Source organism: Triticum urartu, chromosome 6A (genome assembly GCF_056163025.1).
Source record: "Triticum urartu cultivar PI428250 chromosome 6A, HENAU_Tu73, whole genome shotgun sequence".
NCBI lineage: Eukaryota > Viridiplantae > Streptophyta > Magnoliopsida > Poales > Poaceae > Triticum > Triticum urartu.
In genome coordinates, this window is record NC_141878.1 from 39087352 (window position 1) to 39153400 (window position 66049).

At 44.0% G+C, this 66049-nt stretch overlaps 2 protein-coding genes and 3 pseudogenes across 2 annotated transcripts in view; 1 reads left to right on the forward strand and 4 right to left on the reverse strand.

Moving 5' to 3' along the window:
• The window catches only part of LOC125516162 (putative disease resistance protein RGA4), a 5799-nt gene extending 5549 nt beyond the window's left edge, over positions 1-250 (reverse strand). The window contains exon 1 of the mRNA XM_048681645.2: positions 1-250. This exon is cut by the window's left edge and continues 1288 nt beyond it. The gene's annotated coding sequence lies outside the window, so the exon portion shown is untranslated.
• Positions 251-2211: 1961 nt separating this feature from the next.
• LOC147963631 (putative pentatricopeptide repeat-containing protein At3g25970 pseudogene) lies at positions 2212-3056 on the reverse strand (annotated as a pseudogene).
• A 7382-nt stretch (positions 3057-10438) lies between these two features.
• LOC125531618 (small nucleolar RNA Z247) lies at positions 10439-10577 on the forward strand (annotated as a pseudogene).
• Positions 10578-17299: 6722 nt separating this feature from the next.
• On the reverse strand, positions 17300-23533 carry LOC125515203 (putative disease resistance protein RGA3). Its single transcript, XM_087529646.1, has 6 exons — positions 23334-23533; positions 23103-23259; positions 22896-23013; positions 21676-22731; positions 17354-19487; positions 17300-17307 (listed from the first exon to the last, which is right to left on the reverse strand). The coding sequence occupies exons 4-6, from the start codon at positions 22714-22716 to the stop codon at positions 17300-17302; spliced, it is 3183 nt and encodes a 1060-aa protein (XP_087385772.1). The 5' UTR covers positions 22717-22731; positions 22896-23013; positions 23103-23259; positions 23334-23533.
• A 12812-nt stretch (positions 23534-36345) lies between these two features.
• Positions 36346-57730, reverse strand: LOC125516009 (lecithin-cholesterol acyltransferase-like 1; annotated as a pseudogene).
• Positions 57731-66049: the final 8319 nt, after the last annotated feature.

Below are 66049 nucleotides of genomic sequence, written 5' to 3' on the forward strand. Positions count from 1 at the left end.
ATAATGCAAGCCTGATGTTGAGACCAAATATTTTAACACCCAAGACTATTTCACTTCAAACAATATAATATCGCAATGGAGGCAACACCTAATGCATGACCAAGTATTGGACGGACGTATAGGTTGGAACGAAGACAAATCACAGACAGTATGACAATGTATATATATTTGGATCTCATTGCAGCCAATTTGCCTAGTAAAATTACAACCAAAAGTTTAAACCTGGATACCAAGCACCTAATAGAGATGCTAAAACAGTAAGTCTGAAAGAAAGGATACTGAGAGTACCACAAGATATGCGGAAGGAACTAAGTGGCAAGCCTTTCATAAATTTAGCAATTGAAATAGCAGTATTGTAGTAAAATAGCATAGTTCACCATGCACCTTCAGAAGCAGTTTAGTTTGTCTGTGAATGACTGTATCACACAAAAAGATCCATGAACAAAACAATGATAATGTAATGAGAAACAAAGTCTACACAGAGAAAAACATGTATTATGCGGCTCCACGCCCAAAGCAATAAAAAGGAAACTAGGACCAAAGTCAGCTGTACGATTGCAGTAAAAACTAACCCGTGAAGAGTTAGAAATGTTATATAGGATTTCGCGATGCATAAAAAATAACCCGTGAAGAATCAGAACTGTTATACAGAACAAGAACTAGGGCCAAAATGTGTCATCAACAACTTTGTGAGATTTACATATTTATTCTCAAATGGCTGTAAATATGCTATTCTACTCACACGTGTTGTAAGCAACAGAAACCAACCTGCTAAGTGTGTACCGAGATATAAGATCTGTGTATAAGCTGCACTTCCTCGTCACTGCAGAACCCTATTATGGCTGGTTGTCCATATCCTCGCGATTCCATCAGAACATGCACTTATAACATGTTCATTTTCCAAGAATTTAGCATCACATACTTCGAACACAGATCCCATCTGCATTATATAACCAAGTACATAAAGCACTTAATCTGCATTCTGCTACATAAAGAAATGAGATCACTATTCATAACTGCCAGTATAAGTTCCTTTTTTACAGTAGCACATGACATGAATCCAAGCAACTACTACCGTCAAAAACATGACAAAGGAATGGTGATCTAACTGCACCCTTGATACTCACAACTCAAATCACCATCCCTGGAACAAGACATATTTCCATCATAAATACAGGTGTGTTTTATTGATGCGGCTTGGAAAGAAGACGGCAGTGTGGGTTTGCGAATTCCCGTGTTCAATCAAGATGGCTATCAGTGCCGTGTCTGTGAAAGTGGCATCCTCACTCCAAGCCGAGGCATTGGCTTGTATGTTGGCAAGTTTTGTTTTTGCAGGAAAGCATCGATTGCATCCTATTTATTTTGTAACAGATTGTCAGATATCAGTGCAAGAGGAAGACATGGAATATCTTCTCTCCAAGCAGTTGCAATGAAGCATTAAGCCAATTGTAGCTCAAACTTTGACATAACTAATAAAATGGAACATCGACTGATTAACATCCTAATTCCCAAGAAAAGCCAATGAAGATGCTCATGGTCATGGACTAGTCAAAGGAAGAAGCAAGAATCCAAATGCTGAAAAACAACTAGCAGGTAACTCTTACTTCTTATCATGGTTTGTATCATAGTGACTTTTCAGTTTGCAACTACTCATATGTTTAAGATCAAAGATCTGTAGGATCATCTGCTTATGTTGGAAGTCCCTGCTTAAGGGGAAGTGCAATCACAGACTAGAACTATCTTTTTGTTTGTTTGTAATAGACTGGAGCATAGACAAGGAAACATTGACTTTACTACAATTTGACATTTATTTAAACAAATCCATTTGTAGAATGGATAGTGCCCACAGTGGAAAGGTCAGGGTTTCAAGAGTTGTTCAATAGAAAAGATATAAGTATAAACAAATCCTATCCGATAAAAAGTATAACTGCATTTTGACATGAATTTTCCAAAGCATACAAAAGAGATCACCTTTCCATATATTGACAGAGCGGTCTTCACTGCCACTAGCAATCAGGCCAGATGAATGTGCATCGACATAATATAGAAGAGAAGTGTGCCCAATCATCTCCAACAGGGGCTAGCTGGTTAATGCCCATAATCTGATAGTTCTGCGGCCAATCAAAAATATCATGTATGAATAAACAGACAGTGGTTCTAAACTCGAAGAGTAGAATTGATGCACACAAATGTAAAAGGATAATAAAAATATTAAGAGGCGAGTTGCTCACAGCGGTCGATGGCTCCAGTTGCTTCTTGACGCACCAGGTGCATGGGAAAATTGTGAAGTAACAAACTCAACATCTCATATATTTCATCCATCATTGGGTGCAACCCATCCTCTGCATTGAAAGAGTGCACCTCATTCTTCACCTCGATCCAGCTCCGACCAGGGACTTTGCTTAATCCTTTATTCTTCATTTCCCTCTGTACCATTGCTCTATCACTCCACATCCCAAGACCAGAATACATGCTGGAGAGGAGAACATATGTGGAGTGCTGTCTAGGCTCTGCCTCCAATAGATAACCACTTGCTAGTTCCATATTCCCATGGATTCTGCAAGCACCTAAAAGAGTCATCCACACCATGGCATCTGGTTCAAATGGCATAAGGTCAATAAGCTCTTTTACTTTGTCAAGCTGCCCAGCCCTCCCATACAGATCAATGACACATGCATAATGCTCAATCCGAAGAGGAATTCCATACCTAATTTCCATCGTATTGAGGATTTCTGAACCTTCGTCTAAAAGACCAGCATGGCTGTAGCCAGTAATCAGGCCAACAAATGTAATATGATCCAAAGGAACCTTGAGCTCCAGTAATCAAGCCCAATGCTGGTCCATATTTGGCAATCTTCCCGTGCAGCTGGTGCATCAAGAAAGAAGAAACAACTGGAGTCATCGACCACTGTGAGCAACGCGGCGAATGTTGCCTCGTCTTGACGTAACCCCTCCCTCTCCATCTCAACAAACAGCTGAACTTTTGGAGCAACCTTCCCAGACTCCACATAGCCGGCAACCAGTGCGTTCCAAGAAACAGTGTTCCGCTCCGGCATTCCATCAAACACCCGACGAGCATCCCTCGTGCGGCCACATTTCGTGTATCATGTGAAGCAATGCGGTCGCAGCAAAGACATTACCAGCGATTTGCGGCGCTCACCTCGGCACCTCCGTGGACACCGCCGCCCAGGTCACCGTCGTGTGCAGTTCGCAGGACCCGGGTCGCCGCCTCCGTGGACTGGACACCCCACCACACGCAGCTTGTCGCCTCCGTGGACGCCTCATCGCACCAGCACGCCGCACCACCGCACCCATCTAGCAGCCTCCGGGCGGAGGAGGATGGGAGCGGGCGGAGGAGCTGGGGAGAGGTTACTTTATGCGGCCGGTGGCGACGCCCGAAACGGCTGGGTGCACAACAGTGCAGCGACAGCCGGCTCCTTTGTGCTTTGTTTCTCTGGTGGTAGTTGCACACAAGGTGTATGATAAAATGCTAGAAAGAGGGTAAGAAGGAGGAAGAAGAGGAGGAAGAAGAGATGAAGCCGCATATGACGAACCGTGGGCTCCAAGGCAATGCCTTCAGAAAGGAGACGACACCGAAGCGCCGCCACCACCCGATCCGAGGATCTGATTTTCCCATGGAGCAACCCCAACCAAAAACACGAGCGGAAAGGACCCGCCTTTTCGCACCCTTAGGTTGCCCCAGTGCCGAGACCCAATAGGCCGACCAAACTGGCCTCCATTGCCCCGTCCTGCGGCACCGCATGCAGGACGAGCATGGTCCTGCTGCCGGGCGAGAGACGAGCTCGGTCATGCTGCCGGGCGCGAGACGAGCTTGATCCTGCTGCCAAGCGCGAGACGAGCTCGGTCCTGCTGCACCGAGCGTGAGACGGGCAATGGACCGCAGCTGGGAGAGGGCCAACTCTTTGACGAAAGTAGCGTCCAGACGATAAGGAGAGGAATCGAAGGCCGACACGAGCCGCCTACGCGCCAGCCGACGCCGGAACATGCCAGCCGCTGCCGCAACCGACTTGCCAAGCACACCATCGTGAGCCGCCACCATGCCGTCGCAGCTCACCCCATGCAGCCACCACCACCACCAACACGACGACGATGTCGCAGCCATCATTCCGAGCCGCCCGCCAGCGGCCAGGGCCAAATCCGGGCGGATCTGACCGGTCTCACCGGGCACCCACCGCTGCGCCCCCTTGCCCCGCTCAGCAGCCATTGAGAGGAGGAAGAGGGAGCCCACCAGTTGTCACGCCGCCACCCCCGCCGGCAGAAGGCCACGGCAGGGGCAGCCGCCCGCGACCCGCGCCGCCCCTGGCCCGCAGAGCCCCTAAGTTATGCCTGCCGGCATACTTTGCAGGAGAAAAAGATTAGTTTAGATATTTAACTGAATTATCACTGCCAGCATACTTCATTTCAGAAAGTATATGGGTGGAAGATCTGGCTGTGTATCTTATCTTTAACTGAATTTAGATGTTTGTATTCATCCGAATTTAGGTGATGTTTTACCCACCCTGTGTTTGCTTCTGATATCTTGTGTTGTAAGCTATAATCATCTTTAGCTTTAGAAAACTATGAAATATAGTACCACAGATTAAAACTATCCTTGCTCGCCCCTTCAGTACATACACCTGACTGACTCTTCAGATTGTCATTCAATTTTCGTAATTAATAATCACCGTAGTGAGCAGGCAATTCAGCATCACTTGGGTTCCATAAGCTAGTGGGGATATATGTTGTCACTCAGAAAAATCCCAAATTTGTGGAGCTTGACCATCCTATGTGGAAAACTGCTTGACCAGCTACATGCCTTGTGCCGGTGTCCATCTGTATCTATCTCTTGCCAAAACTCTAGAGCTCCTCTTGATTTCCTCCTACATTTTGATTTCTGAATTCAAACTAAAGCAACAAGCCTCCATGCTCCTCCTTTCTCAAACCAACCAACAAGCCAAAAAAAAGAAGATGACTCTGTTTTAGCACTACGGAAGTTTGAAGGCTGATCCTAGAAGTATTATCTTAAAGATATCAATCTTAGATCCTTTACCTTTTCTCATACCAGCTAATTTGGTAGTGGTAAGTTACTGTCAAATGAGCCTCGTTGCGTCTGAACTAGTTGATTACTTCTACATGAGAATTGACATCACATTTCGAACCAACAAGGCAGCTAAGAAAGATGACTCTGTTTTGCTGGAGTTGCTAAGATGAAGGTACTTTGTTTTTTTACTTTTCTCGTATCAATTAATTTGCAGTAGTAAATACTATCGAAAGCTGCTACTACCTGCTGGGACCATGTGTTGCCAAAGCTGAAGATGCGCAAGATACAAGGCTATCCTAGGTGATTATTCTGTCGACCGGAGCTCTGAGTTGATGCTGATTTAGTCCTTTTACATGATTTGATTGACAGAAAGTTTCTTCTGCTTGAGCTGTATGACTGACGGAAAGTTGTGGCTGATGTTGCTTTAGCAGACATACTTGATTACTGCTGTTCTCCATGGGGAACTCTGTGTAGGCACTTAGAAATGTTAATTAGGATCTTAGTTGGGAAGACCTGCTCTAGCATTGGGCAGAAGTATATTACCAGTACTACTAATCTTGTCTACTACTCCCTCTGTTCCATAATATAAGACATTTTTGGAAGCTAAAATAGCTTGCAAAAGTGTCTTACATTGTGGGACCGAGGGGGTATATGATATGGCTTTTGACAATCCGGAAAACAGGCCACTTCCTTGGCAGGAGAAAAATATTATAATGGGTCAAAGATCGGGCTGTGTATCTTATCTTTAACTGAATTTAGATGTTTATAATCATCTGAATTTCGGTGATGTTTTACCCACCCTGTGCTTGCTTGTGATATCTTGTGCTGTAAACTATAATCATCTTTAGCTTTAGAGAACAATGAAAGTTAGTACTAGAGTTTAAAACTGTCCTAGCTCACTCCCTCAGTACATACACCTGACTGACTATTCAGATTGTGATTCATTTTTCGTAATTGATGATCACCGTAGTCAGGAAGCAACTCAGCATCATTTGGGTTCCATCGGCAAGTGGGGATATATGTTGTTACTCAGAAAATCAAAAAATTGTGGAGCTTGACCATCCTATATGGAAAACAGCTTGACTAGTTACATTACATGCCTGGTGCAGGTGTGTCCATCTGCTGCCAAAAGTCTCCAGCTCATCTTGATTTCCTCCTAGATTTTGATTTCTGGAGTCATATTAAAGCAACAAGCCTACATCCTCGTCCTGTCTCAAACCAACCAACAAGCCAAAAAGAGTAAAGAAAAAAGATGACTCTGTTTTAGCACTACTGAAGTTTGAAGGCTGATCTTAGGAAGAATTGTCTTAGGATACCAATCTTATATCCTTTACTTTTCCTCATACCAGTTAATTGGTAGTGGTAAGTTACTGTCAAATGGGACTCGTTACGTCTGAACAAGTTGATTACTAGTACATGAGAATTGACATCACACTTTGAACCAACAAGCCAGCAAAAAAAAAAAGATGACTCTGTTGTGCTGGAGTTGCTAAGATGAATGTACTTTTCTTCACTTTTCTCGTATCAATTAATTTGCAGTAGTAAATAGTGTCGAATGATCCTCCATTGTCAGGTTGATCACGCTATGGCTGAGCAATGTCTTTCGAATTTACAGGTGTTAGCATGCTGTGCGCTGCCATGCTCCGGTCTTTATTTATGGAAACATCCCAATGACATCTACATTTCGGCAAAGAGTCCCGCTTCGGTACAACCCCCCTTGCAATATGTATAAAGGGTAGTATGGACTTTTCACAATTTATATCTACTTTTGTAAAAACGTATACGCAGGGCAGCTTACTTGGGCCGGCCCATCTGGGATGGCGTGCGATTAAAAATAGCGAACAAGGATGGCACGAGCAGGGAATCGAACCCACGATCACTTAAAACAATACGTGCGTCCAGAACCACTCCGACAGGATAACTTTGATGACCAATATAAAGCTAGACACATTAAGTAATGGATGGGCTGGGAATTTCAAAAAGATTTTAGAAACACTTTGTGAATTGGTCTTTTTTTCCGTAATTTATTTTTATTTATTTATGTATTTTCCTTTTCCTGTTATGATTCTTATTTATTTTTCAAAAAATGCTCACGCTTTCAAAATGTTATTCAAACTTTGAAAAGGTTTGTTATTTCCAAATTTTGTTCATAAATTAATAAATATTTGAATTTTCGAAAATTGTAAGGTAATTTCAAAAATGTTTGTATCTTTAAAAGATCGTTCAGAATGTCAAAATGCGAATAATTTTTTTGAAAAGCATGAACAAATTGTGAAAACAAAAATTTTCTGAGAGCACGGACAAAATATTAAATTCCAAAACATTTTTCAGAAATGAGACTAAATAAATGATATAAAAAAAGTGTTCTAAATTTTCCCAAACATTTTCCCAATTTGTGATTTTTTTAAATGAGAACATTTTTTAAATTCCGAACAAATTCCAATAGTCGCCCAACAGGACCAATGTCGTCGCTTAGTTGGGAAAGGCCTAAGATTTTATTTTTACTTTTCTATTTTTTTCGTTTTTCTATCTTTTTTTAAAATTTTCATTTCTCCTTTTTAAACATTAATATTTTTTGAAATCTATTCAAAATATTGAAATACCAAAATAACAGTTTTAAGTAACTATTTTAAATTATGATTTTAATAATTTTTATTTAATTATTTATTAAATGCTCTAAAAAAGTATTTGTTAGTTCTGTTAGAAACTTAAAATGACAGTTTTAAGTATCTACATAAATTATGATTTAAATACATTTTTCCTTCAAACCTGGCCTGGATGACTACTCGGACACGCTACGTTGAATATGGTGTTTTCTAGACATTCTTGAAATGATCCCAACATTTGCCAGCAGGTGGCATGCCCATAGTAGGCATCCATGCCCCTAATATTATTTTTTCAATGGGCTTGTATGACCAATTCTAGACACCAATAGAAGTTGCTTGGGTTTTCGGCAAGATTTGCATTTCTAAAGTTTTCTCTGTCAAAAAGGTCGATAAATGGCTAGATGAGTCGCAACTTGCATATGGTGTCGGAAGTAGTTCAAACCCGCCATGGATGCCTACCATGGGCATCTCCACCTAGTGGCAAAAGTTGTGGTAATTTCAAGGATGTCCATGAAAACACCATGTTCAACGGAAGGTGTTTAGGTTGGCTAGAAGGGTATGTCAGAGAGCACGTTGTTTTTCAGCATCCTTGAAATGGACATAATTTTTTTCATTGCCTCGTATGACAAATTCAAGACACCATGACAAGTTGTTTTGGTTTCCGACAAGTTTTGTATTTTTTTCTAGAGTTTTCTCGGTAAGAAAATGCAGAAAAAAGGCTCGATGTGTCGCAACTTGCATACGGTGTCGAAAATTGTTCAAACCTGGCATGGATGCCTATGAGGGCATGCCCACCTAGTGGAAAAAGTTGGGATCATTTCAAGTCATTCAGACCAAGCATGGATGCCTAACATGGGCATGCCCACTTGCTTCCAAAATTTGGGGGCAGGTTAGAAATTTTCAAAGAATACCATGTTCAATGAAGAGTGTTCGAATAAAGTTTAAAATTAGCAAAATGGATTAACAAAAAGAGAATAAAAACGAAAATAATTGCAACAAAAAATGTTTAGGCCCTAGAAAATAAGAAATGTTTTCTGAAAATGTTAGTATATTTGAAAAATATTTGTAAATTTTAAAAAATGTTTGTGTTTTAGAATAATGCTCGTCAAGTTTTAAAACTGTTTGCATTCTTTTATTGTTCAGAAATTTAAAAATTGCTCATGTTTTCAACAAAATGTACACAAATTTTATAAATTATTCGTCTTTTCGAAAAAAAATTGCAATTTCAAAAAATGTTGACAATTCTGAAAAAATGTTCAGAAAATTTGAAAAATATTCACAAAATCAAAGTATTTTTCATAAAAGAGGATCGGAAATTTGAAGAAAATATGAGTTTCCAAAAGAAGTTCAATATTTGAATTTTTTTGTATCTTTAAAAATATTCATGTTTTCATAAAATATTCCAAAAGATGAAAAATACATTAGTTTTTTTAGCTATAAAATACACTTTAGATAGAATGTCCGGCCCAGTTGTACAATACCAATTTTGATCTGCTACTGTATTTCTAATTAAAAAAACACCTACAGTACGTCCGTTCTAGGTGATAAATATCTGCGCTCCTTAAATATCACGTAATTATGATGATTGAGTTGGCTATCAGCTGTTCTACAACCGCCGGAGATCCTGTGTTCGATGCCTAGCAGGGTCACTATTTTTTTGGATTTTCGATCAGTGCTACCGTACATACTCACTAATGGGCTGGCCGAAGATAGACTTAAAACGTGACAGATCTCCGCGTCGTATTTTCTAGAAAGACCATCCTACCCTTTATTATGAAGGGGTATGAACAGATCTTGTCCGTTGATGTGTTCAAGGGATTGTGCCGAAGAAGAAGTGTTCTGCAAAACCATTTGATTGGGGATGCAGGTTATACGACAACAGTTGTTGTACCACATGTAATAAGATGGAGGCGGCTGTGCCCCAAACAAGAGAAAGCTGTTGCTGGGACAATGTGTTGCCGAAGCTGGAGTCGAAGGCGGTGGGGCAGGTGCGACTGAGATGGCGCTGAAGATGCACAAGATGTTAAACACGCATTGTAGAGATAGATATAGGGATAGATGTTTAAGTAGTTTCGGTTGACATATCCTCACATATCCTCTGTAACCGAACTCTCCTTCCTTTATCCCTTCTTCTCCAAGTTTGTAACCCCAACAACTTCATGTATGCGCTGTTATTCAGGGAGGTGCGCCCCTGCCATATAAACACGCAACGCGTCTCTCTAACGAGGCAAGACGCTTCCCGCATATCGCACATGGTAATCAGAGCCCTTCCTCTCTCCATCTAGCTATCCCGATTCCATCTAGTGCCATAGCCATGTCTTCATCAAGCGCCTCCCAACCTAGCCTCAACGGCCAGGTCACCGAAAAGCTCAACCTCACGAATTACGTGCTCTGGCGCACGCAGGTCACACCCCACCTGCGGGGCGCCGGTGTCTTCGGCTACGTCGACGGCACCTCGCCGGAACCGGCCAGACTCCACGTCACCAAGGACAAAGACGGCAAGGAGACTTCTGAGCCCAACCCTCTCCACCCAATTTGGGTCAGGGAGGACCAACAGGTGCTCGGCTATTTGCTGAGTACGCTGTCGAGGGAGGTCCTGGTCGCGGTCACCGCGATCACCACGGCGCGTGAACTTTGGTTGGCTCTGGCGGGCATGTTCTCGTCCCAATCCCTCAGCCGCATCAACAACATCCGAACTGCGCTCATCAACGCGCAGAAGGACAACCAGTCCGTTGCCTCCTACTTCGCCTCCCTCCGCGGCCTCGCTGATGAGCTCGCCGCCGCCGGAAAACCCATCCAGGATGACGAGTTGATCTTGTACATCCTCCATGGGCTGGACGCCGACTACCAGCCGCTCGTCTCCGCCCTCGATGCCCGCGTCACGCCTGTCGCCCTCAATGAGCTCTATGCCATGCTGAGCAACTTCGATCAGCGCATGGCCCAATTTCATGGCTCCTCCGGCGGCTTCAAGTCCTCGGCCAACGCCGCATCTCGCGGTCGTGGTCGCGGTCGTGGCTCTCCCCGCACCAAAGGGCGGCCTGGAGGCAACATCAACGGTGGTGGCTCCTCCAACTCCCGCGGCGGCCGCTCCCCCAACTCCAAACCTCGTCATGGCGGCAGCTCCACCAAGTCTCGTCTGGATGCCCCTCGCTGTCAGATCTGTGGCAAGCTTGGGCACACGGCCAAACACTGCTGGTACCGCTACGATGAAGATGACTACGACTCCCAAGACGAGGACAAAGTTGCTGCAGCTGCGGACGGCTCCTACGGCGTCGACACCAATTGGTACGTCGACAGTGGGGCCGCTGGACACATCACCAGCGATCTTGAGAAGGTGACCACACGGGAGAAATACCGCGGCAAGGACCAGATCCACACTGCCAATGGTACAGGTATGAGGATTCGTCACGTTGGTCATACAGTTATTAAAACTCCCCATCGCAACCTTCATCTCAAAAAAATTGCATGTCCCTAGTGCTAGTATGAATCTTCTCTCCGTTCATAGAATTGCCATTGATAATTATGTCTTTCTCGAGTTTCATCCTTTTTTCTTTTTGATCAAGGATCAAGCAACGAAGAAAGTGCTTTATAGAGGTAGATGCGTTCGAGGGCTCTACCCATTGCTTCCGGAGTGTCGAAGATTCAATAAACGAGCCTACGGTGTTGCCAAGCTTTCGTCAACCCGATGGCACGATCGATTAGGCCATGCCTCTTTTTCTTTAGTTGAAAGATTTCTTAGGAAAAATAAGCTCTCGTTTGTTGGTGAGCGCAATATTGAAACAGTTTGTGATTCATGTCAAGGTGCTAAGAGTCATCAGTTACCCTATCCTCTATCAACTAGTGTGTCTGCAAAACCATTGCAATTAATTTTTTCTGATGTTTGGGGTCCTGCCCCTAGCTCTGTTGGTCGACACACTTACTATGTGAGCTTTATAGATGACTACAGCAGATATTCCTGGATCTATCTTCTTAAGAAACGATCCGACGTCTTTCAGGTCTTTCAAAACTTTCAAGCTCTCGTTGAGCGCAAGTTTGACAGCAAGATTATTGCTGTTCAATCAGACTGGGGGGGGGGGAGAGTACGAAAAGTTGAACTCTTTCTTCCAAAATCTTGGTACTTCTCACCATGTATCATGCCCTCACGCTCACCAATAAAACGGCTCTGCAGAACGTAAACACCGACACATTGTTGAGGTAGGACTAGCCCTCTTAGCCGGCGCCTCCATGCCCCTCAAGTTTTGGGATGAGGCTTTCCTCACGGCTGTCCACATCATCAACATGCTTCCTAGTCGTGTTATCAATAATGAGACTCCAGTAGAGAGGCTTCTTCATGTCAAACCTGACTACAAGTCACTTCGTGTGTTTGGCTGTGCGTGTTGGCCCAATCTTTGTCCCTACAATAATCGTAAACTCATGTTCCGCTCAAAGCAATGTGCTTTTCTTGGCTATAGTCCACTTCATAAAGGTGTCAAGTGCCTTGACATCTCCATCGGCCATGTCTATATCTCTAGAGATGTGGTCTTTGATGAAACCAAATTTCCTTTTGCTGATCTTCATCCTAATGCCGGTGCTAGACTCCGTCAAGAAATACTTCTTTTGCCACCTCATCTATCCGGCCTTGATCACGGGGGAGAAAATAAATGTGATGATCCAATGATGACTAACCCTCCTAACCATGCTCATGAGCTTTGTGATGATGCAGGAGAAAACGGAAGTGAAAACATAGAAGAAAATGATGCACAAATCAATCCCCAAGTGCCATATTTCATGTGTCACGAGGAGGGGAGCAAATCTGCCTCGGAGTGTGCTGGATCCGCCTCGGGATCGCTGTAGGAGCAGCAGCGCAGGCAATCTGCACCGGGATCCGCGCGGGCTGACGCGTCAGAACCGACAGCGGGTCCGCCCGCTCGTGCGACCGGCAGCGACTCCGCGCGTGCCACGTGCCCGTCCGCAGCTGGAGGCGACCCCGCGCCCGCTCCTCTCCACTCAGCGCTCGACACCTGGCAGCGCCCGGGTGGTCGAAGCGGCAGGCGTTTTCCGGACGAATTGTGCTGCTACAAGCAGCGCGTCGAGACGCGGCTGACGGGCGCTGAATCCGGTGCTGATTCGCGCGGGCCCGCGCAATCAAGTGCTCCTGACGAGCCGGTCGGGAGGCCGAGATCTTCTGCAGCGCCTACAGCATTTGGGTCACGGGGCGAAGCCACAGAGGATCCGGGGCAAGCACGAGGCGAATCTGCCTCGGAACTTGCAGCGCCCAGAACTCCTGTTCCTGACTCAGGATCTTCTGTGGCCACAGATCTGGCTGCACCATCACAACGACAAACTCGGCTGCAACAAGGTGTGATCAAGCCTGTTGATTATAAACATATAACAAAATATGGCCTAGTTTGTTTCACAGGTGAACCGGGTGAGCCAAGTACGCTTGAGGAAGCACTCGGTGATGAAAAATGGAAAAAGGCAATGAAGGAAGAATATTTGGCACTTGAGAAAAATAACACATGGCATCTAGTCCCTCCACAACAAGGTAAGAATCTTATTGATTGCAAATGGGTCTTCAGAATAAAAAGGAAATCTGATGGAACCATTGATCGATACAAGGCAAGACTTGTTGCCAAGGGTTTTAAGCAACGGTATGGAATAGATTATGAGGACACCTTTAGTCCTGTTGTTAAAGCTGCAACCATACGTCTTGTTTTGTCCATTGTTGTGTCTAGGGGTTGGAGTCTTAGGCAGCTAGACGTACAGAACGCGTTTTTGCATGGTGTTCTGGAAGAGGAAGTATACATGAAACAACCTCCTGGGTTTGAAAATGAACAAGCACCCTCATTTGTATGCAAACTTGACAAAGCACTGTATGGGTTAAAGCAAGCACCAAGGGCATGGTATTCACGCCTTTGTCATAAAATGCAGACACTCGGTTTTGTTCCTTCCAAGTCTGATACTTCACTGTTCATTTACAATAAATTGAACACATCCATATTTGTTCTCATTTATGTTGATGACATTATTGTTACAAGTTCATCTGATGAAGCAATAACTGCATTATTGAAGGACTTGAGCACAGATTTTGCTCTTAAGGATCTTGGAAATCTTCATTATTTCCTAGGGATTGAAGTGAAGAAACATGATGATGGACTTCATCTCTCCCAGGAAAAATATGCCACTGATTTGGTAAAAAGGCTGGCTTGCAAGGTTGTAAACCCTCACCCACTCCTTTGTCAAGTTCTGAAAAATTGTCTCTTACAGAAGGTACACCTCTAAGCAAAGAGGACAGCACTAAATACAGGAGCCTAGTCGGTGCATTGCAGTACTTAACTTTGACAAGGCCTGATATTTCTTTTGCTGTCAACAAAGTATGTCAGTTTCTTCATGCACCCACCACTGTTCATTGGACTGCTGCTAAACGTATAGTTCGATATGTCAAAAATACTTTGAGCATTGGTCTTAATTTCAGCAAGTCACCATCTACCTTGGTTAGTGCCTTCTCTGATTCTGATTGGGCAGACAGTCTGGATGATAGACGCTCCACTGGTGGCTTTGCAGTCTTTTTTGGTCTTACCTAATATCATGGAGTGTAAGGAAATAGGCAACTGTGTCTAGATCAAGTACAGAGGCAGAATACAAAGCATTGGCAAATGCAACAGCAGAAATTATATGGATTCAATCTATTCTTAAAGAACTTGGTGTGAAAAACACCAAGGCCCCATGTTTGTGGTGTGATAATCTTGGTGCTACCTATCTATCTGCTAATCATGTGTTTCATGCAAGGACAAAACACATAGAGATAGATTTCCACTTTGTCAGAGAAAGGGTTGCTAACAAGCAACTTGACATTCGGTTTGTGCACTCTAGAGATCAAGTTGCTGACGGGTTTACCAAGGCTTTGCCCACACGGAGTTTTGAAGACTTCAAGCATAATCTCAACTTGATGAAGTTGTGATTAAGGGAGCGTGTTAAACACGCATTGTAGAGATATATATAGGGATAGATGTTTAAGTAGTTTCGGTTGACATATCCTCACATATCCTCTGTAACGGAACTCTCCTTCCTTTATCCCTTCTTCTCCAAGTTTGTAACCTCAACAACTTCATGTATGCGCTGTTATTCAGGGAGGTGCGCCCCTGCCATATAAACACGCAACGCGTCCCTCTAACGAGGCAAGACGCTTCCCGCATATCGCACACAAGATACGAGGCTATCCTAGATGATTATTATTCCGTGAACCGGAGCTCTGAGTTGATGCTGATTTAGTCCTTTTACATGATTTGATTGACAGAAAGTTTCTTCTGCTTCAGCTTTATGACTGACAGAAAGTTGTTGATTACTGGGTTGTGTGTGGCAATTCAGAGAAACGGTGTTATAACAATGATGGAAACTGGGGCTGCGGCCCTCTTTCTCTGAAATTCTAGCTAATTTTGGCATTACGGAATTCAACACATGGCCTTGCATTGGATAAAACTACTGGCCCAAACACACACATTGTCAGTTTGCATCAACTGATGGATGAAAACTACAGATAGTGTCCAAGCAGCTAGCCACATTCTCAGTTAAAGCTTACTGCACACACATAAAGTACAGACTACATAATAGTACTTGTCTTTGCCTAATAGATAGATGACCAAACTTAAGAAAACATTCCTGCTGCAGCATCAAGTTTGTCTCTGGTTCCATTGCTAGGTACTTGTCTTCAATTCCTGCTGCAGCATCAAGTTAGTCTCTGGCTCCATTGCTAGGGCTTCTCTGGATTCATGCATCCTAAAGCTCCAACCAGCAGGATCAATGCCGGCTTCCCTTTCACCTGATCAAACCAAGGTTTTAATTTATATCAGATATGTGGCCAAGCACCAGGGTTTACTATATCACGGACTTTATTTCCGCGCATAGTATAGCAGCTAAGTTTATTTTTGTCTGAATCATAATGCTATTAAACAAACTACACAAGAGTTTCAGTTAGTAGATACTACTGTTCTGCTTAACACGCTGCTAGTTTGATATTGCTGGAATTGAGGGAATACCAAGACATTAAGCACAGCATGTACCTAACAGAATGAAGCGGGAAAATGTACCTAACATTGTCTCTCTTCCTCTGCTGTTGTTGTCTCTGCTTCTTGTTCCCTGCTTTCATCCCCTGAGCCTGTTGCAGATACTTCATCGTTCTCCTCTACATCCACCGGGCCGACTAAACATATAAAGGATGGAAACAGCAGGAGGAAATGATTATGACAACTTAGTGGACATAGCAACCAAATGAACAAATTAAGATGTAGGAGAAGTTGTGTTGGTTCACCTCCTGATTTGGATGACATGGTGGTCAAGAAGTATTGCGACAGCATATCCCTTGCCCAGACAGCGTCCTCATTTTCTAACTGGCGCACTTCCTCACAGTAGTCCCAATCCTCAGATGTAGACCTCGGCATGGCTGCATCATCCTCCATATCTATGACTATGTTGTGCAGCATGCAGCAGGCACGGATTATCTTAACTACACTGTCGGGATTGACCGGCCACCACGTCTCTTCTTGCAGGTACTTCCATGTGCCTTTGAACCTAGCCATCGCCTTCAACGCACAGGTTGTCGTTGCAGAGTGTCTCCGATTGAACTCCACCTTGGAATCCGAGAGGTCTTCTTCCTGGTAAGGTGTGAGTAGCCATGGGAGAAGAGGGTATCCTTCATCGCCAATTATGTATTTCCCAATTTCTGATCCATCTACTGATACCTTCAGCTTGTTGCCATTCAGCCAAATGCCCATCTTAGCCCACTCGAAGATTTCAGAATCCTGCAAAAGGGTCGACTGGTTCATGCTATCTACCTTGTAGTTCATGAACCTCATTCCTGGATCAACCACGACTTGCATCTGAGTGCTCTGTTTCTTCTCATGGTCGCACTTTGCTACAAATGGGACATGAGTTGTGCATATAACACCACAACAGTTATGCATATTGTAGATCTTGCCAAACATGGATTTGATCTTATCCGTTGCTCTGGACCCTAGCCAGCGCAAGAAATTTTCTCGCTTGAGCAAGTTAGCAACAAACCTCTCAGTTACCAACAAGATGGTTGACTCGTTAACACCAGAAGAGGATCCTATGATCTCTGTTGGCTCACTAGATTGCAACCTTTTCAGAGCAACGGCTACCCAATCTTCTAAAGACAGTACCCTCCCGTCAACAAAGGTGTACCTGTTCATATCTTTCATTGATGGCCCTATCACCAAACTGCAGATGTAGCTAAAGGTTTTTCTTGTCATTTTGAAGACAGACTCAAATCTCTGTGTGTCCTCAAAAGAAGTTAAGGTTCCTGCATTAGAAGAAAACGTAAAAGTGGTTATGGGATCCATGACTTGCAAGGCCAGAGCTCAACTAACAGAGCTAAAATAGTGAGATCCAGAATTCACAGAAACAAGTACGAACAACATAAACTTAGCAAATGATGGACTCTGGAAAAATCAGAAAGTAGCATTGGCCAACAGTTTATCCCTTACAAAATGATAAAAGCCGATCAATCTATTACTCCGGTAAAATAATACATCTATGTTGACATTACTAACATATTATTTTTGTCCTACTTTAGAAGGGTGTATTCAAAAGGAATAGTTGGGAATATATTCAAACTCCAACATACTGATCGAAGGTAGAAAACGAAGGGAATAGTTCAAATAACTAGAATAGATAGACAAATTAAGATGAACCACGAATGCTAATTTACCTCTGGACACGAATGAGACGCTGACATTTGTCTCCAAGCTGTAGGGTTTAGCTGTGTAGAAGACATACCATTTCCTTGAATTATCTCCTTGACTTGCATACGTCTTGACATGTTCAACATGGCTGAACTTGTCCCACTCAGGGCCAGATTTTCCCACAGCTATGGAAGCTAGCAGCGCTGGGCTGCAGTATAGCTCCAACTGCCTTGGGTTTATACCTCCCATGTATTCTGGGATTGTTTCCATGTTGTTATCCGAGAGAAAGAGCCTCTGGAGCAGAGGAACACCTTCCACCGCCTTCATCTTTTGGCAGTATTTGATGGTAAGCTTCTGCAGTCTTGGAAGATTAGTGATCATCTCCAGGTCAAGGACTTGATTCAGATCCAGCTCAACCAGAGAGGGAAAGTTCTCTAGAGAGATGAGACCCTGGACATGGTATATGGACAATTTATTCAAAGCCCTTGCCTGGGAGGCAAGTCCAGGAGGAAGACACTTCAATTTGCAGCGGCTTAGCATAAGACGCTGCAAGACAGGAAAGGCTCGCACTTGCTCCTCCCACTCCCACTCCTCCCATTCCACCATCCCTATTAAATAGAACTCATGCAATCTCGGAAATGCTGCCACCATCTGGGAAGGACGAGGACTGTGCTGATGGTAGGGCTGCATGAATTCTGGTCCAACACGCTTGATGGCTGGAGCACGGAAGATCTTAATGAACTCCAAATAGGGGAGCTGACACATGCCATCAGGAAGCTGTGTGCAGCAAGCCAGGTCTTGAATGAACAGAATCCTCAAGTTCTTGAGGGGCATAACTGATGAAGACATCATCCACCTTGGGAGCCATCGGCCAAAGTATCCACCGACCTCAAGATATTCTAACCTGGGCGGAGGGCAGAGCTCATCAAACACCTGCTCGATTCGTTGTTGCTCTTCTTCAAATTTAATCAGCCCATCGTCTCCCAGTCTACTACCACAAGTTAAGGCTAGCCTGGTAAGATGCACCTTCTCGCCAAGCTTTGCCTTTGCTGCGGATAAGGAAGCAGTTACCTTCTCCAATCTATTTATTCCAAGGCCTTTGAGCCGAGAAAGAGGACCCAATTCTTCCAAACTGCAGCAATCACCATCCTCACAAGCTGGAAAACCATGTATTGTCCTCAAGTTTGTTAAAACACTGAACCCCCTAGGTATGTCACTTATATTTGTGCTCCTGATGTCGAGATACCTTAGCTGCTCTAACATTACAATGCTATGTGGAACTTGCACAATTCTGTGGCATCCTTTTAGGCTAATGTACTGCAAGAATTTCATCTTTCCAATGCAATCAGGTAGACTGGAAATATCCGTTTCTTCCAAGGACAAATACCTCAGGTGCTTGAGTTTATGCAAAGATTCAAGCAATGCTACAACATGTGCAGATTTTATATCTAAAGTACGTAGGCATGGAAAATTAACCAAAGAATCACCAGGCTTCATATTTATGTGGCCAACTGATATTAGTGTTCTCAATGTCTGCTGTGCTTGTAAGGAACTCCAGTCTAACGCATCTGATTCCAATGCTTGGCTTTCTAGAGATAATCGAAGAAACTTTTGTGCTTTAAGCTTGCTAACAAAACTAGTTTCTCCACTGTGGGCTGCTAGTGCTTCATCTCTAGCCACAAATTGACCAAACGAGCGAACAACATCATGTATGTTGCACAGATCTTGATCCGTGTACTGTGTGCTTGGCTCTATCAGGTTCCTCAATATCAACTCCTTATAATACTCCCTTCCTAATTCTTCCAAGTCTTCTGAGCTGTGAAGAAATCCTTCACTGATCCACATGCCAATGATGTTATGCCGAAAGAACAATGCAGTTTTAGGGAGAAGGCAGTAGTACAAAAAGCATTGTTTGATACAAGGCGGCAAATCTTCATAGCTTAAATGTACTGCATGGTTTAACTCTTCAGGCATTTCAGATACCGACCATATGGAGTCATGCAGAACCATCTCCCACGCATGATATTTTTTGTCTTTCTGACACAAGAGTCCTCCCATTACTTTCACAGCAAGAGGCAAACCATCACATTTTGCTATAATTTGCAACCCAGTGTCCTTGAGAATATCAATTTCACGCGCATCTGCCTCACTTGAGACTACCTGTAAATAAGATTAAGCCAATGAAGTCCATAAGAAGCAGTTTGCCCTACAAGAATAATAGTCAACAATGAGCTCGTGAAAGAAAAGGACCAGTTAGTGTACTACCTAAACTGAATTGTCAAGTGAAGGAACTGATAAGTGAGACGTTGATGTGAGTCGAAATACCATAACATCAAACATCAAACATGCACCATAACATGATGATGAGTTTTTACTTTCTTTTTAACCGGAATTCTTTATATGTTTATCATCTATAGCACTAACTAAATTATAGCCTTAATTGTGTGGAGAAATATTGCATGGCACTGAAGGGTTTCATCTATTTTTGAATTTAATTTTATGTATGTCTTTTACAATCTACATTTCCAAATAAGCATGATTTTTCTAAGGAACCCCATAATGTAATTTACAATATTATTAATTCAATACGAATCAAAATTTTGTATCCATGAAGGCACCTCGGTGTTGGATTGTACACACATTCGCCCAACAAATTGTTGTTCATATTGATTTTTGTTCAGCTCATTAACTTTTTTCTAACTAAAAGCGTATCATGTTATGTTCTGAGCAATATATTATTTGAACATTTTTTTTCAAGATTAGCGGATCTTCTGTTCTAGCTGATTAACGATTTTCAGTAAATTTGTTTACAATAGATTAGCGGGTCTTTTGTTGGGATACCGTTGTTGAGAGGGGATTTAGACGGATGGTTTGGTGCAGTGGTAGAGGTGTTAGAGTTAGGGCGGGGCAATATCGTCGCCGACCATGGGTGGGGGTAAGACAACTAGTGGGCTGGTACTGGACGGCGGGAGCGAGTAGCCCCTATGGTTAGGATCTGCGGAGGACGAGATAGGGGAGGGTGAGACCACCATGATTTGACGGCACGACAACGCCGCTAGTACATTTGCGGTGGATGAGAAGGTGGGGATGGTGAAAGATGGGAATAGTACCGAGGCAGGAGATGGCTTGGTGGGTGACCTCCTTCCTCCGTGTACGATTTGGATGTCGAGATCACGGAAGCGACCAGCAATAGGGTTGGGCTCCAGTATTACTAACATATCAATTATTGTTTGTTTATTGACTCCTCCAGCTGAACACAACTGAATCTTGGCCAAAGGCCGAGAATGGAAACAATACCACCTTGCTAGTTTCTTGCATTTCTACTTTACATCGTAATTAACAATTTTGCTTGGAATTGCATTTCAGGTGGCGACTATATAAATTTCAAAATTAACATTCCAAAAATTAAAATAATCTCTTAAAGAGAGATGGTAGCCCAGATTTTGGAAGGAAACAAGGTAACTTAATGCTCTTGTTAGAGCTTGTGTGGATCAGAGGATGAGAGAGTTTAGGGACGAGACTAATCTTTGTTAGTAGCTTGAGATTAACATACAAAGCTTTAGCTCCTGTTATAGTGGGGACTCCAAACTCCATACTAGATGCAGTACAATTCAAGGATCGATGCACTAGGGCCCTCTTGTTCCGACGCCAACTACTGACAAGCTGCAGGCTATCCTACTGATGGCTTGGGCTAGTGCCTGCTATAGTGTGTTCCCGAGGTGACAGCTCTTGTGAGTAAAAGGTAAAGAACAATATGGGAATTTCACTCACACACTTAATTCTTGTGCTCAACTCTAAAGGTACATCTCTTTCAGAACAGAGGTCATGCGACTGTTTTCAATTTACCATGAAAAATGATACATGTGGGAGTATATGAGCATGAGGTCTAGTGTTGTGGTAGTGAGGTTGTCCAGTTTTATCAACCCATAATGAATTCGATGGCTAGGCTTAAAGTATCGTTCCTTTTTTACTCAGAGCACACCCATGTGGTTTTGCATTTGTGTGGTGGCATAATTATAGTGTCCATGTCTTGAATGTACCATTTTGTAACCTCAAAAGTAAAGAGGGCACCAAATTATTAGGAAAAACACCAATGCGGTACCATAGTTATCGCAATGCCTTGGAAGAAAATCTAAGGTGACATCATACAAAAGCTAGAATGACGGTACAACTTATTAAGTGGAACTGGCTAAGATACAAATCTCTGAAAACTATGCCTTGGGAAAATTTTATATAGACACCCATCATGCAATAAGAGTCAACCCACTATGAATAGCCTTGCTATCTCTACTCAAAATTAAGCATGGAGCTAGTAATTGATGAAGATACATGGAGTTTAGTTACAAACCTGTTTCTTGAGCAATAACCAGGCATCCTCCTCCTCCAACTTGTCGACATGGTGGTATGGAAGCACAGCTTTCATCCCTCGAGCTACTCTTTCATCTCTAGTAGTGACAAGGACTCGGCTACCTCGAGCCACGACATTAGCCAAGGGTGCTTTAAGCACATCATCCCATGCTTCATGGTTCCAAACATCATCTAGCACCAGGAATAGCTTTTTCCCTTTCAAGGTAGTGGCAAGGATTGGCTGAAGCACAGCCAACGCCTTTTCACCACCATGTACTCCCCCGGCTTGTGTGATGATTGTCCTGAGCAACTCAACCTTGTCGAAGTCCTTATTGATGCTCAACCATATCATCTTCTCGAACTCCGAATTCAAGGCTTCATCATTAAAGACCTTCTGGGCAAGAGTGGTCTTGCCGATTCCGCCGACACCAACAACAGCGACCAGCATGATGTTGGTGTTGCCCTCCTTTTCACTCAGCATAATCTCAACCAGCTTTCTTGTGTCTTGTTCGATCTTCTCTCCGACTACACCTGACCGGTCAAACACCCCTGATGTCTCGCGTCTCTTATTTCCAGAATGAGAGGCTTGCACCTTGCTGCTACGATCCTCATAGGAACCAAGAGGGATGAAGCTAAAAGCAGCGCTTCGCTCCTTGATGATGCTGAGCCTCTTGTTGAGCGCCTTGATACGGGTGCCGATGTCGTGGGCATGGGAGGGATTCCGCATGCAGAAGAGCAAGGGGTTGAAGCACCCCACATCTTTAGTGGACAGACCCTGCTCCATGGCCTTGAGCTGGCAGAGGTCGAGGATGTCGGCAGCTTCATACATGGCACGCTTGAGCTCGGCCACCCACTCTTGCACGCTGTTGTCAGTGATATTTCTCCTATCAGCGTCGGCAAGGAAGTTCTTGAGATCCTTAAGCTTAACGTCCATCTTCTCGATCTCGTCTGTGACTCCTAGCAGCATGTGCACCTCTCCGCTCACCATCTCGGTGAGCATATTTTGCACGTAGGATGCAAAAGCATCCAGGACCATCGCCATTTTTGCTGCTTTTTGCTGTAACAAAGATGAACCAACATATCATCTCCACCATTCGTTGTAGCTAATCAAGATTTCCAGAAAAAAAAGACAGGGAAGGGCTGCACTAGAATGCTAACATGAATACATGGTGAACAATTTATAAGCATGAGAAACAACAGAAATAGGCAAACTTGAGGCACCTTTATCGATTGATGTAAGCAAAGCCAGCTAAACAGAGGGGATCCAATATTAACTTCAAGATGGATGGATGTTGGGTCCTGCTGCTCGTACTGGTGAAGATCTAAAACGGATTGAGCACTGCGTATATAAGCCAAAGGGAAATTAGCTCTCCAAACGTAAAAAATGTAGGCAGATAAAGATAACCCTGAGCTTGGTAAGAGATTTACCTGCAATAGGGAGCATGAGCTGAGCGTAGATCGAGAAGCCTTTGCTTGCAGCGATTGCTCTAAAGAAAAGCGCACAAATCGCCGCATGCACCAAGTGACCAGGGAGCCATGGCTGCTTGTCGTAGAAATCGCTTGAGCAAACACGTCCTCTTGCACCCTAGAGATGGGTAGAGAAATATTTATGGTTAATTTTTCCTAATGATGCAGAACGGCTTGCTAGCAGAGATGGACCTGTGTTCCCTTCAAAAGAAGAGATGGGCCTGTATTGGGAGGCAGTAGTATGCAGAGTTCACTGGGAGGAAGATGCCTTTGCATTTTACCATTTTTACTAAGTAGCAGTTGGGTGGGTTATCATCTAGATTCGCGCTAAAGCCGACATGGACTGGTAATAGCTCGATATTTAACAGTCATCCAATGTTAATTAACCTTAATTCACCTCTAGATCCAAGCTAAAGTCGACATCGACCGGCCATAGCTCGAGATTCAACAATCATCAAGAGTTAATTAACTTCAACCCACCTCTAGATCCACGCTGCCTAATGTTAACGATGTTGCAGTACATGTAGTGGTTGCTGTTCTTTTTGCTAATGAAGTTAAAGTACTCATCTAGATCCACGCCTGCGGCGGCCAGGAATCTTTGCTCGCCCCACGCATATGCATGTGTGCAAGCCACTCCAGACAACAACGTAGTACGCATTTTGAATGGATTGATTGGCTTTTGAGTAACGGAGCAGGTAGAGGACTCGGAATCGATTTCACACGTCGGGGGTGGGTGTCGATGCGAACCAACAATAAATAAATGAATAAAAACAAATGGAGAAGCCCAGTTGCGAGTTGGTGCTGCTCGGTGCTCACCTTGCGCTTGCCGCCGTCGCCGTTGCTTCTCCCGGAGGCGGCTGCAACAGCCTCCTTGTGCTGCGCACCCCATGAATCCGGAGGAGGAGACGCAAGAGGAGGAAGCGGCGAGCGGAAGGGGAGGGGCTGGGGCTGGGGCTTGGGCGAGGAAGCTGGAGCTGGAGAGGATGCGGGGAGGAGCCATCGGATGTGGAGCGCCGGCGGCGGCAGAGCAGATGGGGATGGGGATGTGGCGCCGATTTCACTTCGTTTCAGACTTTCATCAGTCCAAAAGAGAAGAAGGTTTTCTCCCAAAAAAGAATCAGGTTGATAATAAAAGTACATATTTTTATTTCGCTCAACTTTTATTTTAGTCCTTATTAAACTATCGAACTTGCTAAATTAGTCCCGGGACGTGTATATGTTTGGTTTCAGGGGCATTTGGTCTTTTTCAAACATAGTACAGACGCAAGCGCTCATACATACACGCGGGCACACACGGACATTTGCTCTTGTGATAAACATAAGATCTCTAGAAGTACTAGCAAACACTTTTTAAAAAACTGAACCCATTTTATATGTCCATGTTTTAATGCTCAAAGTGTGACACAATTTTCATGCAAACGAAACAATATTCAGGCGTTCAACTTGCTTTTTTGTTACCGGTCAAAATGCTTGGACTTCACCCAAAACGCTTGCGGATAACATTTGGGCATGAATATGTATATGTCTAAATTTTTTTGTTTGACAAAACATTTTTTGCAGGCAGGAGGAGATACACCTGAGAGCTGAATCGGACTTACTTATAAGTCAACTTTGGCTTGCTAAAGTACTCGTCCAATTTTTGTTCCTACAAAAGTTGGCTGAAAAGATGAAAAAAAGGATGGTTTCTGCCAACATGAAACATACTTTTCTTTTCATGAAAAGGCACTCGGATCTATAGACCTAATCACTAGTATAAACATTGCTAAAAAATAGAGGGAAATACACTGAAATCCTTAGGGCAAACCCTCTTCTTCCTCTTGAACTGGCTGATGCCATGCCACCGCAAGCTGCTCCAACGCTGGAGCCGGCCTCACATTGTTGATTACGGACAAGAAGTCATCAAGGTCACAAAGCTTGTCAGACCAACTCCAACACCGGAGCTAGCCTCACATTTTTCCTATACACATTTTAAAAAAATGTTAATCTTGTATTTGAAAAATGTTAATCAAGCATTTTCAAAAAATTTAAATGTGTTTATAGAAAAAATGTTGACCATGTTTTCAAAAAATGTTAATCTTGTATTTGAAAAATCTTAATTAAGAATTTAAAACTGTTGAAGTGTGTAGAGAAAAAAAATGTTGACAATGTATTTAGAAAAAGTTAAATGTATATAGCAGAAATATTGACCATGTATTCAAAAAGTGACCTTTAAGGTGACGGAGTGAAAGCTCGACCGTTGTTATACAGAGGCGACCCTAGGTCTTCTGTCCTTTGAGTGGATTATTGTATTCCGAGTGAATGGTGACGGTCGAGTGGAACTAGGGTATCCGAATGGATCTTCCATCGAGTGGATTGCACTTTGAGATGATTCCAGTGGATATCTTCTTTCTATCTTCATAGGCCTTGACCTTTTGTGTAGTATCCTTGGATAGGGTATATAGGCTAGGCCCAAGACCGTACCCTAGATACATGTCATCGTCACACTCTGCAAAATTTCTTAAGAAAACAAGACAGAAGAGAAGTAGATCAAAAAGTGAACGGATATGCACCACTATTTGAGCAGTGGGAGACACGAGTTGGGAGCCCTCATGCAGCGGGCGGCAACGCGGCCGACAAGCATAGTTGCGTTGCTTGATTCGGCATCATATATGGCACAATGGTTCTACACCTGTTTTCCGAAGTTTTCAGAAGGTTTCTCCAGTTTTAATTTTTCATGTTGTATTTTTTATTGGTTTTCCTTTTCCTTTTCCTTCTTTCTCTTTTTATTATTGATTATTTTTTTAAAATTCATCGATTCATGAACACTTCTTGAATTCATTTTTCAAAGTCATTTCTTTGTACAATTGGGGAGTGTTTTTCAAATCTGTTAATATTTTACAAAATCCGTGCATGTTTTCAAATTCATGAACATTTAAAAAAATCTATGAACATATTTTAAATTCATGAAAACTTTTTACATCAATATTTTTCAAACATTAACTTTCCTTTCAAATTTATGAATAGTTTATAAAAGATTTAACATTTTTTATTTTTATTTTTTTCAAATACATTTTTAAAGTAATGATATTTTTGAACATTTTTAAAAGTCAATAAAAAATGAAGCTGTTTCTTTCCCGAGGGGAGTGAATTGGGCGATGTCGTACTGGGGCGAGCTGGTTTTTATTTTCGTGCATTAACCTGGAACACCTACTTCTATTTGAGGGATCTGGATTGCATACTTTTTATAGAACTAGAAATTAGGTGCGTGCAATGCACGTTAATAAGCAAGATATTATTTGTATCCCCAGCACATGCAGCAACATCAGGTACGACGACATATCTAATGAGTTTTTTGGGCTCCTGAATGCGATGGTTAGGAACGATGAGATTTTCTTTCTCTCTTGCTCCTGAATGCGACATCAGGTACGAAGAGAGATTTTCTTCATCTCTCTTCTGTCTGTTGGCGATCAAGGGCAAAACAGCGAGAGGGCTAGGAACCCTCGCTGAAGGGAGACCGACATGGGCCAGCCCAGGACGGCGGCAGGTCACAGCATTTTTTTTACTTTTTAAATTTTGTCTATACTTTAAAAACACTATAAAAATTGGGGTATTTTGACCACGCATTTAAAAAATATTAAATGTGTATAAAAATGTTTATAACATATACCAAAATTTTATAAATAGTGTGTATGAAAATTTGATCATGTATTAAAAAATTGTTAATCAAGCATTTGAATTTTTATGAAAAGGTATTTTAAAATTTTTGATAAAGCATTTGTAAAATTTTAAATGTGTATAGAAAAAATGTATTAAAAAATGATGAATTATAGAGGTAGGGTGTGCATTCGTACGTTCATAGGGGTGAGTGTACTCTAGTGTATGTGAGTGACTTTAATTGTACTGTGTTAAACAATAGAGAATAAAATAAAAAGTAAAAGTAAATCTGAATAATTAATTTTTCTAAAAAAAATAGCGACATTGGTGTTACCCTTTACGATTTTATTTGCAAAAAACTAAAAGAAAATAAAGTACAATTTGCACACAGTTTACACTGAAGTTGCACTTTTATAATATGAAGGAATAATCAAATAATGGAGAAAATTTTACAAAAAAAAATCCTAAAAAGGAATCGGTTAGTGCAATTGATATTACTCTTAAACAAGAAAGAAAATGAAAATAAACTCTAAAATAAGTGAATTAGTGGTATTTGTGTTACACTTTTAAAAGGAAGAAAATAACTAAGATTATAAAAAACTCACATAATTTACACCGAGATTATACTTTTTTTATAACTTTCAAGAATGCGCACATAATAGTAGTTCTTTTTGAAAAAAATACATTTACTAAGAAAAATGAATTAGTGAAATTGGTATTGCCTTAAAGCAGAAATAAAATAAAATAAAAAGTAAAAAAATCAAAATAGTGAAGTTTGCTAAGGGAGAATGAATTAGTGCTATTGTTAATACCTTTAAGAAGAAAGTAAATTAAACTTTTAAAAGTAATAATGACAAAATTTTCTCACAACATACAAATTAAACATTTAAAATATGCAATAAGTGGAATTTTCATTAAAAAATGAGCTTAATAAGAAGGAATTAATTGGTGGAATTGATATTAACCTTAAATGAGATAATTTAGATATACGAATGAAAAAATTGTGCACATTTGCCAGTTGGCCAGCTGGACGGCCCAAATGGGTCAGCCGGTTGGGCGCAGTCACCGCACTGCCTATGAAAAGACAAATGTCGCCAGACACAACACCTTTGCCTATTCCAAACGGATCATATCCGTGTTCATTTGGTCCGCCCCATTGGAGTTGGCCTTAGGAGGTTGGCGCCGGCCGCCGGGGCATGGAGTGGAGGTTGTGTGATGCAGTCGAGCCACAGACGCGGGCATTGCCCCTACTCTCGTGGTGGGATGGAGGCAAACGTAACGAGGCGAGATCCAATGGCTGACACGAGTGTGATCGTGGGTCTTTTCTCTTTTTTCTTCAACCTTGTAAATGTCTTCAGATTCTATGAAAAATTATTAAAGTATAAGTACGGAAGAGGGATTCCTCGAAAAAAAAGTATGGAAGAGGGAGAAATCCTTTTACGTAAATTCTTTTCCAAACGTGGTGACATGGAGTAGATTTTTGTCCTACAAAGAGTCGTGACGAAATACAAGACCACCTCTGACTTTGTGACCGTGGTGGAGTACATATAGCGAACTAGTCAAGTTGCAAACCAGGCGTGACTCATCGTACGTGTTAATTTTGCAGGCGATCGTTGGTCGAAACAGGAGAGCCAAACCCAAACATATGGCGGCGGCGTTGCGTCAGTTCCTGCCGATGGTCAGCCGGCGACTCGTTACCCCTCAGCCCCTCCTCTCCTCCACCGGCGCCACCAAGGCTGCCCAGGTTCGCACCCTTCCATGTCTAGGTCTTTTTTTCCGGGTGAATCCATATCTAGGGTTTAAAAAGTACGGAGCACGTTTTCTTTCTAGCATCGATCCATATCGCATGAAGTAACAGTAACGGTATGAATCTGATATGGATACATGAATGGTGGCGGAGGTCGAACAAAAATTTAGGTCAGGACTTTCTTTTGTTTTCAAAGCTGTTAGAGAAGAGCATAGAATTATATGATGCAAAATCAAAATAGTCTATACACACGATAATTTTATATGATCATAAATAGGATTGCGAAGTATATATAATTAGTATGCAAACACATCTAGTGTAGTCTGTGCGAGCACCGGAGCATGACTATGCAGGAGCCGGGACAACGGGCTGTGTTCGGAGCAGTGCCGCACGCAGCCGCCGATCTTTGTCATGGCGCCCTTCATGCCCAGTTCGCGGCTGCGCTGCGATAGATAGGATTGATGCCCTCGTCGCTGCCGAGCCGCAGTTGAAGATGGCCTTAGATCATCTTCAACGGGACCTCAAGTTTGTCCCTATAATATGTGTGTGTGTGTGTGTTGGGGGGGGGGGGAGGGAACTTCAGCTGCATGAGGATTCAGCTTCCCAGGCCGAGATCAGATCGTCCAAACAAAGCATGCACTTGACCACTTGTTGATGGCCTCGAGGCGCCCCAGTCCCACCACATGCCACAACATGGCTCTACCCCAATCCGCAGCTGCTTCTTCTCTCTCCCCGCTTCCTTATTCTTCCTAGCGACAAACAGACACACAACTCATACAGTCATACTGGTTATTCCTAGAGGACAGAAATGTACACTCGCGATTCATACATGCATAAATTTCTTTTTGCAATTTTTTTGACCATTTAACCCATCCGTGGGACACTAACGTAATCTCCCTTGTGTTTCGGTGCAGGAGTTTGATGTATAAAAAAAGTCAGGCTGATATGGCCCTAGATCTTGTGGTCTACGGAAGCGTGGGGGTGTTGTCTATTCGATATACTTCGAATATAAGCATGACCTTGAAAAGGCTAGAAGAAATAACCATTAGAGCTTGATGAGCTATGCGTGTATTTTTTTCAAAAAAATATGATTCCTGAAAAAAATTATATTTACTAAACACAGAATAGTTTCAAATTTGAGCATCTGACTTCCAATGATGTGTATTAAACATAGAAAAAATTTGAGGTAAAAATCATGAAAAAAATTGAGTTGTGTGTGGTTTTTGTCCGAAACTACGATACTTTGCCGGAGAGTGTTCAGTTTGTACACGAAATGAATCAAGTTTTTGTCATAATACTCTCAATTTTTTACCACCCTACATGGGCCCCACGAAAACACAATCCTAAATTTCATCCATTTTCGAGCTTGTTTGCACACTTTGTCGGACCAAGAGATTTTTGCCTTTTTAATGGTGGAATATAATAGTGGAATTTTTGCAAGTAAAAAGTTTTCTAACATAGAATTAATTAGTGACATTAGAATTACCCTTAAAGATGAAATAAAATTTAATTAAAACTAAAACTAAATCTGAATAATTAAGTTTTCTAAGGAAAAATGAATTAGTGACATTTCAAGGAAAAATAAACAAAGTAATGATACAATTTGCACACAGTTTACACTGAAGTTGTTGTTTTTATAATATGCAGGAATAATCATACTGGTGTAGTTTTGCAAAAACAAAATCCTAAAAAGGAATCGATTAGTGCCATTGCTATTACCATTAAATAAAATAAGAAAATTAAACAAAAACTCAAATAAAACAAAAAAAATGTGTTTTCTAAGAAATAATGCATTAGTGGCATTTGTATTAAGGAAAAGGCTTCTGTTCAACCGACGGATCGGTGCGTTCCATCCGCCTCCTTCTACGCGGGCCACGTGTCCTCTAAGCCCCACGCCATACCTTCTTATCTCCAGAAAGGTCCACTGAATCACATCTTATCTTCTCGCTCTACTCGTTCATCTTCGTCGTTGGATCCCGAGCGCCTGGCATGCTCCGTTGCCGCCCCACCGGTGAGAAGCCCCGCCAGCCTCCTCTTCTTCTTCATCTCCTCCTCTTCCTCTCTCCTCCCTCTCCTCTAACCTCGCAGCCCCTCCCCAACCAGTGTATCGTCGCCGGTGGGCATGCCGATAACCAGGCCTCCGTCAGCCATGCCCTCCTCTTCTTCTCTTGCCTACATCCTTCCCAAGTTCCTCCTCCGCCGCATCTCAAACAAGATCTCGAGCCGCGTCTGCCATCCTCGGAGCACCAGCATCCGCGTTCGTCGTCGTCCCGCTGCTCGGGGAGCACCGGCATGGACAGCCATGGCTGCCGCCTCCTCGAGCTCAGTTTTCCTGCAACAAGTTTTCTGCAACAACGGTGCTTCTACAACCCTAGCAGCCACGGAGTGGCGGCGCTACTGCTCTGTTTGCGGTCGGTGGTGACATGCTTGACGCATGCAACATGGTAGTTATTTCTGCAACGCAGTCGTTGTTTCGGGAACTGTTTCTGCTACCCAGCCGTTGTTTCAGGAATTGTTTCTGCAATCTCCAAATTTTTGCAACATGGTAGTTGTTTCTGCAACGCAGTCGTTGTTTCAGGAATTGTTTCTGCAACGCGATTGTTGTTTCAAGAATTGTTTCTGCAATGCGACCGATGTTTCTGCAACTGGTTTGTTGTTTCAAGAATTAATGTGTCGGGAAGGCGACACGCGCGTGCGAGGAGTTAGATCGGACGACTCGCGCGCGGAGATCTGACGGCTGTCGAGGTGGTGGATGTTTACTAAACATCTACCGGCGGACGCGTAGCGGCTCCCTTGTATTAACCTTTGAAAAGAAATAAAATGAGTAAAAGAATGAAAAAAATTGCACACAATTTACATGGAAATTGCACTTTTTTATAACTTTCGAGAATAAGCATATAATAGTAGATTTGTTTTGCAAAAAGTGCATTTACTAAGAAAGAATTAATTAGTGAAATTGATATTGCCTTAAAGAAGAAATAAAATATAATAAAATAATGGAGTTTTCTAAGGGACAATGAATTAGTGCCACTGTTATTACCTTTAAGAAGAAAGTAAATTAAACATTTAAAAATGAAAATATTAGCGCTCAACATGCCCAAAATCTATGTTTTTTATTATGCAGGAGGTGGGATTTCCATAAAATTGAGCTTACTAAAATGGAATTAATTAGTGGAATTGATATTAACCTTAAAGAAGAAACGAAATGGAGAAAATTGAAAACAATCAATATAAAGAAGTTTTTCAAAGAAATAATAAATTAATGATATTCGTATAACGTTCTTAGAAGGAAGAATGTAAAAACTTGTCTGCAACTTTGCACTGAAACTGCACTTTATGTAATATGCAAATAATAAACGTATAATAATGCAATTTTCACACTCTAGCATAATTTACACGCATATTGTATAGTATTTCTGTGTATGCATTTACACTCATAATGCATCTAAAATATATCCATATAGAATAAAGAAAAACCGACAAAATAGGGAAAGAAAAAGAAGAAGAAAAATAGATAAAGCGCATACAAATGAGAAAAAAAGACAAATGGGTAACAAGCATAAAAGCCCAATAAGAAAACCGATTGACACCAATCATGAAACAACACGAAGAAAAAAAACACCTATCTTTCCCTAAAAAAAAAACACCAATCCTGACACAAGAATCAACAACCGGAAATTCAACTTATCCAAATTTAAAAATAATCTAACTTACATATTTGTGCCATAATATTGTACATTGTGTGCTAACGTGGTAATTGTTTTTGGGAAAAGCACCTCTTAACATATTTGTCCCTACATATATAACGAGACCATCTAATACTAGCCCATGGAGGCATATTTTTATAGAAGAAACTATAAGCACCATGCGTCACTCCATGGTTCGAGTGCGGGTGAGCTAGCTAACTGCATACTAGCCTAGCCAACCGGCTGACGACACCATTCTCTATTTGTCCCATCATCTCAAACAGAAAAAGGGAGTGAAAATCCATTTGTACATTGATCACGTACGCTTGCCTCTGGAAGATAGTATAGAGTCATCAAATTAAAAAGGATGATCTCAAATTGTAGTCTGTAGAGTGACCGGCAGTAGGTAGCACACATGTCTCAGTGGCGCGATTTGCTTCAAGAATCTCATCGATTAAACGGCCAACGGCGACACCATCCGACACGACGCAGGCGTGGGTCGTGTTGGCCATCAAGACGAAGGAAAAAAAACAACCAGAATCAACAGCCGGAAATTTGACTTATCCAAATTTTAAAATCAATCAACTTACATATTTGTCCCATAATGTTGTACATTGTGTGCTAAAGTGGTATTATTTTTTTTTGGGGGGAGGGGGGGGGGGGTGCATCTCTTAACATATTTGTCCCAACATATATAACGAGACCATCTAAAATTAGCTCGTGGAGGGCATATTTTTATAGAAGAAACTCTAAGCACCACGCGTCACTCCGTGGCTCGAGAGCGGGTGAGCAAGCTAGCTCTTTGCTAGCCTAGCCAACATGTTGACACCCTTCTCTATTCGTCCCATCACCAAACAGAAAAAAGAGAGCAAAAATCCATTTGTACATTGATCGCGTACGCTTGCTTCTGGAAGATAGAGTCACCAAAATAAAAAAGGATGGTCTCAAATTGTAGAGTGACCGGCAGTACGTAGCACACATGTGTCGGTCACACGATTTGCTTCAAGAATCTCATCGATTATGTTAGAGTTGTGTTAAATATTATTGTACAAGGTAGGTTACAATTGGACTTGGTTTTGGACTGTGTGTAGACAGGGTAGGAGTTGTGTCCTAATAGGACACTTGTATCCTAGGCCTCTCATATATATCGGAGGTAGACACACGATGTAACCTATGCCAACATAATAGCACCGGAACGCAGGAGAAGCCGGCGGCATGTGCCGGTGTCCAGGACGACCGGGTGCGGTATTGTAGCGGTGTCATGGGGAGGAGCGCCCATAGTCAAGCCCCGGGGATGTAGCCATACCGGTGAACTCGTTAATAAATCTCGGTGTCGTGCTCGTGTGATTGCTTGGTCCTCAGATGATCGAGGGTATGTCTCAGATCTATTCTAACAAGTGGTATCATGAGCAAGGTTCGATTTGAGGTCGTGAAAGATTGATCTAGAGGTGGATGTGTCATGGAGCTTCGCTGACGACATGCGAAAGAATTAATGGTTGAAGCCTAGGCTGATCGACGGGAGAAAATTCCTTCGGCGGAAGTCGTGGAGCACGGAAGCTATCGACAAGATCGAAAAAGAAGCAAACGGAATCATGCAAGCGGCAAGTGCATACATGAAGCGTTGGGGACAAAATCGCAACCGGATCGGAGCGACGACGGCAGCGGCAGCGCTAGGTCAGATGCGCGAGTTGGCGAGCGCAGCACGCGCGTGTGGATGGGCCAAGCGGGACTCCGCAGTCCAGGCGTACAGCAATCGAGGTGGCCGAGACAGGCTCTAGCGGGGCAGATGCCCAGGCGGCAGCGTAAGGTCCATTATGGGCCTGCAACGCGGGATGCAGTCTGGCAAGGCCAATGCGGGCAGGCTGAGACACGCAATTGATTGCTTACGTAATTGTGCGATGCAGGTGTTGCTGTTACGTATCTGCGACCTACAGGTCATGTATGTGTGTGTGCTGTGCAAGCCACGTGAGATTTGTTTGGAAAGATAGTAGGAAAGGGGCGTCAGAGAACACCACGATGCGTGCATTGGTAAGCAGGAAAGATAGTAAAACAAGTCTACAGTAGCCAGGTGTGGTGGACATGGAATTCTTTACACGGAGAAGACTACAAGGGGTGTTGTTTTGACTTTCTTTGCTTTGTACATGGGTTGTACGTGATGGCAGCATGAAGGCGTCGAGACGCGGCGTCGCATGTTCATATAAGATCAACATGAGTTGGCGGGTGGATCCATGGTTATTTTTTGGTCTGATGGCTACATGTTTCCTCAGGTGTTGCATCAAGGATGTGATCTGTTGGTGCGAAGGATTGCTTGATTGTGTAGTAGAACGCCAAGTTGATGAAGATGGATGTGTGCGATGAGGATGGCGACGTGCGTATAAGGCTCGAAGGAGTCTGGAGCATCTCGTGACGTGATCATGCAAACACATGGCGTCAGGCAATGCACGGAGATGTGTGGGGCAGACACGATGCAGGATGAAGCATGGTTGCAGTCGGGACATGCACGGCTGGGTCGGACTGGATTGTCTGATGGACTGACGTGGATGTTGGTCAAAGCAGAAGATGGCAGTGTTTTCAGCGACAACGACATAGGAGCGTGATGCTGATGGTGGCCGACTTCTGGGGCGTGGAAACACGTGGTGCAAGCCTGAGGGCTTGTGCGGCTTCGACGAGACTATGACGCAGGGTTGATTCAAGGTGGTGCACACACGGAGCTTGAAGTCAACGGGGCGTGAGGGTGGACTGATCATCTACCATGGAGTCATGTTGAAGGTGGAGCTGGAATCTGGCGAAAGACTTCACTCTGTGCTGATGGAGGGGCTACGGCGTAAATGCATGGAGAGTCGAAGCCTATTTCAGCGGGATAGCGAGAGACACGTGGATCGGACTGGGGCCCAATGGTCTGATGGAGACGTGATACTCGGCATCGGTCGGTGATGATCGGTGGTTCTCTGTAGTGGGGGTTGAGGCAGTGTGGGCTAGCTACCCGGGAGACTCGATCAGAACAGCAGAGGCTCGACGCGATGATAGCGGCGAGGCGTGCGGTAAATACGGGACACAGCGACAGGCCAAGGCACTGGTGTCAGACAAATTGTGCAGGGGGTGCTGAGCAGTGTTGACGAGTACCGAATTCAAGTTGGTCACTGGGTCTATCGGTGCCGGAAGATGGACAGGAGTTGACCATGGAGAATCTGAAAAAGTGGCAGAGAGTCTAAAATTGTCAAAAGCTGAGAGAGTATATGGCCGTATATTCTGTTATGTTCAGTGCACATGGCAAAGTGCGGATGACAAGGCAGAAGGAGGCGGAGTGCTATAGCAGTGGGACATGTCAGAGACTATCCGGGAAAAAGTATGAGACAACTGTGAATTTGACTCAGAGTGACACAGGGCAATGGTGAAATTCCTTCAAGTTTTAGACAGACGGTCAAGAAAGAGCGGTGATGTTGAGTTCAGGTAACTCTTGTATGTGACATCCAATATGTGAATTGTTCATTTTCACGCAGATAAATTAGCGGTATGTATGACGTTTGAACGGAAACTCCGGAAGTTGGGAGCACAAAGTAGAGTAATGAGAGACTTAATTTTGCTCGAGTGTTGACTGTGAAGAAGACGAGAAGGGACTACAGTTGTAGGTGGAGTCATATGGAGTCTGAGAGTAGCAGCGGTGCTCATGGCGTATCTCAAGTCCAATGTACATGGAGGTTCGACGTACGGATGAATCCAAGGTGGTAGAGAATATTCGTCAAGATGGAGTTTGTTAGAGTTATGTTGAATATTATTGTACAAGATAGGTTATAATTGGACTTGGTTTTGGATTATGTGTAGACAGGGTAGGAGTTGTGTCCTAATAGGACACTTGTATCCTAGGCCTCTCATATATATCGAAGGTAGGCACACGATGTAACCTATGCCAACATAATAGCACCGGAACGCTGGGGAAGCCGGCGACATGTGCCGGTGTCCAGAGCGACCGGGTGCGGTATTGTAGCGGTGTCATGGGGAGGAGCGCCCATAGTCAAGCCCCGGGGATATAGCCATACCGATGAATCTCGTTAACAAATCTTGGCGTTGTGTTCGTGTGATTGCTTGGTCCTCGGATGATCGACGACATGCCTCAGATTTATTCTAACATATTAAACGGTCAACGGCGAGGCCATCCAACACGCCGCCGCCGATGTGTCGTGTTGGCCATCTTGATAGACCTGTAGCATCCCCGCTGCCCCGGGTCATCACCGATGACCGTGCTGAGACCATCCGCCCCGTCGCCGTCGCCGTGCGCCACCTCAGGGTTGTCGAGGTCGCCGTCCCAGTACGCCAGCTTCTCCGGGGTCACCACGCCGACGCCGTTGATGCACGTCATGGGCACCAGCGGCACTCTCAGGTGGAGCGCTACCGGCAGCGCCCGCGATAGATACAGGCTCACGTCGGATGCCGGCAGCCCGATCGCCGACAGGAACTCCAGCATGTCGCGCGCGGTGTAGTTCCTGGCCCGCGTGACGACCAGGGGTGTCTCGTCGCCAAAGACCGTGGGCGACGGTAGCGCATCGAGCGCGGACGCGAAGCTCCTCCTGACGCGCCTCATCGACATGACGTCACCGCCATCCTTGGATGCAAGGCCCTTCAAGGAAACCATGATCCCGCCGACGCTCGTGCAGGCCATGAAGAAGTGCTTGACGAACTCGAGTGCGAACTTGCCACCTTGGCTGTGCCCGTATTTGGTATTGGTAGCGGCAGCGGCGGTCCAGGACGAATACTGACTGGTGTTGCGCCCGTCAGACGATGGACAAGACGGCACCACTGAAGCCCACCACCTCACGGAGAGGCACAGTGGTATCTGCAAATTGGGTCCATTAAGTGTGGAGGGTGCCGTCTGTTCTATTATGTTACAACCATAAATAATCATCAAGCTGTTTTCCATAGTATCTCAGTTAAAAGCGTGGTAGCTTTGCTGCGTGTCATCAGACTGTACAAGATGTACGCGCTGACCTGCACGTTCTGTGGGGCTGCGGCCTCTGATGGACAACCGACAGCTTGTGATCATCATACCCATGTTGGCAAGCTCTCAGTTATACTTTTAGCGTGCGAGCGTTTTTTCGGCAAACTGCGGGCACGCAGTGCATGATGTGACCGTGAGGTCCGTTGTCACAGAAAGAAAACATATTGTATTCATTGTGTACGCTCGTGTCGTCCAGAGTCTGATGCCCATGTGAGACTCACAATGTCCGGACGCATATGCTTGCTCTGGGGCGCGCCTGGTTCACGTCATAAAAAACAGCTCTCGGTCAAGCCATCGATCAACAAAGCACACACCAGCAAAACTCTACCTATCATCTACCTCCCACCAGCCGAAGGATGAACTCAAGGTGGGTTCTTGTCCCCAGCGTTGGGAGCTGGCGTTGGGCGTCAACGCCAGCTCCGCGTCTGCTCTATGGTTGCGGTCTGATGGCTCGGCGCAACCGCATCATCCTCGAGCCCAACAAAGAGAAATGCTTCTACCGCTGCTGCAACTCAGACGTAATTTTTTCTATGGCACATCGTTTTGTTTGTCATTTTCGATCAATGATTGACCTCGTATTTTTGTGATCTTTGCAGAACACGGACGCAGTGGCCTGTTCTATGTGGATATGAGATCGCAAGCTTGACGACAACGTTCACCAATTGTGTGCAGCCGCCATCAGCATGGTCAACTAACAATGCATACAATTAAATATATTGTATTGGTTGGGTGTACCATCCAATGTCCACATGCAACAAATAAGATACCTAAAAATATTTTAAAATTGATGCAATCCACTAGGCACCTAAAGCATTCTCTACGCGCTGGCATTTTTGTACCAAACTTCTACAACTTTGTAATACTAATTTTTTTATTTCATAATCCTACTTAATATATTGTGTGAAATATTATAAGATCTTAAATTGTTACATAAATATTGTATTTTAATGTGTTATATCTTACAAATCATTTAAACCAAATCATCTTAATTGTCAAAATAATAAAAGAAAAATCACATGCCGTCTTCGATTACTTTGTGACACTTGCATTAATATAGTGTGTGTGTTTGTTTGTCTACCCTTATATACTTGCCAGCAGCCTATAAAGTTTATGGTATATACTATATGAAATATCTTGGTAGTTGTTTCTACTTTATGATTAGGCGTACACAAATTGAAAAATATGGATAGTTTAACAAGAATATCATTTTTTTATTTTGAGAAAAAGCATCAAAGGACATCTTAGAACTTAAATATATCAAGGAAAACAAGTAGACAACACAATGGAAAGATAACAACACACAAAACAACCAGCAAAAACTAAAACTACATTAAAACCACCATACTGATTGTGTTCTTCCTTCTATTCTACGCCGCTCACTCGAGGTTAGAAAGTGCACTGAACTATGAAAAAATTAATATAGATCTGATAACTTGAAGCAAAAGGTGAAGGGTTTTGCCCTTCATAATACTCGGGAAATCAGTTAATGCTTCAAAAATATCAAATAAACTCAAAATGTTCTAAATGTGAGAATGAGACTTCAAATGGTGTGTATTAAATATAGAAAACAAATTTGAAGTTAAAAAATCTTTCTTCCTCACTTGGACTTTATTTTGAACGGGAAATGCAAAAGTAAGTGTGGCAAGCCCTTAGAAATGCCCGCCATAACTAAAGTTTGCGGCGGCGTGTGATACGTCTCCAATGTATCTATAAACTTTCATTGTACTATCAATCTTATATACTTTATATGCAATTTAAAATCATTTTTGAGACTAAACTATAAACCTAGTGGCTAGTGTCAGTTGTTGTTTTTGACTTTTCAGTAAATCAGTAACAAACTAAGTCCAACCACGATAAAACTTTACGGTGCTTTGTTTTGGACCAGAAGGGGCCCTAGAACGTTCGAGAGGATGCCAGCAGACTTACGGGAGAACCACGAGCTCACACTACACGCCCCGGGGGCGCCACATGAGCTCATGAGACCCATGCGGTTCCGTTTGACCTAATTCCAATGCTATAAATTCTCATAAATCCAAAAACCAATAGATATTATGCTTATACATGCTCGAGGTTGGCTTACACATGCTCGAGGTTGGGATGGTGCGGGGAGCGCCCGACGGCAACCGGCGAGGCCCCATCGGAGTTGCCTGTTGATGGGGAATGAAGAGATGTTGTGCGGTGGAAGGAGAGAGATGATGTCGAGGAAACATATATTATTCGAACATGTACATGGGGAGGTCACTTGGCGGTGGCATCTCTTCGTTATTTTGTGAAACTCCCATGCCTCAGCGAAGACCCGGTCAAAATCAGCGTGGTGGGTCAAAATTGATCGCTCAATCGCTTCCAGACAATTTATCCCAGGAGCTTAGTGATATACTCCTTCTGTAAAGAAATATAAGAGCGCATAAGAGCGTTTAGATCACTTTTAGTGATCTAAACGCTTTTATATTTTTTTACGAAGAGAGTAGGTGATTACTAATTGGACTCCTATAACTCCCAAACACTCCCTTTTTTACCATGGCAAATCGAATGTTTTCGATGGCAATTTTAATGACGCAATGATAGAAGTTTAGTTGAGAGTTGAGACGCATGGCAAATCTGTGCTCAATATATTTTTTGTCAATAAATTGCCGTGCGTATCAACTAAACATGTCATCCTTGTGTTAATAAAATTACCATAGAAAATGTCCGATTTACCATAATCAGATCCCGAACGTTCATGATTTATCATCAGTTTTGCTACAACTCATCTAGATGAGATTTAATTTGGTCTCATTCACCTTTATAGCCATTGAATGTGATGCTATAAGATGTGTGTATGCTGACGTGGGTTATATCCGTTCTTGTTTTTCACGTGAATGAGACCAAATTACGTCTCATCTAGATGAGTTTTAAGTACTCCTATTTAGTATTTTTGTACCAATTAACGGTACGAGAAAAGTTTCTAAATAAAAGGTACGAGAAAAGGTAAAAACCAAGGCTGATATCTTTGTACATTGATCACGTACGCTTGCTTTTTTTGAAAGATAATAAAGTCAAAAGAAGATAAGTCTCAAATTGTAGAGTGACCGGCAGTAGGTAGCACACATGTCTCGGTGGCGCGATTTGCTTCAAGAATCTCATCGACTAAACGCTCAACGGCAAGACCATCCGACACGACACCGGCATGGGTCGTGTTGGCCATCTTGATAGATCTGTAGCATCCCCGCTGCCCCGGATCCTCACCGATCACCGTGTCGAGCGCAAGTATACTGGCCAGATTAATCGCCCCGTCGCCTGTCGCCGTACACCACCTCGTCGGGGTCCTTGTCGAGGTCGCCGTCCCAGTACACCAGCTTCTCCGGGGTCGCCACGCCGACGCCATTGACGCATGTCATGGGCACAGCGGCGCTCTCACTAGTATAAAAAAGGTCTTCTGTTCCGGTTGGTAAGGGCCTTTTGTCCCGGTTTTTGAATCGGAACTAAATGGTTGTTACTAATGCCCTGACCCTTTAGACCCGGTTCAAACAGGAACCGGGATAGATGGACCTCCACGTGGCCGGTGCGCCGAGCCCTGATAGGAGGGCCTTTGGTCCCGGTTGGTGGCATCAACCGGGACCAATAGGCATCCATGCGTCAGCATTTCAGGGGCTGAGGTTTTTTTTTTGAGGAGGGGTTGAGGGTTTTGGGAGGTTAATTTAGGTGTTTCATATATTGTGTTAGCTAGCTAATTAATAGAGAGAAGTGTCCTCTCTTATGTCCGTACTTGGTCGACGCTATGTACTATATACGTATAGAGAGGACTAGACACGCTAGCTAGTAAGCAAACGAAGGAAACAGAAGATCGTCATGAACATATATGCATACAGAGATAAGTGATATCGACCACCTCTCCTTCTCCGAGAGATTGGTCGAACAACAAGTTCTCGTATATCTATCCGACACTACCGGCTACATATATACAGTAATTATCTCTTACAATATAATGTCCTAATTATATACGAACACAGGATCCACATAGTATTCTCCGTCTTCAGCGATCACGTGGTCAAGGAAGAATGCCGTCAATTCCTCTTGAATTGCTCGCATACGAGATGGTGCTAGGAGTTCATCCCGCATCTGAAAGTTTTAATTTGAAGAAGGGAGTCAATACATACATACATACATACATATATATATATATATACATACACATACACACACACATATATGAAACTCAACACAAATTATGGTAATAAAATAAAATTGTGAATATTATTGCTTATGCACTTCATATTGTTCGTCAGAGTACCCCTGTTCACAGGTCGTGTGGCGGATGGACTCGCAAACGTAGTATTCATAGAAATCATTCCCTTATTCCTGCCACAACTACTTTACAAGAAATAGAGGTCAATCAAACTGATAAGTAAGCATGCCAAATGGTATTGATGAAACTAGCGCTTGAATCACTAGGAGATGCGCGGAACATGTTACTATAGTACTTACTTTCGGGTGTCTAAATTGCAGCTTCTTCGGCAGTCCCGGAGGTTTTTTGGTGAATTTTCTTCAAACCCTGCCAGACAAAGAAAACAATTAATTGATATCAGGAAATGAACAAAGTTGCTGATATGGTGGATAATGATCGATTTAACTTACTTCTCGAGCATTTAAGTTATGTCCGCATAGTCCTGGGGATCTTTTCGTCTCGAGTCTAAGACGGTTACTAGTTCCTGCTCAAGCTTAATCTCTAGAAGAATATAGTGGAACCTGTGCACGCATGCATAACTCATCAATTACATTAATATAACCTGGACTAATAAGGGAAATCGAATATGCATAAGATAGTAACACTCACTTGAAGTTGTAAGGAAAGAGTATTATATCTTTGTTTTCATTTATTACCAACGATCGTAGCAAGTTGGCCTCGGTATCTTCGGGACGATATTTAACCTCAGTTGCATCTATGATATTTGTGTTAATGAACCCAATATCACCGATTTGTCTTTTCTTCAATTCGGCGATCTTCAATCTACATAATATAGTGAGGATAATTATAAATACATGCAATGAAAGAGTTGACATATATAGAGAGACTTAATGACAGAAGTAGTACTACTTACAGACAGTAGCAAGTGACTGTTGCTTTATCGAGGGCCTTTTGATTGAAAAACTGGAAGAACTCCTCAAATGGAACATTCAACAGTTCAATTCCAACGAAGTCATGCTCCTCTCTAACTCTCAGCGTCAAAGTATTCCTCCCCCCAGACTCTGCAGGTTTTCGTGTACCAATCATGGAATCTTCGCATCATCGTTGTTAGAGATCTTTCATCTTTGACGAGAGGTTTCCCGTACTCGTATTTGTGTTCCTCCACCTCCAAGAACTCATAATGTACATCATCGGGCAGGTAATCTCTAAGATTGCTATAACCGGGCACCATCCTCGGATCATTAGTAGGCACCTTGAGCGGGGGGCACGATTGGTTCGCTTGTTCGCCGAGCTGGGCAATTTTTTCCCCAGCTCGTCGTTCTTTTAACCTTTGATCACTGACAGTACTTCTCGACCGCTCCGCTTCGACAAATGACTTTTCAATAATGCGCTCATAGTTGCCTTTCGGCGGAGACTTTGCTGGTTTTTTCAGGGCAGCCAGAGTGCGCTTCGCTTTCACCGGATCTACCTTCTCCTTCGGAGGTGGATGTTTCTTTGCTTTCACCCCTTCAAAAAAGTTCCTCACTTCGGCTTGCGCGATCTCGGCGTTCTCCTCCGGGGTCCTCTCGTATGGTAAGTTCTCTGGAGTCTTCAGAGAAGGACCGAATCTGTATTGCCTCCCGCCTCTGGCTGTACTGCTAGACACCGGCAGAGCAGACGGAGCGGCTGCGGCTGTCTTCTTTCCTTGCTTACGAGGCGGAGGAGAAGGACTACGACGCGCCGGAGTAGCCGAAGTGGCGGCGGGTCTCTTCCGCCCTTGCTGACGAGGCGAAGAAGGAGGAGGCTGGCTGCTCGGGCACGCCGGCGCAGGCGGAGAAGGAGGCGGAGTGCTGCCACGCACCGGAGAAGGAGGCCGAGTGCCCTGATCGTCACTCGCCGGAGGAGGAGGCGGTGGAGGAGGCGGAGTGCCCTGACTCGCCGGAGGAGGAGGAGGAGGCAGAGGCGTCCAGTTCGGAAGGTTGATGAGCTCCTTCCGCCATAGGCATGGAGTCTTCAGAGCAGAACCCAGCCGAGTCTCCCCTTCACCGATAGGGTGGTCAAGCTAGAGGTCCTCAAATTCCTCCGTTATTTCATCCACCATCACCCTAGCATATCCTTCTGGAATTGGTCGGCAGTGAAAAGTTGCGCCGGATTCAGTAGGAAAAACAGAGCCAACAGCCGCCTTGACCTTCAAATTCATCCATTGCGTCATAAGGTGGCAATTTTGAGACTCCGTGATAGCATCCACGGGATAGCTGTCAGGAGCCATCAAGACATGCTCCGGCTGAAGCAGCTCGGTGGAAGCCACGCTGCTTCTCCGCTAAGATGGCGGGGTAGCTTCGGGGGAAGCTTCGGCAGTTCGTTTGCTGCGATTTGCTTCTCGTTCCTCTATCGCTTGTACCCTTCCGTGCAGCGCCTGCAGTTGGGTCTGCTGCACTTTTTTCCTCCTCTCCAGGCATTTGTAACCGCATGTGTCCGGAAAACCAATCTTCCACAGAACAGAGCCTGGCGTGCCTCGTGTCCGTCCAGGGTGCTCAGGATTCCCGAGGGCCATTGTGAGCTCGTCGTTCTCTCTGTCTGGAACGAACGTCCCTTGCTGCGCTGCATCGATATAGTGCTTTAGCTTCTTGACTGGTATGTTCATTTGCCCGTCCGTCCAAACGCATTTCCCTGATATAGGGTCCACGGTTCCACCAGCCCCGAAGAACCAAGTCCGGCAACGGTCTGGCCAGTTCATTGTCTCTGGTTCGATCCCTTTATCAAGCAGATCATTCTCAGTCTTGGCCCACTTAGGCCGGGCTTTGAGGTAGCCACCTGACCCCGTGCAATGGTGAAGCTTCTTCTTTGCAGCATTTTTCTTGTTTGTCGCCGACATCTTCTTACTCTTTTCCGATGTCTTGTAGGCCACAAATGTGGGCCAGTGATCTCTGATCTTCTCATATCTGCCGATGAATTCTGGTGTCTCTTTGTTGTCGACAATCGTTTTCAGCTCTTTCTTCCACCTCCTGAATAGCCCTGCCATCTTCTTAAGAGCATGAGACTTGATTAATTGCTCTTTAACTGGCTTCTCCGGATCCTCCTCTGGCGGTAGGGTGAAATTTGCCTTCAGCTTAGTCCAAAGATCATCTTTCTGCATATCATTGACATAAGACACCTCAGGGTCTTCGTTCTTAGGCTTACACCATTGCTGGATGCTGATCGGGATCTTGTCCCTAACAAGAACCCCGCACTGAGCAGCAAATGCTTCCTTTGTCCGGATGGGTTCAATCGGCATGCCATCGCGCGCGATTTCTGTGATCTCAAACCTTTCATCCGAGCGCAACTTTTTCTTCGGGCCTCATCTCTTTATCGAAGTTGTGCTCGATCCGGAGGGCTAGAAAAAAGAAGAATTAGACAAGAGTTAATTAATATGTGTACATACCAAAACAATGAATGCATCAATTAGCTAGTCATCACAGGCTTAACTAATATATTTACCTGGCCGGACTCTGTTCGGTCACCGGAGCCGTCACCATGGGCTCCTTCTTGCACCAGCATTGGGTCACCGGAGCCATCGTAATCATGTGTTTCCTCCTCCATTCTTCGATCACCGTAGCCTGCTTCTTCTTCACCCTGTTCTGCTTCCAGACCATCATTGTCGTTAAGATACGACATGACATCACCTCCGGCTAAGATTATGTCCCCCAACACATGTTCTTGTTCCTCGTCTCGTCCGAACTCCATTGTTTCTGCAAATATTACAACATGACAATTATTACACAAACATGACAGCATGCGGCGGGAGGGGGTAGGAGACCGACATCGTTTTTTTCTAGGGTATAAGTTATCATGGCCGAAGTTATCCGGGAGGGGGTTATATCGACAACGACGACATACATACAAGGGAAAATAATGTTATCGGGGACGGGGTAGGTCGAACCCCCCCTCGTGTTGAAGTTATCGGGACACGAGGTATATCGACCCTCCTCGTGTTGAAGTTATCGGGAGGGGGTATATCGACCCCCCCCCCCCCACGTGTTGAAGTTATCGGGAGTTTATATCAACACGACATACGTACATGGGAAATAATATTATCGGGGAGGGGGTTGATGTCTACTACACAACCTTCTTGTAGACGTTGTTGGGCCTCCAAGTGCAGAGGTTTGTAGGACAGTAGCAAATTTCCCTCAAGTGGATGACCTAAGGTTTATCAATCCGTAGGAGGCGTAGGATGAAGATGGTCTCTCTCAAGCAACCCTGCAACCAAATAACAAAGAGTCTCTTGTGTCCCCAAAACACCCAATACAATGGTAAATTGTATAGGTGCACTAGTTCGGCGAAGAGATGGTGAAACAAGTGGTATATGGATAGTAGATAAAGGTATTTGTAATCTGAAATAATAAAAACAGCAAGGTAGCAAGTGATAAAAGTGAGCGTAAATGGTATTGCAATGATAGGAAATAAGGCCTAGGGTTCATACTTTCACTAGTGTAAGTTCCGTCAACAATAATAACATAATTGAATCACATAACTATCCCTCAACATGCAACAAAGAGTCACTCCAAAGTCACTAATAGCGGAGAACGAATGAAGAGATTATGGTAGGATACGAAACCACCTCAAAGTTATTCTTTCCAATCAATCCGTTGGGCTATTCCTATAAGTGTCACAAATAGCCCTAGAGTTCATACTAGAATAACACCTTAAGACACAAATCAACCAAAACCCTAATGTCACCTAGATACTCCAATGTCACCTCAAGTATCCGTGGGTATGATTATACGATATGCGTCACACAATCTCAGATTCATCTATTCAACCAACACAACGGACCTCAAAGAGTGCCCCAAAGTTTCTACCGGAGAATCACGACGAAAACGTGTACCAACCCCTATGCATAGGTTCATGGGCGGAACCCGCAAGTTGATCACCAAAACATACATCAAGTGAATCTCGTGATATCCCATTGTCACCACAGATATCCACGGCAAGACATACATCAAGTGTTCTCAAATCTTTAAAGACTCAATCCAATAAGATAAATCCAAAGGGGAAACTCAATTCATTACAAGAGAGTAGAGGGGGAGGAGAAACATAAGATCCAACTATAATAGCAAAGCTCGCGATACATCAAGATCGTGCCAAATCAAGAACACGAGAGAGAGAGAGAGATCAAACACATAGCTACTGGTACATACCCTCAGCCCCGAGGGAGAACTACTCCCTCCTCGTCATGGAGAGCACCGGGATGATGAAGATGGCCACCGGAGAAGGATTGCCCCCTCCGACAGGGTGCCGGAACGGGTCTAGATCGGTTTTCGGTGGCTACGGAGGCTTCTGGCGGCGGAACTCCCGATCTATTGTTCGTTCTGGATGTTTTAGGGTATGACGATATATATGGGTGCAGGAAGTACGTCGGAGGAGCCACGGGGCCCCATGAGGCAGGGGGCACACCCTAGGGGGGGCGCCCCCACCCTCGTGAGCACCTCCCGTATCTCCTGACGTGGAGTCCAAGTCTATCTGGTGGCTTTTGTTCCAAAAATAACTTCTCCAGTTGATTTCATTCCGTTTCGACTCCGTTTGATATTCCTTTTCTTCGAAACACTGAAATAGGCATAAAACAGCAAATCTGGGCTGGGCCTCCGGTTAATAGGTTAGTCCCAAAAATAATATAAAAGTGGAAAATAAAGCCCAATATTGCCCAAAACAGTAGATAATATAGCATGGAGCAATCAAAAATTATAGATACGTTGGAGACGTATCAGGGGTATATCGACCCCCCTCGTGTTGAAGTTATCGGGAGGGGTTTATATCGACAACGACGACATACGTACATGGGAAAATAATATTATCGGAGAGGGGGTATATCGACGCCCCCCACGTGTTGAAGTTATCGGGAGGGGGTATATCGACCCCCTCCCCACGTGTTGAAGTTATCGGGAGGGGGTATATCGACCCCCCCTCGTGTTGAAGTTATCGGGAGGGGGTATATCGACCCCCCACATGTTGAAGTTATCGGGAGTTTATATCGACACGACATACGTACATGAAAAAAATATTATCGACGAGGGGGTATATCGACCCCCCCCCACGTGTTGAAGTTATCGGGAGGGGTATATCGATGACGATAGACCCGATAAAACATAAGAAAACAAAGAAGAAATAAAAAGAGGAGAAGAAGAAAGGAATAGAGGAGAAGATCGAAAAAAAGAGGAGAAGAAGAAATGAATAGAGGAGAAGAAGAAGAAATAGAAAATTCTTCTCCTCTATTTTTTCTTCTTTTTTCCTCTTCTTATTTATTTCTCCTCTTCTTCCTCTCCTCTTCTTCTTTCTTCCTCTTCTTATTTTCTTTTTTCCTATCCTTCTTTTTCTTCTAAATTTTAGCATATTCTAAATTTTCTTTTAACTTTCTATATATGAACAAAAAACTTTCTATATATATATGAACAAAATTTCTATGAACAAAATTTTCTTCTTTCTTCCTCTTCTTATTTATTTTCTTCTAATTTTCTATATATGAACAAAAAACTTTCTATGAACAAAAAAACATTTTTGACAAATATATTTAGCATATTCTAAATTTTACAACCAGAAAAATTACATATATGGAAAAAACATTAATACACATATGAACAAAAAATACATATATGAACAAAAACATGCTCTGAACAATTTTTTTATACATTTTGAACATATACATACACTGCATTCCATATATTTTGAACATTTTGAACATGCTCTAAAAATTGTTCAGAGCAGGGGCGGCGCGCGGCGGGGCGGCGTGCGGCGGCAGCGAAGGGCAAGGGCGGCCCGCGGCGGCCGCGCAGGGCAGGGGCGGCAGCGCGGTGGCAGCGCCCGGCGGCGACGGTGGCCAGTACAGGGGGAGGAGCAGGGGAACGGGGCGGCGCTCACAGCGAGGTGGCGTCGGCGACGAGGAAGGCTCGGGGACGGCGACGGTGAAGGCGCGCTCGGGGGCGAGGACAGGGGCGCGCGGGCTCGGGGACGATGTCGACGACGGAGACGGTGACGGCGAGGCACGGTCGACGGTGACGGCGTGGTAGGGGGCGACGGCAGGGGCGGCAGACGGCGTCGGGGCAGCCTGGCGGCGTCGATGAGCTCGGCGTTGTCGGGGGCAAATGGTCGATGAGAAACTGAAAATTTCACAAGTCCTGATTATATACCAAGAGCATTGGTCCCGGTTCGTGGCACCAACCGGGACCAATGCCTCCTTTACTCCCAGTTGGTGCCACCAACCGGGACCAAAGGTCTCTTTTCAGAAGCCCAAAGGGCAGGAAGCAGAGGCCTTTGGTCCCGGTTAGTGGCACCAACCGGGACTAAAGGTGGGCATTGGTCCCGGTTGGTGCCACGAACCGGGACCAAAGGTGGGCATTGGTCCCGGTTCGTGCCACCAACCGGGGCCAGTGGCCTTGCACAGCGGCGTGGTGGTGGGAGTTTAGTCCCACCTCGCTAGTTGAGAGCGCCCAACACCTGTTTATAAGCTCCGCTGCCTCCTCCCTCTCGAACTCCTCTGAACTGCAGGCCTATGGGCCTAATCTGACACTGCTTTGCCTGTGGGCCTATTGGGCTTCTGCGGGTCTGAATCCTGGCCCAGGTTGGGTTTCTAGTCGTATTCAGGCCATGGTGGCCTAATAGGCGGCAGTTTTTTTAATTAATTTTTCCAGTTTTTTGTTTTGTTTTTTTGCATTATTTATTTTCTTTTGTTTTTTGCTTTATTGTTTAATTCTTTTTGATTTTAGGTCAGTAAAATTATAAACTTTCTGTTAGTGCCATTAGTTTTCAAATTTGAATAGTTAAAATTTGAATTCTTTGATATTTGTGTGAATCACAAGTTTGTGATTAACTTTACTATAAAAATAGTTTTTTTTTCCGGTTTTTTGTTTTGTTTTTTTTGCATTATTTATTTTCTTTTGTTTTTTGCTTTAATTTTTAATTCTTTTTTGCTTTTAGGTTAGCAAAATTATAAACTTTCTGTTAGTGCCATTAGTTTTCAAATTTGAATAGTTAAAATTTGAATTGTTTGAAATTTGTGTGAATCACAAGTTTGTGATTAACTTTACTATAAAAATAGTTTTTTTCTTTGTTTTTGTTTTGTTTTTTTGCATTATTTATTTTCTTTTGTTTTTTGCTTTAATTTTCAATTCTTTTTGCTTTTAGGTCAGCAAAGTTATAAACTTTCTGTTAGTGCCATTAGTTTTAGAAAAATTATAAACTTTCTGTTAGTGCCATTAGTTTTTAAATTTGAATAGTTAAAATTTGAATTCTTTGAAATTTGTGTGAATCACAAGTTTGTGATTAACTTTACTATAAAAATATTTTTTTTCCAGTTTTTTGTTTTGTTTTTTGCATTATTTATTTTCTTTTGTTTTTTGCTTTATTTTTTAATTCTTTTTGCTTTTAGGTCAAAAAAATTATAAACTTTCTGTTAGTGCCATTAATTTTAGAAAAATTGTAAACTTCTATTAGTGCCGTTAGTTTTCGAATTTGAATAGTTAAAATTTGAATAATGGTATTACGAGGGCCGAACCATAAGACAAATCTGTTACTGCCGTTTATCAGGATGGTTGGGTCAGCCTTGACTTTGAAGGGAGGAATTTCATGAAACTTTTCATAATATTCAGACATGTCTGTCTTGCCCTCCACTCCCACGATGTTTCTTTTTCCTGAAAGAACTATGTGGCGCTTTGGCTCATCGTATGATGTATTCGCTTCCTTATATTTTCTTTTTCTCGGTTTGGTAGACATGTCCTTCACATAGATAACATGTGCCACATCATTGGCTAGGACGAACGATTCGTCTGCATACGCAAGATTGTTGAGATCCACTGTTGTCATTCCGTACTGTGGGTCTACCTGTACCCCGCCTCCTGACAGATTGACCCATTTGCACTTAAACAAAGGGACATTAAAATCATGTCCGTAGTCAAGTTCCCATATGTCCACTATGTAACCATAATATGTGTCCTTTCCCCTCTCGGCTGCTGCATCAAAGCGGACACCGCTGTTTTGGTTGGTGCTCTTTTGATCTTGGGCGATCGTGTAAAATGTATTCCCATTTATCTTGTATCCTTTGTAAGTCAATACAATCAAAGATGGTCCCCTGGACAACAAGTACAGCTCATCAGAAACAGTGTTGTCACCTCTGAGACGTGTTTCCAACCAACTGCTGAAAGTCCTGATGTGTTCACATGTAATCCAGTCGTCGCACTGCTCCGGGTGTTTGGAGCGCAGACTGTTCTTGTGTTCATCGACATACAGGGTCACTGATGTCTACTACACAACCTTCTTCTTGTAGACGTTGTTGGGCCTCCAAGTGCAGAGGTTTGTAGGACAGTAGCAAATTTCCCTCAAGTGGATGACCTAAGGTTTATCAATCCGTAGGAGGCGTAGGATGAAGATGGTCTCTCTCAAGCAACCCTGCAACCAAATAACAAAGAGTCTCTTGTGTCCCCAACACACCCAATACAATGGTAAATTATATAGGTGCACTAGTTCGGCGAAGAGATGGTGATACAAGCGGTATATGGATGGTAGATAAAGGTATTTGTAATTTGAAATTATAAAAACAGCAAGGTAACTAATGATAAAAGTGAGCGTAAACGGTATTGCAATGTGTTGAAACAAGGCCTAGGGTTCATACTTTCACTAGTGTAAGTCCTCTCAACAATAATAACATAATTGGATCACATAACTATCCCTCAACATGCAACAAAGAGTCACTCCAAAGTCACTAAAAGCGGAGAACGAATGAAGAGATTATGGTAGGGTACGAAACCACCTCAAAGTTATTCTTTCCAATCAATCCGTTGGGCTATACCTATAAGTGTCACAAACAGCCCTAGAGTTCGTACTAGAATAACACCTTAAGACACAAATCAACCAAAACCCTAATGTCACCTAGATACTCCAATGTCACCTCAAGTATCCGTGGGTATGATTATATGATATGCATCACACAATCTCAGATTCATCTATTCAACTAACACAAAGGACCTCAAAGAGTGCCCAAAGTTTCTACCGGAGAATCACGATGAAAACGTGTGCCAACCCCTATGCATAGGTTCATGGGCGGAGCCCGCAAGTTGATCACCAAAACATACATCAAGTGAATCTCGTGATATCCCATTGTCACCACAGATATCCACGGCAAGACATACATCAAGTGTTCTCAAATCTTTAAAGACTTCATTTGATAAGATAACTTCAAAGGGGAAACTCAATCCATTAAAAGAGAGTAGAGGGGGAGAAGAAACATAAGATCCAACTATAATAGCAAAGCTCGCGATACATCAAGATCGTGTCAAATCAAGAACACGAGAGAGAGAGATCAAACACATAGCTACTGGTACATACCCTCAGCCCCGAGGGAGAACTACTCCCTCCTCGTCATGGAGAGCACCGGGATGATGAAGATGGCCACCGGAGAAGGATTCCCCCTCCGGCAGGGTGCCGAAACGGGTCTAGATTGGTTTTCGGTGGCTACGGAGGCTTCTGGCGGCGGCACTCCCGATCTATTGTGCCCTCAGATGTTTTTAGGGTATATGGAGATATATAGGCGGAAGAAGTACGTCAGGGGGGGCACGAGGGGCTCACGAGGGTGGAAGGCGCGCCCAGGGGGGGTGGGCGCGCCCCCCCGCCTCGTGACCTTCTCGCAGATCGCCCGACGTGCACTCCAAGTCTTCTGGGCTTCTTTCCTTTCAAAAATGAGTTCCGTGAAGTTTCAGGTCAATTGAACTCCGTTTGATTTTCCTTTTCTTCGATACCCTAGAACAGGATAAAAACAGAAACTGGCACTGGGCTCTGGGTTAATAGGTTAGTCCCAAAAATAATATAAAAGTGTATAATAAAGCCCATAAACATCCAAAACAGTAGATAATATAGCATGGAGCAATAAAAAATTATAGATACGTTGGAGACGTATTAGTCACTAAGGTAGAGTTCTGTAGAACTGTGTAGTGTGCTTGAGACCAAGAATATCCGTCCCTGCATATTATTGAGGCCCCTCCCAGCGTGCCTTTTCCAGTCAGTCTCCCCTCATACCGCGATTTAGGGAGACCTATCTTCTTAAGGCCAGGAATGAAGTCAACACAAAACCCAATGACGTCCTCTATTTGTGGCCCATGGAGATGCTTCCTTCTGGCCTAGCGCGGTTACGTACATATTTCTTTAGGACTCCCATGAACCTCTCAAAGGGGAACATATTGTGTAGAAATACAGGCCCTAGAATGACAATCTCGTCGACTAGATGAACTAGGACGTGCGTCATGATATTGAAGAAGGATGGTGGGAACACCAGCTCGAAACTGACAAGACATTGCGCCACATCACTCCTTAGCCTTGGTACGATTTCTGGATCGATCACCTTCTGAGAGATTGCATTGAGGAATGCACATAGCTTCATAATGGCTAATCGGACGTTTTCTGGTAGAAGCCCCCTCAATGCAACCGGAAGTAATTGCATCATAATCACGTGGCAGTCATGAGACTTTAGGTTCTGAAACTTTTTCTCTGGCATATTTATTATTCCCTTTATATTCGACGAGAAGCCAGTCGTGACCTTCATACTGAGCAGGCATTCAAAGAAGATTTCTTTCTCTTCTTTCGTAAGAGCATAGCTGGCAGGACCTTTATACTGCTTCGGAGGCATGCCGTCTTTTTCGTGCAAATGTTGCAGGTCCTCCCATGCCTCAGGTGTATCTTTTGTCTTCCCATACACGCCCAAGAAGCCTAGCAGGTTCACGCAAAGGTTCTTCGTCACGTGCATCACGTCGATTGAAGAGCGAACCTCTAGGTCTTTCCAGTAGGGTAGGTCCCAAAATATAGATTTTTTCTTCCACATGGGTGCGTGTCCCTCAGCGTCATTCGGAACAGCTAGTCCGCCGGAACCCTTTCCAAAGATTACGTGTAAATCATTGACCATAGCAAGTACGTGGTCATCGGTACGCATGGCGGGCTTCTTCTGGTGATCTGCCTCGCCTTTGAAATGCTTGCCTTTCTTTCGACATTGATGGTTGGTCGGAAGAAATCGACTATGGCCCAGATACACATTCTTCCTGCATTTGTCCAGGTATATACTTTCAGTTTCTTCTAAACAGTGCATGCATGCGTGGTATCCCTTGTTTATCTGTCCTGAAAGGTTACTAAGAGTGGGCCAATCGTTGATGGTTACAAACAGCAACGCGTGCAGGTTAAATTCCTCCTGTTTGTGCTCATCCCACATAGTACACCGTTTCCATTCCACAGCCGTAAAAGTTCTTCAAGTAATGGCCTTAGGAACACATCAATGTCGTTGCCGGGTTGCTTAGGGCCTTGGATGAGAATTGGCATCATAATGAACTTCCGCTTCATGCACATCCAAGGAGGAAGGTTATACATACATAGAGTAACGGGCCAGGTGCTGTGATTGATGTTCTGCTCCCCGAAAGGATTAATGCCATCCGCGCTTAAACCAAACCATACGTTCCTTGGGTCACTTGCAAGCTCAGGCCATTACTTTCTCTCGATTTTTCTCCATTGCGACCCGTCAGCAGGTGCTCTCAACTTCCCGTCTTTCTTACGGTCCTCACTGTGCCATCGCATCAACTTGGCATGCTCTTCGTTTCTGAACAGACGTTTCAACCGTGGTATTATAGGAGCATACCACATCACCTTCGCAGGAACCCTCTTCCTGGGGGGCTCGCCGTCAACATCACCAGGGTCATCTCGTCTGATTTTATACCGCAATGCACCGCATATTGGGCATGCGTTTAGATCCTTGTACGCACCGCGGTAGAGGATGCAGTCATTAGGGCATGCATGTATTTTCAGCACCTCCAATCCTAGAGGGCATACGACCTTCTTTGCTGCGTATGTACTATCGGGCAATTCGTTATCCTTTGGAAGCTTCTTCTTCAATATTTTCAGTAGCTTCTCAAATCCTTTGTCAGGCACAGCATTCTCTGTCTTCCACTACAGCAATTCCAGTACGGTACCGAGCTCTGTGTTGCCATCTTCGCAATTGGGGTACAATCCTTTTTTGTGATTCTCTAACATGCGATCGAACGTCAGCTTCTCCTTTTGACTTTCGCATTGCGTCCTTGCATCGACAATGACCCGGCGGAGATCATCATCATCGGGCACATCGTCTGGTTCCTCATTATCTTCAGCAGCTTCCCCCGTTGCAGCATCATTAGGCACATCGTCTGGTTCCTCTTGATCTTCAGCAGCTTCCCCCGTTGCAGCATCACCGTATTCAGGGGGCACATAGTTGTCATCATCCTCTTCTTCTTCGCCGTCTTCCATCATAACCCCTATTTCTCCATGCCTCGTCCAAACATTATAGTGTGGCATGAAATCATTGTAAAGCAGGTGGGTGTGATTGATTTTCCGGTTAGAGTAAGACTTCGTATTCCCACATTTAGGGCATGGACAACACATAAAACCATTCTGCTTGTTTGCCTCAGCCACTTCGACAAAATCATGCACGCCCTTAATGTACTCGGAGGTGTGCCTGTCACCGTACATCCATTGCCGGTTCATCTACATGCATTATATATAATTAAGTGTGTCAAAAACCATTACAGAACATCATGAATAGATAATTAAGTGACCAAATTAATAGAAATTCATCATCACATTAAAACCAAAGTATATACATAGTTCTCGTCTAACAACATATAGCTCTCCAGAGCATCTAATTAATTAAACCTTACATTGAAACTATGTAAAACATTTCAATGCGAAAACAAATGCGATCATAATCGCAACCAAGGTAACAATTGATCCAACAGCATAATGATACCAAGCCTCGGTATGAATGGCATATTTTCTAATCTTTCTCATCTTCAACCGCATTGCATCCATCTTGATCTTGTGATCATCGACGACATCCGCAACATGCAACTCCAATATCATCTTCTCCTCCTCAATTTTCTTATGTTTTCCTTTAAGTAATTGTTTTCTTCTTCAACTAAATTTAACCTCTCCATAATAGGGTCGGTTGGAATTTCCGGTTCAACTACCTCCTAGATAAATAAAATCTATGTCACGTTGGTCGGCATAATTGTCATAAACAATAAATGAATCAAATAGTTATAAAAAGATAATATATACCACATCCGAATCATAGCCAGAACGAGGGCCGACGGGGGCGGATACCAAAACCATCGCACTACATAATAACAAGCAATAATAAAAGTAAGAAAATTAGACAAGTATCTATCTAGCTAAAGTAAGAATTTTCTTTTTTTCGGAAAGAAGATAAGAATAAGAGGCTCACCACGGTGGTGCCGGCGACGAGATCGATGTGGGCGATCGACGGCGGTGAAGACGGGAGTGGGACGTGACGGGCCGCTAAACCTAGACAAATCTCGAGAAAAATGGAGCTTTGAGGTCGAGCTTCGAGAGGAGAAATCTTAACTAGTGTGGCTTGGGCATTTCATCGAACACCTCATGTGCATAGGAGGTGAGCTAGAGCACCACAAAGCCCCCCCTCGCCGGTCAGAGAAAACATAGCACTGGGGTGCTCTGCTCGCGGGCGAGGGGTATATGTAGGCACCTCATTGGTCCCGGTTCGTGGCATGAACTGAAACTAAACGGAAGCCTGTGGTCCCGGTTCAAGCCACCAATCGGGACCAATGGTGGTGGGCCAGGAGTGAGGCCCATTGGTCCCGTTTCGTCCCACCAATCGGGACCAAAGGGGCATGACGAACCGGGACCAATGCCCCACGAGGCCCGGCCAGCCCCCTGGCCCCATGGGTCCCGGTTCTAGACTGAACCGAGACTAATGTGCTGGCCCGGCCTGGACCAAAGTCCTGTTTTCTATTAGTATCTCAGGTTCGGCGCCACCGGCAGCGCCCGCGACAGGTACAGGCCGACGGCGTACACTCGCATCCCGATGGCCGACAGGAACTCCGGCATGTCGCGTGCGGTGTAGTCCCTGACTCCCTGGCACGCGTGACGACAAGTGGCGTCTCGTCGCCGAAGACCGTGGGCGACGGCAGCGCCGCGAACGCGGACGCGAAGCTCCTCCTGACGCGCCTCATCGACATCACGTCGCAGCCATCCCTGGAGGCGAGGCCCTTCATGGAGACCACGATCCCGCCGGCGCCGGTGAAGGCCATGAAGAAGTGCTTTACGAGCCTCCGGCGTCACGCCAGAGGGCTCCGGCTGAGGAACTCCAGCGCGAACTGGCCGCCTTGGCTGTGCGACACGAGGATGACCGGCTTGCCCCCGCTCGTCCCGCTCGCGTGCTCCACGAGCGCCGTGAGGCTCCGGCGGAACATGGAGAACTCCCTGCTCGGCGGCCGCGTGCTGGAAGTCGTACGGAGCGCCGAAGAGGTTCTCGCCGTCTCTGTAGTCTGTACCCGGTCCGCTCCAACGCCTCCACGAGCATACTCATGCAGTGCCCTCTGCTTCCATTGGTTCGGTTCGGCAATCAGCAATTCAGCATGCGCGAGCTACAAAACATTAGAGAAGTGGCACGGTTACTTACTTGTCGTCGGAGACGAAGCCGGCGGTGGAGCCGAAAGAGAGGACGCGGGTCTCGAGTCTCGACGCCGGGCACGTTGCGGTAGTCGCCGGCTGCGGGGTCATACACCAGGCGGAGCTGGTCGGCGAAGCAGGCCGCGCTGGGGCGGTGTTGCAGGGCCGTGGTGTTCATCCATAGCCGAAACCAGCGGCCGTCCCCCTTGTGCAGGCCACATAGCGGCGACGGCGGGTCGTAGGCGTCGGTGAGGCGGGCCTCGAGCTGGCTGCAGGAGTGGCCTGGCAGCAGCACCACCGGGTGGAGGTCCGAAGCCGAGGTGCTCCAAAAGAGGAAGAAGGGGGCAAGGAGCAGGACGAGCCGTGACAACCATTGGAGTTTGTCCATATAGCTATAACTGGTGCCAGAGGCGCCACATAGGAAACGCGCTCCAATCAACTGCCCATCTCATCTGCAACTGAAGGAAAAGACAGACTACATCCCGAGCACATAGAGAGCCCAATAAACCCACAGAAACAAATAACCCAAAGAAAAACATGACCAAAACATCAACAACACAAGAGGGGGATGGATGTTAGAGAAGCTCTTGCGCTGGACTTACATATTCAGAAGATTCGGGTGGCGACAGATTGTAAAAGTAACGGTGAATCATTTGCAGGCAGTGTACAATGGTCCGAGTTCAGTGACTATCAACGATGTTAACGACTTGATTGGTAGGTTTGAGGTAGCTCATGTAAAGTTTGAACCTAGAGAAGCTAAAAGGGAAGCTCATAATTTTGCCAATCCAGTTTATCACTTGATGAGGCGTCATCTATGGCTTTTACATCCCCCGAAATTAAGGTGGCGATACTCCTGAAAAAAGAGGAGGAAACACGGGACCTCCTATTGGGTGCCTTCAGCGCCGTGTAACCAAAGCAGCGCTCACACACGCACTTTCGTGGGTATGCCCAATGACATGAGCAACACCTTTCATTTGTTTGGTCGAAATCAGTCATTCGTTCGATCGCTTGGTCAAAATTGGTCGACAGGTCCACCGTTGACTAGTTGACCGTTGACTTTTCAGAGAAAAGATCACAAAGAAAAAACAACATGAAAGAAAGTTCATGCAAAAAAATTTAGAAAAGTAAATAAATTTGATAAAAAATATTAATCTGAAAATTCACGAATTTGATAAAGTTCATGATTTTTTAGAAAAAGAAAACATAATGAATTTCGAAAAGGTTCACCAAAAAAAAGTTCACATATTTGAAAACAGTTTTTGAAAATTTGAAAAAGTTCATGAAATAGAAAAATGTTAACTAAAAAAATAGCAAAACTGAAAAAAATCTCACTAAAACAGCTCACGGACATAAAAAAGTTTACGAAGTTGAATTTTTTTTCAATTTTTTAAAAATTCATGCATTTGAAAAAAAATCAAAAGTGAAAGGAAAAAATATATTTAAAACTAAGTAATTGTTCAGGAAAAACCATAAACAAAAAGAAAAAGCCTGTATGGAAGCGTCCCAAAAACAGAGAAGAATTCACGTTATTTCGCTCTTGAACGTTCTTGCCCATTTTTTGCAATCACTCGGAGGGGCTCTGCGCCACGTCGCAATTTAGCCTATAAGTGGCGTTTATGGCACGCTGCAGTAACCGGTGACACCCACAACGGGAGATAGTGAGTGAATGTTCACCATATGTTGGTTTTTTTTTATTTTTTTGCTAATCTTTTTAAACTCTTCGCACATCATTCTAAACCATCAATATCGTGTAGTTAGGCCGTTGCCATCACGCCTGTTGTGTCCCTGCAGGTCGTTACTCAATATATACTCCTAATTTGTGTAGTGCTGCTGGTACACCATATGAGGAAAGTTGATCCATCCAGCTTAATTATTGAAGACGAGGGAGTAGTTGGATCCAGCAGATCAAGCTGCTACGAGTGAGACATTGTGCTGGTCGTACTCTCGAAAAAGATATTGCTTTGGTTTCCTTGTGAATTGTGATGCAAAATAAGGTCCATAGTGAGCCTACCAAAGTGCATTCCACATATTTTTTCATCAACTTGACATGAGAGACAAACCATTATTTCTTGGACCATAGCTATAATGGTACAGGGTGCACACCCCACCCACTCGACACATTATACTCCCTCCGTTCCTAAATATTTGTCTTTCTAGAGATTTCAACAAGTGACTACATACAGAGCAAAATGAGTTAATCTACACTCTAAAATATGTCTATATACATCCGTATATGGTAACCATTTGAAACCTCTAGAAAGATAAATATTTAGGAACGGAGAGAATATATGGGATGGGCCATACAAAGCGTTATGCGCAAACGGAAGCTCGAGCGGGGAAGCCGGCTCCCAGGTTCGTGTTTTATTTCTTCTAGTTTTTGGGAAACTTCTAGGAACTTCGAGCCAGTTTTTTCCTGCAGGTTTTACGTATTTGTTTGGCCGGTATTTGTTCGGTTTTATATCAGTTTTTTGTTTTTGTTTTTTTCGTGTTTTTCTTTTTTGTATTTCTTTTTGGTTCCTTTTTTCTTTTTTATATGCGGGGACTTTTTCCATATTCAAAACCTTTCATGCATTTCGTGATTTTTTTAAAACTACAGAAACTTTTTTAGAACACCTAAAAAATTCAAATTTGTGAACTTTTTTTGAATCCGCTTTTTTTTCAAATCTGACAATTTTTTTTAAATTTGTGAAGTTTTACAAATTTATGAAGGACTGTGACTGGTCGTTAGCGACAGATCCGCACGACCGTAACCCAGCTTCCTCTCGCGATCCGCACGCTCGATTCCATCGATTTTTCTTCTTCTCTCGAAAACCGTATACGCCAATAGTAAATCGCTAGTGGTTTTTCTGGTTTTTTGGCTACACAATATGAAAAGAAAATAAAAGTGCTAGAAAGGGGACTTCAACCCAGGTCTATTCATTAGAGTTTGAGCCCAATAACCAACTAAGCCATCCTTAGTTGTTGTCTATTGAATATAAAACAAGGTTATTTTAACCTTTCTTTTTTCTGTCATATCGGCGATAATAATTGTTTTTGCTTGGTAACTTTGGCATGACCAGCGTGATAACTATGACATGAGCAACATGATAACTATACTATGATAAGCCTAATAACTATAATATGAGAAGGTTAATGACTATACGATGAGAACCACGATAACTTTAGCATGGGGTAGTGGTAACTTCACACTGGGGTATGTTTTGACAACAAAAAGTTAACGGGACATGTTTCAGTAACGTTTTTCACATGGGTAAAGAGTTATCAAATGTGTTGTATGTAAGTTACCGGTTGTCTGGTGCGTAAATTACCATGCTATTTGCACTGGGTTATCAGGGCATATTTCTAGAACTTTTCGCCCAAGGTGAAAAGTTATCAATGCGTTTATATGCAAGTTATCAGGTTAATTGCACGTAAGTTATCATCTTATTTACACAGAAAGCTACCGGGGGTATATTTTAACAATTTGTTCACCTCGGATGGTAAAAAAAGTGGTATTTTATTTGAACTTGTCAGGAGCCAAGTAGTGGGTGAGTTGGCTAGTGTGTTAAGTTCTCAATATTGAAGTCTTGAGTTCAATTATCAACTTTATCATGATTTTTTAGGCTATAAAACTACAAGGTCGAAACTACAATATGGAAACTACTAGCATCAAGATTTGTTTCCAACATCTTTTTCTCCCAAAATTATCAGGCTTGCGATGTGTGAGTTATCAAGCTATTCGCACAAAAAATAACCAAGGGGTATTTCATCAACGTGCCTCCCTCCACCCGGTCGCCAAATTTACCAAGACCTATGCACATAAGTTATTAGGTCAGTGATGTGTGAGTTACCATGATAGAAAGAAGAATTTTTATAAATCACTTCGGGTGAGCGGGGCCTTCAAGCGACCTCAATACGCCAGGGATGTAAATGACATACATATATTCACATAAAAGTTATCGGAGTATATTTCATCACCTCTATTGGCCAAAAGTTATCAAGACCGGGTTGCATAAGTTATCAGGTCTCCGATGTATGAGTTATCATGCTATTCACACCAAAAGTTTCCGGGGATGTTTCATCAACACCCACCCCTACGCCAAAAGTTATCAGGACCAAGTTATATAAGTTATCAGATCTATGATATGCGAGTTATCAGGTCTATAATGTGTGAGTTACCATGCTGTTCACACAAAAAGTTACCGAGTGGATGTTTCATCAATTCCCCCCTCACCCCCGCCCCCGCACGAAAATTAATAGTGTTATCAACTTGAGACTCATGAAACTAGATATCATGTTGATTGTACATGAGTTATTGGAGAAATCCAAAGAAAAAGAACAAGATTTTTTTTAATTTCTTTTCTCATATAGTAGTAAAAAAGGTACAAATAGCTCATTATCTTTTGATAGAGAACAACCAGTACTACTTGTTGTAATGGTAAGGATGATGTGTATAAACACAATAGGTTCTAGGTTCGAACCCTACATGTAGCACTTATAATTTTTTCTCCAATAACACTCTATTAAAAAAATCTGTCGTATCTTGGGTGTGATCGTACGTATCTGTCGCTAACTGCCAGTCGGCAGGAGAATAGCTTTCTCGATTTGTGAAACTAGTAAGTATGCACGTGCAACGCACGTCTCGACTAAAATATATTCCATTATAAAACACATTATTCTATTATAACATAAACCTATTTTCTGTGAAGCTGAAATCTCATGCAAAGAGCATATAATTTCTAAGTCCGTAAAATGACTGAAAAATATCATGCTTTATGAATACATGCTCAAGTCCATTGCGTAACAACTACCGAATATCATTAACTAATTGATACAAATTCAGTCCATGAAGAAAATTAAATTGTGGCCAAGTATATTTGCATTATGCACCCCCCCCCCCTACTGCATCTTGGCAACCAACGCCATCACCAACACCTCGCGGTCAATCATGGCACTATATAGATGCATATATAATTGTTTGTCATATACCGCATCCATGACCTCTTAAGCAGCATAACTGACATCATTCACGTGTTATTCATAGTTAGAGTAATCATTTGATCTGAACTGAACTAAATTTGATGTATAATATTCCCAACCAAAGAAAAATATTTTTTCAATCTTATTTTCTTCTAGTTGGTACCTACAAATGTGCCACTGGCAATAGGCACCGGGAAAACAGACATGTAAGTGTGTATATAGAGGCAACGGAAATTAGTAGTTTCCACAGAAGCTGATCAAATGACGTAATTCATCAAAGCTCTGAGATACAAGTTTGCGCATCTAAGAAACAAACCATTGCTAGTTCATACAGAAACAAACCATCAAGTTGTATCAATAAGACATCCTCGCCCCTGTGGTTGTACGAAGCAATGTCAGGAACACGTGAAACCAGTCACAAAACTCGCTAACGGACAAATCAGTTGCACAAATCACTAAAGGTGGAACCACGCTTACTCATAATCTAAAGGTCCTGGCCAATATGTAATTCATTTATGGTCATTTAGTGTTAATCCTTTCATGACAAGGTCCAGAGCAACGAAGGTAATTGCAACCTGTTATTTCAAATAGTAAGCTTCTCTTGTGAACATTCACAATAAAGCACATACTCAGTTTTTAATAGTTTGGAAAATAACAACAAAACATTGGGATTATAAGTCGAATAGCTCTTAGTGAGAAACAACAAAATCCAATAGTAGTATGAAACCGAAAAGAAAAACAATAAAAATATCCAGACTACGATGACCTCCTAATTTCAATAATCTCCTCGTTCCCCTAGAATTCCCGTTATCCCTCTCAAATTTAAAAATCCAGTTCTCCGTCATGGTAGAATGAGCTCTCGGTGCGTCCTCACCGTCGCCAAAGGAGCAATGGACGCAGAGCAACACGTGAAGACGGAGCCCGAGTGGTCAGCGGCGGCTGGGAAACAAAGCAACACGTGCAGAGGGAGCCCTCACTGTCCGCGGTGGCCGGGATACAAAGTAACACATCGGGAGAGCCTTCCTGCCCGGAGGCGGCCGGGAAACACGTGCAACCGGAGCCCCCGTGGTCGGCGGCATCCAGGATACAGGGCAACCAGAGCAACGCGTGCTACATAGCCTCCCCCGCCATGCCGGTCCAAGGGCGTCCTGTTCGTCGGCCTCCTCGAGTCGTCGCTCGTGATGATCACCTCGGCATACGTGCGCAGCAACCCCACGTCGATGACCTGCACACCCATCTCCATGGTGGTGGTCGGCTACGCCACGCCGTCGTTGTTGCACCGCTGCAGGCCGATTAGCTGATAACCGAATTTACTTTTTAGACTTGTTAACTGAATTAGCCCATGTAGCCCTTGCTACTTGTACATTTTCAGACTTGATAACATAATTTACTTTGGGAAAAGAGATTAGGCATTCCATTTCCTTGCACAAACAAATCAACATGATGTTAGCTTGTCATCTACGGACCTTTTGTTCGTATACCTTTTTCCGACCTCAAAGCCCTTTTGACCACCACAGCTAAGCCAAAATGCCCAAGCTTCATCCAAATTTTTAAATTTCATGTCAACATGGGTTACCAAGCCGGACAATATAGCTCTACAATGGAAAAGTAATCACGAGCACAAAAAACTTGTGCAAGTACCATATTTCAGGATGAGAGAAAAGTAAATGTGAAAGGGAAAGCTTGGTAGCTCATGTTGGCATGGTACGATGGTACGATGTGTTAGCCTCTTCTTCCATCTCAATAGACAAAATAGAACCCCGACTGATTCTTCTTTTTATAAAAAGGAAAGCTTGATCAAGTTGAAGGTAGTCTTACGATAAAAATTATGTCAGTTCTAGTGAGCTATTCATAGGAACATGGCATGAGAAAGGGAAACTTCAGACTTACACACCAGATTGAAAAGGAGAGAAGTTATCCTCACCGGCTGCTTCTTCCATGAATAAAAGGGCAGAGGTTGATCAAGTTGAAAGCAATCTGATGTTCCTAATTCCGGTTAGTGATTCATGGGGAAGATAGCAGGAGAAAAGCAAATAGAATTACGTACAAAATTGAGCACGTCGTTCACCAGCGATTGACTCCTTCACCAGAACGCGATTGAAGAACAGAGTTCTCCAGCAATCCAATCCTTCACAAGAGTGGGCTCACCCTGCGGCTCGACTCCAGGGCCTTCCTCCAGGAGGAGCAGGGCCGGCACCAGAGCTACAGGTCCCACGTGCTCGCCCTCCTACGCCGCGACTCCCCGGGCCGCCGACGCAATCTCCCGCGCCAACCTGAAGCCGGACAACACCACGCTGGTCTTTGAGGCGTCGGCAACAGAGATACATGGGCCATGGTGGCATAGGTATTGGCCCTTTTGCCCCGCCATCCATGATCCAGCGACAGTGCGGGTGAGAGTGGCATGCGTCTCAAAGCAGAGAAGGTAGGGGATTGGTGGCGGGGGGCAGACTTGCAGTCGCGTGCGCGCTCGCCGCGCTGATGTGCCCTTCGGCATGTTGGGGTTGTTTTTCTCTTCGGCGGCGACGCCTAGGACCTGCGGAGTTCAAGCTATCCTCTCCACCACCGATTCGTTTTCTGTGGAGGCGCAACTGGCTAGGGTTGGGAGGCTATGGAATCGGGAAGGATGTGAGGGACGGAGCAGGCGGAGTACGAAAAAAACAACGCCTTACTATTGAATCGTTATTTTTCACTTACGGGTGGCATGGTGGGTAATTTTTTTTCAAAGATGGAGTACGGTCAGTCAATGCAATTTACTAAATGCACACAGACTATGGGTTAGATTAACGCTAGCTGTTAGATTAAGTTTAGTGGGCCTAATCATGCGGTGGTAATGGGTCCGTGTACATATTGTGGGGTGCGTTTAGAGAAGTTCTTGTTTAATTGTTTAATAGTAGTGGAAATGGAGATTTATTTTTCAAAATCCGTGAGCTTTTATCCAAACAATGAACTTTTTTCCAAGATTCTTGAACCTTTTCAAAACACGAACGTGAACAGTTTTTCAAAAGGGTTAGGGTTTAGGGTTCGTGTCGGGTTCGGAGCAGGGCCGTGGCGGAGTCCGCCTCGGGCTCGATCTCGATGACGTAAGCTACGTAGAGTACGTAAGTTGCGAACCAACCAGCTCAGACCCATCCAAGATCCAACCCATCGCGTTACTTTGGCAGGGCTACCGTTTTCGTCCACGTACGGGGGCCGGAGATCATCGCCGCAAACAGGAGAGCGGACATATGGCGGCCACGGCGACGGGAGCGTTGCGTCGGGTGCTGCTGCCGGCGATCAGGCGGCGACTCACTACGGGTACCGGGCAGCCCCTCATCTCCTTCACCGGCGCCCGCGCCGGCACCACCAAGGTTCGCATCCGTCCGTCCGTCCATCGCACACGCTTCAGTTCAGACATAGTACATCGATTAATTCAGAGGGGCCAACTAGTATTTGGGAAACCTTTTGCTGGCGATTCATTTGAGAATACTGCAGTGCAAACCATAGTCCTGATTTCTGATCTCTAATTTCTTTCTTACTGAATCCGTGAGAATTTCAAATTTTGGCAGGCCCATCAGGCGGAGGTTGCTCCGCGTCGGCTGCTCAGAAAGTATGCCCTCTTTCCCAGTCATCGGCCAACACTTTACGCTGAATCTAGGAAGCATACATGCGATCGTTTAACAAATAATGGTGTTACTCTTCCTTGTGCAGGCAAAAACTGTGGCAAGATGGGCTGAGCGGTATGGTTGATGAGGTCGGGATGTGGTTGATCATCACGTCACCCTTTACGTTCATGTACTGTTGGTCCCTTCTCCCAAGGAACGGTAAGCCTGAGGATTGCTCTCATCAAAGTGGCTCCGGCCCGGCAAAATCTGTATATGAGAGCTAGCTAGGTGAGCTTGAACTCGGGCTCGGATAGGTCAGTACTGTGTATAGATCATTTAGTCGAGCATGGCTATGTTGGACGCACTGAGATGACAGAAGATGTATGGAGGCAGCGGTTTAAGAAAAAGAACGGTGGTTGGTGTTAGAGATAGATAGAGTTCAGTTTACACTTATTGGTCTATCCTTTCAGCTGTAAACCTCTTGTATCTCAATCTGCTGTAACCGAACGTATCCATGCTATCATCCAACTTTATATGCCACGGCTTGCTTGATATATATACACCACGCGGCCCTACGGGGTGATTGCGCTTCCCAACATACATGGTAATCAGAGCCTCTTGCTCGAAGGTCATTGGTCGCATCTAGCTCCACCAGGAAACCGTGGCTGGCACCACGCCTGTTGTGCTCGCCGGCACCATGAGTGTC

Coding starts and splice junctions, on each gene's coding strand:
- LOC125515203 (XM_087529646.1), bottom strand. CDS start 22,716: ATGGCGATGGTCCTGGATGCTTTTGCATCCTACGTGCAAAATATGCTC. Junction 19,488..21,675: donor GGTTATTGCTCAAGAAACAG/GTTTGTAACTAA, acceptor TCTTATTTACAG/GTAGTCTCAAGTGAGGCAGA.